Genomic DNA, 71532 nt, shown 5'->3' on the forward strand with positions numbered 1-71532 from the left:
ATATGTTTTAGAAGTAGAATTGCTTAGGCTATTTGTGTATCATACGCTAAAAACACAAATGTACATGGATATGTGGGATGGAACCATGACTTTTTTTGATGTGAATGTGTAGAAATATCCCTTTTGGAAGTTTTCAAATATTAAATTATTGAGAAATCAAATGTACTATCACTGTTCTATTAAAATTATTTTCTTCTTTTCATCGAAATAGTAAGTGTCCCTCTACTCTTGGGCCAACTGGTTCTAAGCCAGTTGGTTCTTGCCACCTGGTATGCTCCCCAGGTTGTCTTCCTCTCATAAATTTATTTTATGTTTATTTCTGACTTTGAAAATCAAAGGTTCTTAGAAAACTCTTCTCCCCTTTTCTGTGTGATAGGTAATCCAGTGATCATCTTTAAGTTCCTTGTGTACCAGACACAGATTCCTAAATGTTAGATAAGAAAAACTTCTACATGGATGCTTCTCAACTTTCTTAGTCCTTCAGGCTCTAATTTATTCCTGGAGATGCATTATAACTCTTCAGTTTCCATCAACACTGGGCATAAACTTCTTGAAAGAATGTAATGGCTACCAACAATGATCCCAAGGTAGTAATTCTTATTGTTCATCAACTTCTCATATTATATGTTGATACTATAGTATATTCATAGCCCAGTTAAAAAGTATTTGGAACAGACTGGTGGTTGCCACAGGTGGGGGGGTGGGCAGTGGGCAAAATGGGTGAAGGGAGTCAAAATGTACAAACTTTCAGTTATAAAGTAGGTAAGTCATGGGGAATGTAAAGTAGAGCATGGTGACTGTAGTTAATAATACCGTATTGCATATTTGAAAGTTGCTAAGAGGGATCCCTGGGTGGCACAGCAGTTTGAAAGTTGCTAAGAAAGTAGATTTTAACAGTTCTCATCACAAGAAAGATAAATTCTGTGACCATGTATGATGATTGATGTTAGCTAGACTTATTGTGATGATCATTTCTCAATATATACAAATAACAAGTCATTATGTGTACACCTGAAAGTAATATAATACATGTAAATTATACCTCAATTAAAAAATTAAATTTGGAGTGAAATCATGTCCAAAAAGCCCCACGAATATTTGGGAATATTTTTACCACTGTTTCTTTTAATGGAGATAATTAAGAGATGATTGAGTGGTTACATGTGTCTCTGGAATGAGTTTTGCACGTATATTTTAACGTGGGTGTGTTGTGCTAGAAATTTACAATAATTCTGATAAAAGAATGAAGCTTTACCATGAAGCTCAGATTCTCAAATTCCATTTTCCATGTCCTAGGTTTTGCTTATCTCCTTGCTCCCTATCTTATTTTGGGGACTGACCAGCATATTCACTTGGTTTAAAGAAACATCAGCTTGAGCAGAGATGATTTCCTCTATTCCCACCCAGATGACTTGCTATTGATTTTTCCTTTCCATGTTTGTTAGGAAGGTTAATTAAAATTTTTACTCTAAATAGAGGTAATAAAATATTTTCCCCTCGGTTTTTGCTAGGCTATCAGTGGACTCCTGAGGAAGCAGGTAAGCAGGAAGATAATATCATGAAGATATGCAGCCCACAATAATAGGAATAGTTAACATGTATTCATATTCCTTGAGTAGCCAAAAAATTTATATTATATTTGAGGACTTTTCATATTTTTTAAAAGATTTTATTTATTTATTCATGAGAGACACACAGAGAGAGAGAGAGAGGCAGAGACATAGGTAGAGGGAGGAGCAGGCTCCACGCAGGGACCCTGACGTGGGACTTGATCCTGGTATCCCGGGATCCTGGGGTCACGCCCTGGTCCGAAGGTGGTGCTAAACCACTGAGCCACCCGGGCTGCCCAAGGACTCTTCATATTTGACAGAGGATTATATTACTACATTTCTTTTTCTCCATATTGAATTTCCTCCAGTGAAATTAGCCAATCAACGAATGGCACACTTAATCTATTTAGAATGCAAATCCACTGGGCCATTTCTCTTGTTTTCACTGAGCAAACTAAATTCTTCCTCTTTACTCCTGCTCCGCAAAGTGTATATCCTATGAGTTCAGAAAGGAGAACAGTCCCCATTGTTTATTTTTTGGGTTCTCCACATCATTCATTTTGAAGATAAGAGTCAGCCAACCATCCGTGGAATCTATGTTGTGATAATATGGGGCTGCTTAGGTGAATGACCTCTTGTGACTTCAGGTTGTTTGCTTGGTTGTAGAGAATTCTCATGGATAGAAGAACCTGGAGTACTTGCCTAAAAAAGCTCTTCATCCTATCTTAAATTCTCTAAGCATTTTCTTTATTTACTTAATTTTCAGATATTGTTCCCTCTTAAGAGGACAAGACAAACACTTTTATAGTGTCAAAGAACTTCATGTCCTACAAGTTATTAAATAATGAAGCTGATTTTTGACAGTTTTAAAAATTATTAGCCATGCATTCATTCTAAAAACATTTATTGAAGATCTTTTATGTGTCCAGATTGTCCCAATTTGAAGATTTTAAGTATTTCAAGGATTTCTATTTTTATAGACTACTGATTATAGTCCTTAATGTAGTCTTGTCTATTTAGGATCCAAAGCAGGGAGGAGCAGGATTTTTCAGCAGCTCTCCAAGTCTTGTTTGTTAGGCTCACAAGTCAGTGGGGTGCAATGGGGTCTGAGGGAAAGTCCAGAGCCCTGTATAAAGTGTGTGTTCAGCAGGTGTCAATTCTTTATCCTGCCTTCCATAGCTACACTTCTCCTGTGGTATAAAGGGTTAGTATGCCCAACCCCGAGACTGTCAGAATGTATGTAAGCCTCCCTGGGTAGGGATCTTGTCTGGCTGTAAACTTAGGTATTTCTGCTTCTTGGAGAGTGCCTGCCACACAGGAGGCGCTGGGTACGCGGGTGTGGACAGGCAGCAAAGATGCACCCGTCCCAGCTCTGCTGAGAACCCGTGGAAGGCAGCGCCTCTCTCATACTCCCCCCGCATAAGCACCACTTCTCCTCTTCTCCTCTCCAACTTCTCTAGTCATCTTAAGGGTAATGGGGGTGGGAGGGAACTAGACTACATACAGAGATTGGTAAACCATAGTTCATGTTTTCCTCAGTTTACCTCTTCTTTTATTGCTTGCTTTCTAATTTGTTCAAGTTATTTCTTTAACATTGATAATATAACAGAATAGTTGGGGCCCAATTCCATAGTCGTAACGTCACACACACAAAAAAATCTTATTCTGAATAGGATAACAAAATTTAAATAAGTTTTGTTGGTCACAGGTAAAGGGTAAACCATAGGGATTTGTTCTGTGCTTATGCTTTATTGGTGCTTATTTCAGTTCATCTAAAGACCTGGAGAATTATTAAAGAAAAGCAGGCACCTCAAACTGAAGTTTGACTCATACATTTTTGGGAATTACAGGGGTTCTGAGGAATGCGTGAAGGTTCTTACTACAAGCTGGGGTAGGGTTTCATCACTTGCAGTCTGAGTATTGAGTATTTGCAAAAGAAATTCACCCTCAGGTGGCACTGGGTGGCTCCGTCAGTTAAATGTCTGTCTTTGCTCATGATCCCAGAGTCCTGGAGTCGAGGCCCACTTCTGGCTCCCTGTTCAGCAGGGTGTCTGCTTCTCCCTTTGCCCTCACCCTGATCATTCTTGCCGTATCTCTCTCTTTCTTACTCTCCCTCTCTCTCAGATAAATAAAAATCTTAAAAAAAAAAGAAAGAAATTCCCCCTTACAAAACTGGCATATCTGTTCACAATACTGCTTCTAAACCAGCAATGTAATAGTGTCGACACAAAATTGCACATACCCTGTGCACCCCCGGTACACAAGCTATTTCATACTGTCTCAGCAGAGTCGCTGACATGGTGCGGTACTACCTTGAGTGTAAACGATTGTTGAGGCTATTTTAAGCCAGGTGTGAGAAGGTAGGGTCCATTAGGGAATTACTGCTGGTCAAGGTTTTAGTTTCTTAACTCTCAGGTCCAGAAACTGAGTCAAATGCTTCCCCCAAGGTCTAACCCTTAATTTCTCTGTCTATAAAAATGGGCATCATAATTATCCCTCCTTTGCAGAGTTTACTGTAAGAATTAAATGAATTGGTAGATACAAAGTGCTTGAAGAATGTCAGGCACACAGCAAGTGCTCTGTAGGTGTTAGCTATTTTTTTATTGCTATAACTGCCTATATTTGCTAAACTCAAGGGATATGCTTTATACTGCTATTTCAATTAGCAGAGAGGCACATTCCTTTCTAGGGACAAGAACACTCGCCGGTACTCCCTCTGTCCAGCACCATGCGGTCTGTGAAGTTAAATGAATAAATACCAGATTACTTGGTGAAAATTAAATGGAAGAAAGTAAGTTAGATGGCTTTAAAGAATTTTTCCAGTAAGTGTGGCTTGAGCTCCCTGTCAGGTGGTTCTGTTTTCCTTGGATGGTGCTGACAGCGTTCTCTCAGCCTCTGTCCTTGTCTCCCTCTCCTTCCTCCCGTGGTTCCTCGCTCCTCAGTAGAGACCACTTCTTCCGTGGGCGGGTTGAGCCTTGCTGGAGGGCCTTCACATACCCTGAGGCAGCCCCAGGCCTTTCTTGGCTTGGAGTCTAGACTGCAGAAGAACACCACTTGGGGCCTCTAGCCACCGGCCAAATGACTGCACATTGTGCTATTTTATCCAGATCTTTAACCCAAGGGGCAGAGATAAAAGTGTGCAATTCGCCCTTCTTGGCTTTATGAAGATGGAGAGAAAAATTAATAAGATAATTACTGTTCAACCACTTTTATTTATTTATTTTTGATTACTGAAGTTGAATCATGCTTTTTCATGTCAGATATAGTCTTTTTTTTTTTTTAAAGATTTTATTTATTTATGCATGAGAGACACACACAGAGAGAGAGGCAGAGACACAGGCAGAGGGAGCAGCAGGCTCCGTGCAGGGAGCCCGACGTGGGACTCGATCCTGGGTCCCTGGGGTCACGCCCTGAGCCGAAGGCAGGCGCTAACCGCTGAGCCATCCAGGCTGCCCAGATACAGTCTTTAATGTCATTTTTGCACGTGAAAAGGTTTGGCTCTCCAGCTGTACTGGGGACATGTATTGTAGTCATTGAATGTTCTAACTTTTCCCTTACCTCCACTCTCTATCAATGTCACAACCTGCTGTTTGTGCCCCATGTGACATTGATATTAAGTAGACATAACTGGTAACCAAAATTTAATCAGTCTCCGAAGAATTTTTGTTCTAAAGTATTGCCTGTAAGGAGAGTGGTAGCAATGAAATGAGTGGTTTGCTTCAGCAGAGTCACAACCGCTTGGATTGTGTTTGATCCTGAAAAAAATAATAATAATTAAAAAAAAAAACAATGCTTGGGAGAAGTCAAATGCTATTTCTTTCTGATGAAAGAAACTTGATTGTAACCAATTATTAGTCTCCTAGGGCTGCTGTAATCGAGGCCCAAAGTAGGTGGCTTAGAACAATAGTAGTTTACTGTCCCCAGCTCTGGGGTCTGGACATCCGAAGTCGCATCTCCTGGTTCTTTGTGGAGGCCGTGAGGGAGTGTCTTGGGCCTCTGTCCTCTGGTGCTTTGTCGGCAGCCTTTGGTCTTCCTTACCTACAGGCCCTTTCATTATCTTCACATGGCATGCTTCTTGGGTGTGTGTCTGTGCCCAAATTCACCGTTCCCGGTCTCGGGGGAGTAAGGGCTTACCTCGCTCCAGGAGGAACCCGGTTAATCACACCTGCAAGGACCCTGGGGGAGAAAGATCACATTCGGTGGAACTGGGTTTAGGAGTCAACTTCTGAGTTTTGAGCGGACATAATTCAGTCCACTAATAATTACAGTCCTCAAATCCCATTTTTACATGCTCATGAGCAATGGGACCTGACCCTTGGGCATGTGTCTTACTTAAAATATACAGAAAAAAATACCAAATGAAAATAAACAAATGAACCCACTGGCCAACAAACCACTGCCAGCCAGGGATTTTATTACTCAGTTGACAAGTTGATTGAGAGAGGCTTCATTTTGAAAGCACTAATTCAGAAATGCTATTCTCTTACATCCTGACAAGTATCTAACCCCCAATAAATTATAATGTGGAAAATAAGTTCTAAAACAACAACAACAAAAAGAGTAAGCAGAAAAAAGAAAAGAGTCAAATTTGGAAATCTTGGGATTTTATATAATCTTAGTAGGAAACTGTAAGGGTGCCACCCATCCTGCAGTCTGTGGAATCGTTCCAATCTTACTAAGAAAATCTTATACCTTAAAAACTTTGCTTTCATATCTAAATAAATGCTTATTATTTATTAGGGTGATTTAAAAAAAGTTGTTTTTTGCCTGGCACATACTGTGAAAACCTATCCGTGAATAACTGAAGATATTCCTGGCAGTTGCCTTTCACAGGATACAACATTTAAAAGTAAGTGACTTCTAATTTTAACATATTGTCTACTTTTTTTTTAAGGTAGAGATAGGAGGAGTGTTTTGGTTCAATAGCCAGATTTACCCTGATATGTCTGTCTCCTATAAAATATAAATACAGATACATTTGGAGGCTCGAGTTATAATGAGAAATGAACAACTTATGTTTTCCTTCTTTAATCTGAATTATAATCTTTATTTTTTTGAATTATAATCTTTAACACTCATTTAAAAATTACTAGAAATGGATGCTTTTTTTTTTTTTTGAGGTGACATCTTACTCTGAGACATCTTACTATGATATGGACAATTTTTGCGCTTGTTGATGTTTGGCACCTAGCACCGAAAAGAGTATATCTGAAAACTGTGCAACACTATTCTCACTAACCATAATCTGGAGAATCTTGCAGAGCAGTAGCACCCCGTGAAGGCGAAGCTACTGCATCAGGTCCTGCTTCCTGAAACCCTGGACTTCCTCATTTAAACTGAAAGCAGCTTTTGAGACCAATCTCTGTTTTCATAAACAAGTAGTTTAAGTTAAATTTCAGAAGGTCAGTTTCCACTTTTTTGAAAGCTTCTATGATATACATACTAGATGTAGTATCTATGGCTTCTATGCCACTCAAAAGCACTTTGAATTTTTTCACTTTTTGATTCCTGATTTTTGTTCTTGTGGATGCTGAGTAGTAGAGCAAACACAAACTCAAAATATCTTTATACTCACAATAAAAGACATGTTTTCCAAAAAAGAACAGTGCAGGTCACAATCTGTTTCTATTTGTCTGAATAGATTTTATTCCCTCTATGAAGGCAAAAGGCCATTCAAATACAGTTCTTCAGAAATACAAAAATCACAGGTACTGACAAAAATTTAGAAGGATTATTGGTTCTTTTCCTTGGATTATACATGAGTTTCATTCAACATTTCCTCAGTTCTGTAACCAACATTAGCGGTGGGGCCTAAGAGTCCCCGGGTTGTGTGTGGCCACGGCTGAGGCTACCAAGGAGCCCCGCAAGCCGCCAGGTGGTTCTAATAACACAGTAGGGTCAGGGATCGCCAAGCCGCTCTCACCCTATTCCTTCTTCTTCACCAAGACACTCCTAATTTAGATGTTCATTGGAAATGTCACAATCTCAGGGAAAATGGTTCCAGTTTTTGGCCTAAGAATGAGCATGTGACCCAGTTCTGACCACTGAAGAATAAGGGAAAAGTGTAAGGGGTCTCCTGGCAAGCATGTTCCTCTCCGATTAGAGACTAGGAGGAGCTCTTGGACCTGCACCACTAGCTTTTGTCTTTGAATGTGGTCCCAGAAGGACGAGGTGCTCGAGATTCCTGCCATGAGCTCGCCATCCAGAAAAGTCCAGGAGACCAACCTCTTTTTTTAAGTTTAATTCCAACGTACACTGAGGGGGGCACTTGATGAGATGAGCACTGGGTGTTATACTATATGTTGGCAAATTGAGCACCAATAAAAAATAAGTCTATAAAAAATAATAATAATTCCAACGTAGTTAACGTACAGTATTACACGACGTTCAGGTCTGCAATATAGGGTTCAGTAGTTCCGTGCATTACTCAGCACTCTTGGGGTAAGTGCACTCCCCATCGTCCCCACTTATCTCCTCCACCACCACCCCCGCCTCCCGCCCCGTAACCACCAGTGTGTTGCCACAGTTAAGAATCTGGTTTTCGGTTTGTCTCTTTCTTTTTTTCCTTTGTTCCTTTGTTTTCAGGCATTGAGTTGTAAGGTTCTTTATGTATTTCGGATACTGACTCTATAGCAGATATCACAAATACCTTCTCCCATTCAGTAGGTCAGCTTTTAGTTTTGTTGGTTGTTTCCTCTGCTGTGCAGCAGCTTTTTATTTTGATGTAGTCCCAATAGTTTATTTTTTGTCTTGTTTACCTTGCCCCAGAAGACATAACTAGAAAAACGTTGCTATGGCCAATGTCAAAGAAATTACTGCCTGTGCTCTCTTCCAGGATTTTTATGGTTTCAGGTCTCATATCAGGTCCGTAATCCATCTTGAGTTTACTTTTGTGCATGGTCAAAGAAAGTGGCCCAGTTTTATTCTTTTGAATGTAGCTATCAGTTTTCCCAGCAATACTTGTTGAAGAGACTGGATTTTTTTTCCCCCATTGCAGATTCTTGCCTCCTTTCTGGAAGATTAATTAGACATATAATGTCTCACACTGTTTTGATTACTAAAGTTTTTGTAATATAACTTAAAGTCCAGAGTTGTGATACCTCCGGTGTTGTTGTTCTTTTTCAAGATTGCTTTGGCTATTTGGGGTCTTTTGTGGTTCAATACAAATTTTAGGATTGTTTGTTCTAGTTCTGTGAAAAATGCTGTTGGTAGTTTGCTAGGGATTGCATTAAATCTGTAGATTGCTTTGGGAAGTATAGGCATTTTAACAATATTTGTTCTTCCAGTCCATGAGCATGGAATGCCTTTCCATTTCTTTGTGTTGTCTTCAATGTCCTTCATCAGTGTTGTGTTATTTTCAGAGTATAAGTCTTTGACTTCCCTGGTTAATCCTACTCCTAGATATTTTATGATTTTTGGTGCTATTGTAAATGGTATGGTTTTCTTAATTTCTTTTTCTGCTACTTCATTATTAGTGTATAGAAAGGCAACAGATTTCTATACATTGATTTTGTATCCTGTGATTTTATGGAACTTATGCATGAATTCTAATAGTTTTTTGGTGGAGTTTTTAGGGTTTTCTGTATAGAGTATCATGTCACGTTCAAAGAGTGAAAGTTTTCCTTCTTCCTTACCAATTTGGATGCCTTTTATTCCTTTTGTTGTCTGATTTCCATGGCTAAGACTCCCAGTACTATATTGAATAAAAGCAGTAAGAGTGGACATCCTTTTTTATTCCTGTCCTTAGGGGAAAAGTTGTCAGTTTGTCACCACTGAGTATGATGTTGGCTGTAGGTTTTTCATATAAGGCCTTATGTTGATGTATGTTCCCTGTAAACATACTTTTTGAGGGTTTTTATCATGAATAGATGTTGTCCTTTTTCTGCGTCTATTGAAATGATCACATGGTTTTTATCCTTTCTCTTATTTATATAATGTATCACATTGATTGATTTGTGAATACTGAACCACTCTTGCATCCGGAGACTAAAACCCACTTTATCGTGGTGAATGATTTTTTTTTAAATGTGTTGTTGGTTTCAGTTTGTTAGTATTTTGTTGAGGATTTTTGCATTTATGATGATCAGAGATACTGGCCTGCGCTTCTCTTTCTTTTGTGGTATCTTTGTCTCGTTTTGGTATCAGGGTAATGTTGGCCTCATAGAATTATTTGGAAGTTTTCCTTCCTCTTCTAGTTTTTTTGAAAAATTTGAGAAAAATAGGTGTTAACTCTTCTTTAAGTGATAGAATCCACCTGTGAAGCCATCTGGTCCTCGAATTTTATTTGCTGGGATTTTTTGATTCTGGTTCAATTTCATTGCTGGTGAACAATGTTCAAATTTTATATTTCTTCTTGCTTTAGTTTTGGTGGTTTATGTGTTTATAGGAATTTATCCATTTTTTCTAGTTTGTTCAATTTGTTGGCATATGATTTTTCATAAAATTCTCTGACAATCCTATGTATTTCTATGGTGTTGCTTGTTATATCTCCTCTTTCATTTCTGATTTTATTTGAACCCTCTCTCTCTTTTGCTTCATAAGTCTGCCTAAAGAGTTATCAATTTTGTTGATTTTTTTGCAAAGAACCAGCTCCTGGTTTCATCGATCTGTTATTTTTTTAGTTTCTATACCATTTATTTCTGCTCCAATATATGTTTATTATATCATTCTGGCTGCTGGCTTTGGGTTTTGTTTGTTCTTATTTTTTTCTAGCTCAATTAGGTGTAAGTTTAGGTTTTTATTAGAGATTTTTCTTGCTTCTTGAGATATGCCTGTATTGCTACAAACTTCCCTTTTAGAAGTGCTTTTGCTGAATCCCAGAGATTTTGTACCAGTGTGTTTTCATTTTCATTTGTTAACATGCATTTTTAAATTTCTTCCTTGATTTCTTGGTTGATCCGTTCATTGTGTAGTAGCATGTTATTTAAGCTCATATATTTTTGCTCTTTCCAAATTTTTTCTTGTGGTTGATTTCTAGTTTCATGTTACGGTCAGAAAAGATGCATGATATGATTTCTATCTTTTTGAATTTGTTGAGACTTGTTTTGTGACCTAATATGTGATCTATTCTGGAGAATGTTACGTATGCACTTTAAAAGAATGTGTATTATGCTGTTTTAGGTTGGAATGTTCTGAATATATCTGGTAAATCCATCTGGTTTAGTATGTCATTCAAAGCCATTGTTTTCTTGTTGGTTTTCTGTTTGGACAGTCTTTCCATTGATGTAAGGAGGGTATTAGAGTCCCTTACTATTATTGTACTTCTATCTATTATTTTTCAATGTTTATTACTAACTCTTTTGTGTATATGGGTATCCCCATGTTAGGTGCATAAACATTTATAATCTTTATATCTTCATGCTGGATTGTCCCCTTTATGAGCATATAGTGTCCCTCTTTGTCTCTTGTTACAGTAAGAGACTAACAACTTCTTAATAGCAGAGCCAGCATAAAATTTAAGTTCAAAGATTCTAGGCTTAATATCAGAAGGATCTCCCTCTGATTTTTAATTATAAAAAGAAAAGGATTCCAATAGATACATTTCCTTTCCCTTGGAGGGGCAGTAGTTATATAGGAATACTTTGAATAATATTTACACAATATTTTATCCAGAGTTAATCTGGATATATATCAGTCGGATATTTTTTACCAGTAAGCCTTATAAACACCTCAGAAATGCTTATATACTCCTCTCTTGGTTGAGCCAACAGTTCATATATCCGGATGGACTTTTAGGTTTAGTTGTGTAAGCTTAACTATCTTTTTACAGACATGTTTGGCAGAGAATTGGAAGTAATTTGAACTGGAAATATTGAAACAACTAGAAGTTATTTTACTCTTTTTCTTTTTTTTTTAGACAATAAACATGTATTGGACAAAATTATTAGCAATCAGCAGAAAAAGTTTGCACTGTTTGGTATACTCAATGAAATTTCAGTTTTGTGTTTCTTTAGGTGCTTCAATTTTTGCATAAAAGGTTCACTCCAGACAGATGCAACGATACCCCATAGGCATAAGTGTTACCTTGTAGTGGGCAACAGGCAATTAAAATCTACCAAAATCACATTTCACTGTAAATGTCATTCTAAGAGGGAAAGGATGTAAAGTTTGCCGGATCTATGCCCTGTTTCTAAGGGAGGGGAATATCTTCAAAATATTTAGGCAATTCACATGTATCAAATGTCACCAATTTCAAAAAGAGCCCATTTCTAACATCTGTTACTTAAAGGAGTATCTGTTATGTAATAGAAATAGCTTCTGACAGCTTTTAGTAGCTGCTTTGGGAGTGTGAACTTTCTGATTAAACACTAATTGATCACTCCTAGAATGTAAATTCTTACTAACATTTAGAGAAAGAATGTAAGCTCCGTAAAGACAAGGATTTTTGTCTTTTTTGCTCAGTACTGTACCTGGCCTAGAGTAAGTGCTCGAATATTTGTTGAAATGACTCTGCTGAAGTATTTAAGGTATAACCATTATATAAAAAAAACACATTTTGGCCACAGGCATTCTTAATGCAACCACAATAAATAGGTTTCAGACATAGTCTTATTTTAGGGGAGTTCAAGAACTGAAAAGAAAACAAAGGTAAGAGGACATGCACACTAGATTTCCCATGTTGGATATTATATTTATATACTTTCTCTGAGATTGTTAACAATCTGGCAGCCATCACAGAGGCCCACTTAATCTAAAAAACTGGTACTTATGGCTAGGACATTGTGGGCCTCTATTTTCTGTATAACTCTTAACTCCTTTTTCTCAAAATCCTTCCCTTGCTTTTGAGTAATTTATTTTTAAATATTTCACTTTAAAATTTTACATTTTTGTATTATACTAATCTGGCTAATCCTTAAAACGTTAAAGGCAAGACATTACTATATTTCTTAATGAACACACTAAACCTTTACATAGAATTCAGCCCCTCTAAAGCCATCAGATTTTGAAAAGTTTTTAAACATGAATCAAAGAGTCTAGTTTTAAGAACTTAGCTATGAATGGGTGAAATCATTACCCATTTAATATAGTCCCCAAAAGGAATAATAAGAGTATGTAAAATGAAAGAAAAGTCCCTCAGTTTGAGATTCTGTTGCACAATCCTGTCTCCTTTGTTCAAGAGGTTTGTAGTCATTCTCAGAATCCACTCCAGGAACCAACTTCTTAATCTAGACATCAGGCAAACCATTTACGGTAAAAGATACACGAAGATGAACAACACCACGTCGAAGAGGATGAAGAGCCACAGATCCAGCCAGTAGGAATGTCTCAGAAACCGGTGGGCTGTGGGTTGAGGCCGCACTTTGTGGTTCTGCTGCCTCCCAGCCTCCTCCAAGCTTAGCTGCTCCCGGGCCACCCGACCATCTTCTGCAGCTGCCCCCGCCTCCACCACCCACCAGTCATCGCCTGCCGCAGCCAGAAATCCCTCAGGTCCCCTATTTTGCTCTTTTTCTATATGAAGATAATATCTAGTTTATTTGACTAAAAGGCACAGTTAGGGCATTTCTGGGATATTTGTACCATGGAGACTTCATATACTGTTATGGTTTAAAAAGCAGTTTGGAACAAATGGCATTGATTACCTGAGCGATATCTGAAATATGTGAAATATGTGAACAGGGGAAATCGGTAGAGTTGCCATATACTTTTACTTAAACAAAAATATCAATAGTTTGAAAGAGAAAATATGCCAGATTTTCCCTGGGGCCAGATAGCACCTTCAAATAAAGATACATATCAATTTAATGTAATTCCGGAAATTTTGGTGAGGGATTTTTTTCCTAAATATCCAAATCACCAGCTCAAGATAAGCTCACAACAGGTAGATGAGTACACTTTACTTTCTATGATCACAATGCTGTTTGAGCTGGTCAACTGCTTAAAAATGAGACTCTTTTAGTATACAGAAGAGACTCTTGTGACACAAATATGCTTTTCTAAACCATTTTATCATCAGTGTTCAACATTAGCTTAGAAGGCCCACCCTATGAAGAGCTGACACACAGTCATTATTTTGCATCAGTCTAACTTTACCTTAAAGGGCAATCAATTGCATATAGAAAGAAAAACAAATTAGACATGTCTGAAGTAATTGGTACTAAAGAGAAACAACTAAACTCATTTAATGATACCCTACATCCTCATAAACTGGTAATTGTAGTCTATGTGTTGTTCATTTGCAGTTTTAAATAGTCAAAACATTCATGTTTTCTAATGTGACTTCCGAGGAATGCATTATTATTTTTTTTCAAAGGACGGAACCATCTTAATGCTGACGGGAACATAAAGCAGATTACACGGAACGTACACACCTTGTGACCACAAGAAATGCGATGCTGAGCTTGCTGCGGCCCAGTAACTGGTTAGGGCTGTCTATCAGGAGGAAGGGGCAGCGATGGATGAGGACACGCTCGCGGCCAGTACAGAGGGAGGGGGAGGTAGACCTAAGAAAACAATCTGACGCCAGCCTGAGCTGGACTTCCAAAATCAGATGAAACCTCAAATTTCAAGTATATTCTTTGAGATGGGCCGCCTTGAAAACAGTTTTGCCAATCAATTCGAGTATCATATTTTATATATTTTCGGCAACTGTATATGCATTGAAAATCAATCTCACACATAAATGGAGTGTTCTTCAGGAAGCAGAGTTTCAAATATTGTCACATTTTAGGTAACAGATGGACTCAGCCATTCAATTCAAACAATAATTTAAGCACAGAAGCACCAAAAAAGTTACTAAACCAAGGTTCCTTAGTTGGTGATACTATTTTTCAGGTTATGAATATTTGGATCCAGTAGATAGGCAGAAAATAAACAAGAATTATCCGTTGCCTTAATGAATAACTCAAAATTCCCCAGAGGCATAATAATGGAATCCAGTCAAATGCAAAATCAAGTATAGAACACTATTATCCGCCATTCCTCTCAAAGGAAACAAAACCCATATGTATGAGAAATATCTATTAAGATTTCTTTCCAAGCTATTATTGAAACTCAGATTTTTAAAAAGTTGTTTACTTAGCATTTTCAGGATCCACGTTTTTGAAGAGAATTTGCAGTTAGCAAGTAGTGAGTCTCAGTCTTTTTATACGTACAATAGGAATAATAACAATAGTACTTCATAGAGGTGTTGCGAGGATGAAATGAGATAACATCTGCTAAACACTTTGGCATCTGGCACTTGGATTGTGCTCCAAATATACGGTGCCTTTGTTCTATACGTGGCTCGATGCAGACAACAGCTTAGCAAAACCTTTCTGACAGACGGCCTCGGGAGGGGCCTTCACTGGATTTTGAACTATCCCTAAATGTTGAAATAATCACTCCAATCACTATTTTCTAATTGCATCGGCGAGGAAGGCTTTGTCCAAGACACACGGTCTTCACTGGATCAGGATCTGCCTCATTCCACTCTCGGTCTGCGTGAGCACAAATTCAGAGACCACAGAGGAGGACTATCATCTGATCAGGATTTTACGTCTGTGAGACACAATTACAACCTACTATGCTGCGCTCAGAGCTGATATGTTAATTAGGCATTTAATGAGATAAGAGGGACAAAGCAGCAGTATGCATGGGGCATTTCTAGAAACAAACAGAAGAGCAGACACAATGACCACATCACAAGAGGCTGGGGTCCGGAGGGAGCTGGACGGCGGGGTCACTGGGCGGGTCAACTGGCCCCGGGGGGGGGGGGGGACACAAGGAGCTGGACAGCTTGGCCCGGAGCCCAGCAGGTGCCTCCCGCACCAGCGCGTGGCCGGCTTAAGGGGTGAGCTCCGAGCACGCAGCCCTGAGGTCTATAACCCAGACGCCCTCCGCTGACCCCCGGGCGGGCCTCGCGGGCAGGCCACGGCTGCTAGCAGAAGTGACCACGAGTGAGGGAGGCCCCCGTTATACAGCCCACAGGGAGCAAGACCTAGAAAGGGCCCAGGAACCAGGGCAGCGGCGCTGGGGCCGTGTCCTCTGACTTTAGGGACCCAAGGCTTGGGTTGGGTTGCTGGAGAGGCTCCCTGGGGCCAAAGTTGGGTGGCTGCAACATTTATTAAATGACATTTGTATGTGTTTTCTGGCCTTGCGTGGAGAAAACCAACGAGTGAACTCAGTTCCACGTGCCAGCTTCCAGGGAGCATAACGGGCAAGAGGTCTCTGTTCTCTTTCCAAATCCAAGATCTCCGCAGACGACATTTGGCCCACATTGGTACCAATGAACGCTATTCCTGAAAAACGGCAAAGTTCCCATATAGCAATAGTTTTGTTTTGAGATAAACTTCACCTAACATACATTTCACCATTTTAAAGTACACATTTCAGTGACTTTTAGAACATTCACAGTGTTGTGCAACCAGCACCGTTCTCTTGTCCCAGAACACTTTCGTCACCCCGAAAGGAAACCCCATACACACTAAGAAGTCGCTATCCACTCGTCCCTCCTCCCAGCCCCAGCCCCTGACAACTAACATGCTCTCTATCCCTATGGATTTGCCTTAGGAATGTATTTCTTTTGGGAATCTTCTGAATTTGCATTTAATTTTCCAACTGGACATTGTACATAACAGTGTATGCGTGTGTGTGTGAGGGGGATGAAAGTCAATATTCACGAGAAACTTTGCAAGATCAAATCTGTTTAAAATATGCGAACCAAATGAAAACCTGAGAGGTATTTATTTTTCAGTTAGATGTCTGTAATTTAAAGCAGGTGTCTGAACTTAAAGTTCTCAAGGGTTCAGTCGGTTACAGGTCGTGGAAACATCAAACAGCTCTTGAAATACATCTGTCACATTGAAAAAAGGTGTCTGAGCACACGGGGGCTTTGTGTGTAGCCCCTAAATTAAGCTGCAAGGCCCCAGGGCCCCCAGCTCATCCTGGGCCCGAGCTAGTCCCGGGCCGGAGCTCATCCTGGGGCCGAGCTCTTCCTGTAGCAGCTGCTGACAACCCCGTTTCCTCCGAGCCCCGCGCTGCTGACCGTTCTTTATTCTGTGTGTCCTGGGGAGCACCTCAGACACAGCGGAGCACACAGGACGCCGGCGGTAAGTGAAAAAGCAGCTTAGAAATAATAAGACCCCCCCTTTTTCCCCAACCGTAAATACTTCTCAATTTTAGATGGATTGTACATTGTATTCTGGCTGGAATTTATAAAAAGCTAACCTATTCACAAACTTAAGAACTTTGAACACGAACTAGAAAAACTAGAAAATGGTTCTTACAGCATCCTGTTTCTTTTTTTAATTTTTTTTGGTAAAGTGCTTTAAAATTTGCATGGCTTTCTTAGTTATGATTATATTAATAGAGAAGTTGCATTTTTGGAGTTCTAGAAATAATGCATATTTTTGAAAGAATTTTTAATTTTCAGCCAAATAAGTCCTCAGAAGGAAGACCAGCCAGTTGGGTCTTGTGATTTACGCCGTACTCTCTAACCCCGAATGCCACGGCCAGGAGATTCCTGGCATCTTGCATCTTGCACACGTATTTTGAGGACTTTTATTGCATTTTCATTTTCAATTCCTTTTCATTTCATGAGCCTCAACTAAGGGATCTTGTCGCTTTCCGTTGATAAGGACTCGGGACTCGCCGGCCAAGGCCCCGACGCCCAGTGGCTTCGGGTTCTGCATCCGCTCGGTTGCTCTCCAGACTCTCCCCTGCGCGCTTTGCTGTGGCCTCTCCTTTGTCTTTGTCTTTTTCTTCTCCCCGTTTGGGCTCCTGGGGACCCCCTGGGGCGGCAGAACGCAGCCTCCCCGTGACCTCGAGGCACAGACTTAGCTGCCGCCGCCACAGTGCTTCTCAGGCCGGGTCAACTGGAAGCAGTTGTTTCTGCAGCACCTGGATGTGCTTTAAGGCCCCTGGAGGCCGCGCGAAGGCCAGCTCAGCGTAGGGCCGCGGTCCCGTAGCCGCACACGTGCCCCCCAACCCCCCCAGGACTGGGCCCCCGCGACCCGGGTCACCTGCCCCGGACTTCCCTGGGAGCGAAGACCACGGACTTGAAAGCCCTGCGGGAGGGAAGAGGGCACAGGAGGCTGGAAAGGCCAGGCCGTCGGGGCAGCAGGTGGGCGGCGGGTCCCTATCTCCGCCCTGCAGGCCGCCCGCCCCGCCCGCGGCCCCGGGAGGCTCCCGATGCGGCGCCCAGATACACCCCCCACCCCCCACCCCCGACCCTGGCGACGGAGGCGGCTCGGGGGCGGGCGCTGCTGGCCCTCGCCTCCCACCCCCCCCGGACCCACCGCGGAGGCCCTGTCCCTGCGCCAGGAGGGTCCCAGCCGGCGGGGCACAAGCGGGAAGGGCCGCGGGGGCGGGGCTGCAGCGGGGCTGGAGGGAGGGCGAGCGCGGCGGCCTCCAGGTGCCCGGCGGGCGGGATGCCCGACCCTAACCCCGGGCTGGGGGAGGGGGGGCGACGACCCTGGGGGCCCGCGGGGGGGCCGCGGGGGGAGGCCGCAGGGGGAGGCCGGGAGAGCGCACTCGGACGCCGGGGGCGCTATGGAGGCCGTGCTCCGCTCCCCCAGCCCGGCGAGGACTCTGCAAGGCGGTGCAAGGCGGCCCCGGCAGCCCCGGCAGCCCCCACCCCCCACCCCGCCCCTGCGGCTCCGCGCGGTCCCCGTGGCCCAACGCCCCCCGCCCCACCCCGCAGCGACCCCCCGCGGCCCCACGCCCCCCGCGGCCCAACGCCCCCTGCAGCCCAGCGGACCCCGCGGCCCCCCGCGCTCCCCCCACCGAACTGCTCCCGCGGCCCCACCCCCCGCGGCCCCGGCAGCCTCCCGTACGCCCCCCCTCTCCCCCCCCGCCGCAGCGACCCCCTGCGGCCCAAAGCCCTCTCGGCCCCACGCCCCCGCCCTCCCCCGCTCCCCCCGCGGCCCCGCTTCCCCCCCTCCCGCGGCCCCATGCCCCCCGCCCTACTCCGCCCCACCCCCGTGGCCCAACGTCCTCGGCTCCCGCGCCCCCGCGCCCCCCACGGCCCCCTCAGCCCAGCGGACCCCGCGGCCCCGGCGGCACCCCCTCTCCCCCCCCCCCCCCCGCAGCGACCCCCTGCGGCCCAAAGCCCTCTGGGCTCCACGCCCCCGCCCTTCCCCGCTCCCCTGCGGCCCCGCTTTCGCCCCTCTCGCGGCCCCATGCCCCCCGCCCTACTCCGCCCCACTCCCGCGGCCCAACGTCCTCGGCTCCCGCGCCCCCGCGCCCCCCACGGCCCCCGTGGCCCAAAGCCCCCCGCAGCCCAGCGGACCCCGCGGCCCTGGCGGCACTCTCTACGCCACCCCCTCCCCGCAGCGACCTCTGCGGCCCAAAGCCCTCTCGGCTCCACGCCCCCGCCCTTCCCCGCTCCCGTGCGGCCCCGCTTCCGCCCCTCTCGCGGCCCGATGACCCCCCCCCCCCCCGCCCTACTCTGCCCCCGCCCTGCGCGCTCCGCCCCACCCCTGCGGCCCAACGTACCCCCCCCCCCCGCAGCCCAAAGCCCCCCGCGGCTCAACATGGCCCCAGGCCCCCCGCCCTCTCACGCCTCCCCCGCCCCCCCCCGCTCCCCCCCCGCGGCCCCCTCCGCCTCCCTCCTCCTCCGTGGCCCCCGCCCCCCCCCGCCCTGTCACGCCCCCCCCCGCGCCCCACACCCTCCGCGGCCCCCGTTTCCCCTCGCGGTGCCCGTCCCCGCCTCCCTCCCCCCCCGCTCCCTCCCCTCCGCGGCACAACCCCCCCCCCCCCCGCCTCCCTCCCTCCCTCCCTCCCCCGCGGCCCCCGCTCCACACCCTCGCGGCCCTGGGCCTGGCCGGCTCCTCACTGGCGGCTGTGGGCGGGGGGCGGGGCCGGGGCGGGGCGGGGCCGGGGCGGGGCGGGGCGGGGCGGCTCGGGCGGGCGTCCGCGGGGAGCCCCGCCCCGGCCCGTATAAGCGCGCGGGGCGCAGCGGGCGGCCGGCGGCGGCGCGGGGTCGGGTGCGGGCGGCGGCAGCGCGGCCTCCGCGCCTCCATAAGGCTTTGCCTTTCCGACTTCAGCTACAGTGTTAGCTAAGTTAGGAAAGGAGACCCCGAGGGCCCCGGTTCTCCCGCTCCCTGCCCCGCGGTCCTCGGTGCTCGGCGGGGCCCGCGCCTTGCACGCCTTGCCTTGCACGCCTTGCACGCCCTGCTCGCCCGGAGCCAGCGGCCGCGGCGCTGCGGGGTCGCCCGGGGTCATGCCCAAGGCCGGGGAGCAGGCCCGCCAGGGAGGATGCTGCGGTGAGTGGGGCGGGGGCTGCGGGGGCGGGGGCGGGGGGACAGAGTGAAGAGTTAGGGTGCAAGGGGCGCCCTCGTGCCCTCTGGGGGTCCCCACCTAGTGACCGGCGGTGCTAAGGGAAGAGCCCGCGCCTGCGACAAATGCACGTGTGTGTCCCACAAACGAAGTCGTAATAACCGTGTTTGATAAGAAAAATGAGCGTGGCAGCCCGCGCACCCAACTCACCGCCCCTCTCGCTGTCTCGCAGGGTCCCTAGCAAACTACCTGACCTCCGCCAAATTCCTCCTCTACCTTGGCCACTCCCTGTCCACTTGGGTAAGTGACTGTGCACGGTGACTCTTACAACAGACTTTTGCATAACTTCTTGTTTCCTTTCGTTCGGACCAGTTTCATGAAGCCATCCTCCAGGTTGGCCAGGCAGCGAAAGGAAGAAACCATCCAGGTACACCTGTTCTAATGAAGAAATTATTTTCACCAAAGATATTTTCCCGTAGGGGTTAGTAAGTGCTACTGAATTATCATACTTTGTATATAGATGAACAACCCTCCAAAGATAAAATGAACAAACAGGGATATTTGCAATGCCTGTAAATTTGTAGTTTGCATTTCAAGGCTTAGTAAATGGTAAAATTTGCTACTAAGAATGGACGAATGTCTCCTGTATCTTCTACTTCTACATAAGCTATTTCTCACTTTCTTCTTTTGTTAAAATGATAAGCTCCAGCATATTACACTACGAAAATAGAGTAGAATAGTAGAGTGACTGACTTGCGCTAAAAATAGCATACTCAGATTAACTTAAATATAATTGACCTAAGAGCAAATATCTGAGTGATAAAAATCCTCTGCTTTAAAAATGTCACCCATTGGTAGATCTGTGTGGGGCATCTCAGGCTATCTTAAAAACTATCACCCACTGAAAATTAGCCATGATATTCATAATCTCCCTCCGACTTCCTCTGTTGTCCTAGAAGGCCAGTGTTTCATGGGCCTAGGTTCCTCCATCAACACCCCAAAAAAGAATAATCCCAAAAGGATGCTGGGTGTGTGCTTAATTAAAGATTAGAATCTTTAAACAATTGTTCTTATTGCTGAAAAGCAGTATCTGGGTAAATTCTTTTTGTGCCTCATATATGATATTTAATTTAAAAAAAAATCACATGTAAGGAGGAAGAATTTTTAGGGTGAATTTTGTGAATGTTATTTTCTTTCTAAATTGGGAACTTCTATGGGATCATCCTTAAGGCGTGAATGCAGACTATTGTATGAGGAAATCTGTACCCATGCCCTGGGGAAATTATTAAGCTAGGTTATCAGCTCTTTAAGAAATAGCAGTTCAAAGATGGCTTTGGCTTTTTAGAAGGGCCAGCTCCTATCTCCCCTGAGGCTGAGACGAGGATGACTCTGCAAATACACGTAAACAAATTGAGTGTGTTTGGTTTCCAATAGCTGATGATTCTAAGGAGAAGTCTAGTGAAACTACTCCTAATTATATCTAAACCAATAGTTTTCTTTTTCCCTCCATTTAATTTAGTAAGTATTAAGTATTTTAAAAGCCAGTAGCCAGTGGTGGAGACAGTATCTGAAGCTGTCATCTTGTGACCTGGGCCTCTCTCCTAGGAGAATGAGGTGCCTCACTCCCAAACACTCATTATGTTGTTTAATGTTTATATGCCCTTTCGGTATTTGGTTGGGAGGTCAGATTTGCCAAAAGGGTGGAACTCTGGTTGTTCCAGGAGGATTTTTTTGTCAGAGTAATTAGAAGTCCCACAAGAAAAGTGACAGACATTTACCCCTACCTTACCGTAAGTTGAGCATAGGGACTTCTTGTGGAACATTGGATCAAAACAAAACAAAACAAAACCCAACAACTACAACTGTATAAGGTTGAGTGGAGTTTAACTTCTTGTTGCAAAAGAGGAATGCTCACTAACTAGATCATTCTGCCTTTTAAGTTTTGTCTCCTGTTCGACACTGATTTTGTTCGAACAAAATCTATGTGCTTATGTGTGTGTATACACAGATACACCTCCTGCCTATTTATCCATTCCCCCCGCAAACTCTACCAAATCATGGTTTCCTATACCCTAAAAATAGAGGTGTTAGCCTAGAAGGTTCTATGTGTGTGGGGCTGAATGCCCTTTGTGTCTGTCTGCCAGTAGATCAGTGCATCTCTCCCCGTACTGTCAGGATACAAAGTACTGCAAGAACTGGGTCTTGTTGTCAAGGGCCTTATAACATAGCTTGGGCTTTAAAAAAATGTATCTAAAAAAAAAAAATGTATCTGGTCGCAAAAACCTAACCAACAGCAGAAGGCAACGGAGAGGGGTGGCCAGTAGTTTATTTCTTGCATCATTATCCTACGGGCTGTGTGTTCATAATCTGGATGTCTGCACGGCCCCAGCCCTTATTCCTTTCAGGCCTCTGCTCAGAGAGGTCTCTACGTCACGCTCAATGCCACCTTCCGTGCACGCTACGTCATATTTCCTCGTAGCAGTTATGCCACCTGCACTGCTCTAGGCTTGCCCTTGGTCTCGGCCCCCTGGGTACAAGCTACATGAAAGTATGGACCTTGATTTTATGTCCCGCTGGGTTTGTCACGCCTGCAGTAGTGCTGGGTACATAGGGCCTCTCGCTAAGCAGTGCGGGCCTAAGCACTGGGATCCTTCATTCACAGATACTCAGTTGGCCCCCAGCCCTCAGTCCACTGGGGTACACGGGCATGTAAACAAATCATCAAAGTACAGGGAGCGCACATAGGAGGGCAGGAAATGGATGTAAGGAAGGAATGGGTGGGCTCGAAACTGCACTTGGTCAACATTTACTTGGACTTTGCCTGATTCTTGGGCTTCTTGAGCATGGACTCTGTTGCCACTTAGAGCCCAGACCCTTTAGGAATTGAGGTAACTAGAGCAATTTGATGCCTCTCCATCAAGGAGGTGTTGTGTCATATAAAGATAAACCAGAAAGAACATTTTCATTTAGTAGCACTTGTTTTGATGGCCTGCTGTGGAAGAATCTAAAAATCTTGTGGGTATAAGATAGTTAAAAAACAAAGAAAGAAGCAGTAGAAAGTAATATTTTTTATTCTTTACGTTAAGAGAGGAAATTCGCTCGTGGAGGCAACTTGTAGTTTAGGGCATGTGTGTGTTTTTTGTCTTTTCCTTGGGAGCTCTTCAGAGGAATGGAGATTAAAGTAGGGGAGGTACTTTACTTACTCTTTATTCCTAAGGGAGCCACTTGCTCTCCTTATGCCATTGTATTCTAATTCAGCCTGGATTTGCTTCTCTTGTTAAAGATCAAGAAAACAGTTTGTTATTCTTATTGACATCTTCCCCTTAATATAAAGTTGTCTTTTTATTGGTTGCAAACCAATTGTGTGTCATACACTTTTAATCATTTAGTACAGTAGTATTTGAAACTTAAACAACTCCTGCTTGATTTAAGCTTTCTCTTATCAAAACAAACACAAGCTGTGTCAGAAATACTTGGGTACGGTGCTGGTTAATCCTCAAAGTTTTGAACGTTCGTGGAACTAATCTAACGTACCAGAACGACATGACTGATAAATCAGTCTAGGGTTTTGCCACTTATTTTATATTTTCTCATTTACAGTTGGGATTCACTACGTATCTACTCCTTTTTGGTTTCATGGTATCTAATCTGGGTCATGCACTTGGCTGAGGTTTGAGAGTGCAGAATGTTCTAGAGCCACATTCCAGACCGTCAAGTTAGAATCAGTCTTTCACACATGGTGCTTCCACTGGCTTCCAGTGTTTGATTTAACATTTATTTGATCATATGCACCCAATCCACCGAGGCCCTGATGTTACGTTAATTTTGAATTGCATTTCTAAATTGTGTTCCTAATCTCCTATGTCAAGGTTTCTCTATCTTGGTACTGTTGCCATCTTGGGCTGAATAATTATTTGTTGTGGGGACTGCCCTATGCAGTTGTAGATGCCAGTAGTACCCCCACTCCCTGCTCCCAGAGTTGTGACAACCCAAAACAGTTTCAGACATTGCCAAGTGATCTCTGGAGGGTAAAAGCACTCCCACAGAGAAATACTGGTCTACAGGAAGATTATTGTAGATGATTGCTATTGTATATGTGCATCAATTTTAAATTTTAAATGCATAGGATTATTGCCTTGGTTTTATTGATTTTTTTACATTATTTGATAGACCAGGATAATACTTTGCTCCTGATCCATTAAATTTATCAAACAGTTGTTAAGAGACTTTGGAAAGAACCAAGACTCAGTACTTCCACATTGAGTCAAATTCATAAGTAACTTAGCCTGGAAATTTTGTTTCCTGTAGTGATTTCCAGGGGTAGGTTATAATAGAACATTGTTGTCCTATTTTATGTTAACTCAGAAGTCAAAGTTGGAGCCAAAAATCTCAGAATAAGACCCATTAAATATTTCTTACACGTTAATTTACCTGATTCATTAAAAGTTTTTTTTTGCATTTTGCAGTAATGAATTCCAAAATTTCCTATATAGTCTGAAGAAATAATTAGATTTTTTTCCCCTTTCAAAACGCATCTGTATTAAAATGTTCAAATGAAAACCTGCTTATGGGTTTATTTCTGACATTTATATAAATGAATTTGCCCATATTAATTTCATCTTTCTGAGCCCTGCTCTTTTTTGACTTTGAAATAGTGCATGGATTTTATATGTATGTATTTATTTATTTATTTAAATAAATTTATTTTTTATTGGTGTTCAATTTGCCAACATATAGAATAACACCCAGTGCTCATCCCGTCAAGTGTAGGGCATGGATTTTAGAATGTTAGAGGCCAAAGAAACCCTACAGATCATATAGTTCATTCTTCTCAGTTTACAAATTGGAAAGCTGGCTTTTTCTTGACATTCAAGGCATATGAGTGTTTATAGGCAATACTGTAGTTTCATTCTGGTTCAGTAGCAAAACTACTTTATGCCTCTCAAGTCAGGATGGGTCAGTTCCAGGCCCGGGTAGAAACCTGACATGAACGGGAACACATTTTGTCTCCAAAAGCCTTCTTTGGTGTGGAGGAAACTACATTTTTTTTTTCTAGAGTGATAAGCAGTACGTGTGTTTCATTAATATCATGTTTTTTGGGTTTACTTAGTAAATGGGCCAGAGCATTTTCCGTTGGGCCATGATGGATGGTTTTAACACCTGACCCATGCTCAATTCATAGCGAAGTTGTTGACTTTGAAAATCTCATGGCGTAGCTGGAAAGTACCTTTTTGATAAGGAAGCAACTTCCTGAGTAGAACTGACTAGAAAGTAAAAAATGATTTCATCAAAACATTTTCTCTTTTCTTCTTCAAGGGAGATCGGATGTGGCACTTTGCCGTGTCCGTGTTCCTGGTAGAGCTGTATGGAAATAGCCTCCTCCTGACTGCAGTCTATGGGCTGGTGGTGGCAGGATCTGTTCTTGTCCTTGGAGCCATCATCGGTGATTGGGTGGATAAGAACGCCAGACTTAAAGGTGAGTAGCGGTAAACTAAGGCTCTATATTCGTGGGACCCATGCCTGAGCTAAAGAGAAACCAGTGTGACTGACCCATTGCATCTGCCTGCCACTCCTGAGTGACGGGATGCTCAATGGCAGCACTTCTGCCTGGAGGGTCCTGGGGCCTCTGCACAAAATTGGAATGCCAAGATATTAAGCTTATAGATTTTTTTTTTTTTTTGGCTCTTTGGCAGTTCTTGAATTCCAGATGTTAATAATTAACACCATAGTTCTTTTCTGGGAGGAATGTTAAACATTAAAAGTTTGCCTAACTCTGGTGTTTTTTCTAACCATGATTTGCACTGAAATCTGTTGGTATGATGTTGCTGGGGCAGCTTTAACATCTGTCCTCTGAGTTACAGTGTTTCATATAGACGCATGTGTGAGGAAATAAAAAACTGTATATTTAAGGGAGAGTGTCTGAGTCTGGGTCGTGGAGAGCTGAATTACAAATTTTTTAGGGAAAAGGAAGAAATGACATTTATTCTAGCACATTAGTGCGGTTTTGTATAGGAAAGAGAGAGAGTGATTGAACAATTCAGTTATGCAGAGTGTAAGGGCAATGTAAATAGTAAAATCAGGGCAGAATTTTCCTGAATTTTATAGTTGGTAATGCCAAGACCTGGCCACGTCTGTCTTAGATGTTGGAGAAAGATTGAGGTATCAGTTTCCTACAGTGCAGAAAACTGCCCCTGGATGGAGAGCAATTTGGATCATCAAATTCCAGGACCCGATGCTATTAGTGAAATGGTCAAGATGGCCTTTGTCTGTCGTGACAATAGATAGACCAAAACACGTATAGGATGAAGTCTACGAGAAAAACATTCCTAGTGTTTACATCATTATTTATAGGAACGGAGGAATATTATACACAGAGACCTCGTGACTCATGGTGGTTGCACACTGGAAATCTAGGTTGGGAAAGAATGTTGAGTTGGATGAGAAAGTGTGTGGTAGGATAGTGGTCTCCGGTTCATCCCATAGAATCCACTCAGATGTCACCTTCCATGAAAACCTCTCCCGTTTCTAGGCCGAGTTCATCATTTCTTCCTCTGTGCCCCCAGGAGGCTTTGTCAGTACCTCTGCCACCGCACTGACCCTCTTACAATGACCTGTTCGCATATCTTTCCTTCCTCTGGTCCATGGACTCCTGAAAGCCAAAAACCTCGTGCAGTTGATATTTAAATCTTGTGCAATGAAAGAATGAGTTCTATGTTGGGATTTTATTCTACACTAATTTCAGAAAGCAGGTTGTTTCAGGCTCTTCTATGATCTTCCAACCCAGCACGAGCTTTGCTGCCCTTGAAGACAAGAGCCCTAATTATACGTTACATACACGACTCTCTGTATTCTCCGAAGTACTTTCATGAGTATTTTATTTGAGCACCATAATGACCTTATAAAGTAAAGAAGGCAGGAATGGCTTGTCATCCTCAGTTTATAGACACAGGCATAAGGGACATTATGTGTCTTGTCCAGATTACCTCCCCTGGTGATGGCACAGAAGAGATTCCAAGTAAGACGGGGGTGTGTTATGTGGTCTACTGACCAGCCTTACTCCAGTACTTCGTCTACATGGAATTTCCTAGCATTTCCTACATGGCCTTTCGCATTAGAATGCCCAGAGGGATGCACTGCTGCTCTTTATTCTTGGCGAATCTTTGTGTGTCATCCCTACTTCTGTACACCATCTGATCTTGTCTGATTCAGCCCACCCTAGAGGAGGTTATGGAGCCCACGACCTCTTCCTTAACCCAATCGATAACTTCCTACATATTCTTATTTTAACTTAAGCAATAAAGAGCTAAGAGACGGATCTTGTCTATGTAATGTAGTTGTTTATGACAGCAAACTTGGAAGAGAATCAACTAAATCAAAATGTGATCATTATGAATGGCTTCAACTACTTCATCCTTCTTGCAAATTTTATTGGTCTGGTTCGATATGGTGGGTCCTACTAGAAATAGTTCATTCAGGATTCACTTCAGGAATGTTTTTTTTTTTCCCTTGTAATAATTTGCATAGACATTAATGTAGTAGTAGAACAGGAATGTGTGGACAAAGATGGGCCCATTGAGGTATTTTGATTTAGTGACTACTTTTATTTCTCCCTCTGTACAGTGGCTCAGACTTCGCTGGTGGTACAGAATGTTTCGGTCATCCTGTGTGGAATCATCCTGATGATGGTTTTCTTACATAAAAATGAGCTTCTGACCATGTACCATGGATGGGTCCTTGTAAGTTCTCAGTGGAATTCCTAATGGCAGAAAGTAGGACACCCAGTAGTGGTAAAAAAAAAAAAAAATGGAAACCCTTTGAGACTAGGGAATAATTTTTTGTAAAGACACTATTGATCTCTGTATCCACTTTAATATCCCCTACAGTTATTATGTTTTCTTTCAGTTCTTTTACCCATGGTAGGCACTCGTTAAGTATTGTTTGAACTTTACCTTTGTCCTTTTGGGTTCTTCTTATTTGTTTTTAATGGCACTTCTAAGAGTTTATTAAACAATTCAGTTGTTTTCAGCTTATTATTATTAACCTATAATTTGTTCACGTTATATAAGAAATGTTATCCATGAAAAAAAAAGGTTATCCATGTATTTATTAATGTGTCATGATTGTGTTCCTCCAATAATAATTGGTATTTCTGTTTGGGGTCATGGACTAAGTAACTTCTTACACCGTGGTCTCATGATAGCTTGATAAAAAAAAAAGAGAAAGATTTTTGAGGACAGAGTGGAAAATAATGGATTTAATGTTGCTGTTGAATCTCCTTATATATTTAGACTGATACTGAGACCTTCAAGGGCAGATCGGACATTAAAATCTTCTAGCGTATTCCCTTTATTTTGTTGATGAAAAAACTAAGACAAAGTGATGTTAGTTTATTACCTATTGCCATGTTGCTAGGAAATATCAGAACTCTGACTTAAATACCTTCTCACTTCCCCTTCAGCATTTTTTCCATTTTGAGAAGAAATTACAAACTACCCCCATCCCATGTTAACACTTACTATGATAACTGTGTCACATGAAAGTGCGTATGGCTTTTATAATTTTTGTATGATGTGTATTACAGATGATACAGATTAGGAAAATATTACGTCCTTTAACTTGACCTTTGGTACTTAACGTCTCATGTCTACAAAGTAAAATTATTTCTTGTGGCTTTATGAAGTTAAAAATTTTATTATTATGCCATCAAAGACCATTTTAAAGTACATTGTACGTGCAGTGAAGTAGGTACGTGTGGTGAAACTGACACTTCAACTCCACTTTTTTCCTGTAATCCCTCAGACTTTCTGTTATATCCTGATCATCACTATTGCCGATGTTGCAAATTTGGCCAGTACTGCCACTGCCATCACGATCCAGAGAGACTGGATTGTTGTTGTTGCTGGAGGAGACAGGAGCAAATTAGCAGGTAATCGGGTGTTGCCTTTTAACTAAATGGGTTATTAGGATTCACTTTAAGTCAGAGGTAGTAAATGAGGCTTGAGCTTTTTCTTCTGGGTGTTTTTTAAAAAATAAATAATTAATTAATTAGATGGAGGAGGGAAAGAGCAGAAGGAGCGGGACAGGGAATCTCAAGCTAACCCCACTCCAAGTGTGGAGCCTGACGTGGGGCTCTGTCCCAGGACCCTGAGATCATGACCTGAACCAAAATCAAGAGTCAGCCCCGTAACCAGCTGAGCCAGTCCTGCACCTGTTCTGGGACTGTTGAAGAACAATAGGTTGAAAACATCGTCTTTGTCTTATCATCACATTGTCTCAGTGCGATGATTTATCTCACTGTTATAAAGTTATTTATAGGACAGTAAACTTCTCTTTTATTCTATACAAACCTGGCAAGTGGAAAAACATTTCTTTTGAGCTCTTTCTTTTAAATTCTGCTAACATTCTCTAAATGTTTACTTAAGACTTAGAACAGTGAAAATCTGGCATGGGATTATATGAGTCATACCATGAATTTTATTTTTCTCCCAAGCGAGTGGAAGCGCATTAGTCCTAAAAGAGACTCTAGTAGTTAATTCCTGCAACTTTAAAGTTACAATCTAGAACTTTTATTACATTACATACAATGTAACATAATTGCTGTTACAAATATGAAAGAAATTAAGGCCAGAATATGATTTTTAAGAAGCTTACAATCTGGGCAGCCCGGGTGGCTGAGCAGTTTAGCTTCTGCCTTTGGCTCAGGGCATGACCCCAGGTCCCGGGAACGAGTCCTGCGTCGGGCTCCCTGCGTGGAGCCTGCTTCTCCCTCTGCCTGGGTCTCTGCTTCTCTCTCTGTGTGCGTCTCTCATGAATAAATAAAAAAGAAGTTTACAGTCTTAGTTGCCCCTGAGGGGCACTTGACGGGATGAGCACTGGGTGTTATACTATATGTTGGCAAATAACTCCAATAAAAATAAAATAATAAAATAATAAAATAAAAAAACTCCAATAAAAATAATACAAAAAAAAGAAAAAAAATCTAGTTGCCCAGCGGAAACATATACAAGCGGCCAGAGAAAGACAGAAGAAAGCTTACACGGCAACATGTCCTACTGCATCGATACCACTGGGCTCAGAAGAACTCCTGCCCTCCACCCTCCCTCTGCCCCCTGACACAGACGCACAGGGACTGGTAAGGACACAGGCTGAAGGACGAGGGCACACTGTCCCCTGATCAGCTCGGCCGAAGCGGCCCGTTGAGCTAAGGGCTATCACAGGCCTGTTGCCCAGCCGTCCTGCCCGACGAGGAAGCCGTTGCCGACGATTTAAACGGCTCATCCCAGGACAGAGGGTGGGAGTAGGCGCTGGGAGAGCAAGCGACTTGGGGCCACGTGGCTGAAAAAGGAAAGAAAGTGGTGACAGAAAGGAAATGAAATCTTTGGAAGGTGCAGAGGGAGAAAGAGAAATTTGCTTAAGTCACCACCTTGTTGCGGCAGAGTCACGATCTGGGCGAAACCACAGTGACTCGGAGGAAGGCGTTTGAGTAGGAGGAGTTAGCACGGGTGAGGGCTGCTCCAGGACATGCTTTTTGCAGGTGAAGCAGTGATTCTCACTGATTTTTTTCCCCTTCCTGTAATCACTTACTGATAGGAAATAATTTCATGTCCGTTTGTCACAGTAAACTGTAAGATAAGGCTTTGTCCTATTTTGTTTGTTTTTTCCCTGTTATTTCCTTTCTCTCTTTAACATACTATTTTAAGTATGTAATACATGTCCATGGTTTAAAATTCAAAGGGTATTAAAAGATATGTTTTGGAAGTAGATCACGTACATATCTGCTAGAATATATTTGGGGGGTGGGAGTTGGCTTTTAAAGTGGTTTTCTTTTCTCTTAATCTGAATTTCTTTTTTTAATTTTTTTTAATTTTTAATTTTTATTTTTTTATTAATCTGAATTTCTTAACTCATTTTGACTCTGAAGTCTGGAGGGGAGGGAAGTCCTGAGGAAAGTGAAAGTTACCCAGAATCCTTAATTTATTCTAAATATCTACATAAAAACAAAAAACAAAAAACACCAAAGATTCCATGTAACTTCGTGGGCCTTTTGATGTCCCAGAACAAAAACAAAAATGGGGCCTTTCTCTGCTGCCCCTTATTACCAGGAATAATTGCAGAGTGGGAGAGACTAGGCCAACCAGTCCATTTGCTAACCACCTTGAGTTTCTCAAGTTTGAGAAAGGAAGTGAGCTGCCCGTCAGACTTTGGCCCGTTATGAGCTGTTAGTCCTTGGTGCCTTTTTGCTTCCAGCCAGCAGTGCAAGCGAACAGCCTAGTGAAGGAAAACCTCCGCGTCATCTTTCCTCAAGGTTAAACATCCACATCTGTTAAAAAAAATTAATTAAGGGCTGTGCTTCGAAGTAGGATAGAAACTTTTCTACGTCAGAAGGTCAGCAAGGATCTAACCATGGATTTTTGGTGCTGCTTCTGCTGTAAGGCAAAGAAAGTTGAAGGATGGATGGGAGGCGGAGAGAGGAAAGATAGAGAAAGAAAGGACGGGTGCAGGGATTCCACCTGCCACCCCAAGTACCTGTGGGCATGAGTCTCTGGACACAGAGGCACCTGCTGCAGCCAGGATCGTGGATGTCGTGGGCGTTTTGCAGGCTGAGTTTTGAGTCACCAGTGAAAACTCTTAGGAACCCATGCAGGGGACGAGGCAGGGCTGCTGCGTGTGTGTGGCCTCGTGTGCTCGCGTCCGCAGTGGGCAAGGGCGGTGTGCACAAGCAGGAGAGGTTGTGGGCTGGATACGCGGCGCTCCCATTCTCTTGCCCCAGTGTTTCTTGATTTCAGAGTAGGTCTTAAAATTGGAAGTTGTATCACCGAGGGTTTAAAAAAAGAAAAAAAAAAGAGCAGGAGACCGTTTCCCTGGAATGTGAAAAAATTTTAGAATTTCGGTGGCATCAGGCCAGACTATCAGCTGTTAACATCTAGTTTGGATGGTTCCAGAAAAGGAATTGTTTTCCTACATAAATACTGTTAATTAATCTGTTAACTGATTTGCCTGGGTCCTTGCTTTAGTGTTCTATCGAGACGTTGTCTTGGGCCATGACCCGTAGCCTGTCAAACCCGTTTGAAGCTCCTTCCTTTTCCCAGACTTGTGACTCTGTTTTATTTCCCTCCCTGTTTCTTGGTCAGCCGTGGTTGGTCCTGGCTTCTGAGGTTCTGGGCCCTCCGTCCTAACATCTGCCAGTTGGCGCGGTCGCGTATGCGAGCTGCGTTTGTCATTGGAACTCTCTGCACTAAAAATCACCCCGTATTTAAGGCAGACGGATGCGCTCGGCACCCCTTGCCCAGCGGGTCAGCAGCTGATGAGGTCGAGGGACCCTCCGCAGTCGCAGGTGGCGGGGCCCGGCGGGCTCAGGGTGCAGCAGCCTTGGGTCCTGGGAGGGAGCCAGGCCAGGGCCCTGCTGCGCGGGGCCGCTTCCCCCCTGCCTGCCCCTGCTCCCGCTCGCTCTCTGCCAGATAAGATTTTTTTAAAGATAAAATAGTAGCAAGTAGCTGTTTAATGTGAGTCCTGCGCCGCGACTGTACTGAGAACAGTTGCACCAGAGCCGTGAGCACACGCGTGTGTTTGCATTGCAACAATGAGAAGCTTGTCATGAGGATGTGTTCGCGTGTGCAGAGGACATGCTTGCCTCCCTCTTCGGGGTAGGATGGCTCGGCCTTTGTCACAAGCCGTCGCACGACCATCGAGCTGCCCAGGCTGCCCCCCTGTACCCGGGCGTCGCCGCCTCCCAGCCCGGAGCTTCGGGTCGCCCAGCACCCGGGCAGTGACAGAACAGCAAGTCCTTTCGACGGTGCTGACCTAGCAGCTGCCACAACGTGTGTGTGTGTCCGGGGGGTTGGAGGCCGGGGGGGCAGGAGGTCGGGGGGCTGGAGGCCAGGGACTGGAGGCTGGGGGGCTGAGGCCGGGGTACTGGAAGCCGGGGACTGGAGGCTGGGGGCTGGGGCCGGGGGCTGGGGCCGGGGGGCTGGAGGCCAGGGACTGGAGGCTGGGGGCAGGAGGCCAGGGGGGCAGGAAGCCGGGGGGCAGTAGGCCCTGGTGGCTTGCGGTGGGTGGGTGCCACCTGGCAGGGGTGCAGCGTGTCACTGTCCCACTGGTGCCACCCACTGTAACTGGCTGGAGGCTGCTGGGGCCGCGAGCACCAAGAGGAGGAGCTGGCAGTGGCCTGTGGGGGGACCATATGTCCCGTACCACCTCCCCCAGGTGCCGGCGGGACTGGGACTGCTCAGTCCTCCCCTCTACTCCGAGGGGCAACAAGAAGGCACCTTGGTCTTGTCCTCCACCCTGACCCCGTTGTGTGCTCCCGTGGGCACCCGTCTCTCCAGGCCACCCGCTGCCTTCCCAGCTCACTCCTCCTGCCCCCATCAGCCCCGCCACCTGCCACCTGGCCGGCACCCACAGATCGTTGCTGGTGCTCCCTTGTCCCTGCCTGTCACCCCTCTGCTCTCCCTTCCCCACCCAGCTGCAGTGCCAGGCTGGGCCTTCCGGCCGCACGGGACCACCACCAGCATCTGGCCTCATGCACTTGGTCTCTGTTCCTCCTGCCACTTTTCTTTCGTGAGAGCCCGCTGAAATCATTTTTGCTCACTCCCCTCACTTAGCGTTGGTGATGTGGGGCTCAGGTTGGCCCTTCATACTGCCAGGTGATCGTCCTACTGTCTGCAGGAGGACGAGGTCTCACCTCCTTTCTCCTTGCACAGTTCATCCACATCTCCTCTCCCAGCCTCGCTTCCAGTGATGACCTTGCTTTTTGTTTTACTGAGAAAATAGGAGGAATGAGGAGTCCCGTGTGCCCCCACCGTCACACCTGCCCGAAGCCGAAGCTGTTTGGGTGGTCTGCGCCCTGCTCGCATCCCTGGCTCCTCTCCAGGAACTCGTCTGCTTGTGCACCAGGCTCAGGCTCCATCCCTTCTTGTCATTCTCCGCTGCATGTAGAAGTGCAGTAGTTTTGCTCTTCAACATTTTCACCTCTCTCTACACCTCCGCCCCCCGCTTCTCTGTTCTCCTTTTCAGCAAAACTTAAGAAAAAAAATGTCTAGGCTCACTCTTCTCAACTCCCCTCCACGGTCAGGGCTTTACTTTCTATGACGCCAGGAGGCAACGTGCACGTTGTGAATCCAGGGGATGCCACTCACTTAAAATAGCATATAAGTGGCATCTCTATCTCCTGGAGCTGACACCAGCCTCTTAAACCAACCTCAGTCAGGCATTTGCCCTACTGCCCTAGCAGAACTACTCTTTTTTGAGGTTCCCCAACCTTCCACGTGACCAATCTGGAGCTTCTTGTCAGGGCTCATCTTCCTTGACCTATCAACTTGACCAAGCGGCACTTGCCAGTTGAATACCCCCTCCTCTTGGAATCAGTTGCCCCAGGGCTTCTAGAATACCACAGTCTCCTGGTTTTTCTCCTCTTTTACTAGCTCCTCCTCATTTTCCCTGACCTCTAGGCATTGACATGCCTAAAACTGGATCCTCAGATCTTGTCCCTTCTGGCTCTACACTCAGTCCCTTGGTTGACCTCATCCAGTTTCACTGCTTTAAAACTCAACCAGCTGGGGTGCCTGGGTGGCTCAGTCAGTGAAGCATCTGACTCCTGGTTTCTGTTCAGGTCATGATCTCAGGGTCATGAGATCAAGCCCTGAGTCCGGCTCCGTGTTCAGCGTGGAGTCTGCTTGTCCCTCTCCCTCTGCTCCTCCCCTCACTCACACATGCTCTCTCTCTCAAATAAATAAACACATAAAATCTTAAAAAAAAAAACACCCAAAAACTAAACTCGACCAGCTGATGACTACCAAACCTGGCACCTACTTCTTTTCCTCAAGTCCAGACGTATTTAACTGCCCAGTTGATGTGGCCTCTTGACGGTCAGTAGGCCTATGAAAATCAGCATCTCTAAACTAAGTACTTACTCTTTTGCCCCAGACCAGATCCTTTTGAAGTCTTTCCTTTCCCAGGAAGTGGCGACTCTATCCTTCTGTTGCTCAGGAAAAAAGCAACAAACTTTACAGTCCTCCCTAATTTTTCCCTTTCTCTCACACCCAATATCTAATCACTTTGCACGACTTCCTGATTTTACCTTTGAAGTGTATCCAGCATCTATTTCTCCATCTCCATTATTACTGTCCTGGTTCATGCCACATCGTTTTCTACCTGTCGTCTTGCCTCTGCTCGTCTGCACATCCCTCACCCTCATGCTACACCTCAGAAGCCAAAATGAACCATTAACAGTGTGTCAGACCGCGCCACCTCGCTGTTCATTAGCTTCCAAAGGCTCGCTGACTCATCATTGTCCAAGTTGACATCCATAGAATGTTCACGAGACCCTGCGTGACTGGGCCAGTCCGCCTTCCCTCTCTGATCTCATCTCTTCCTCACTCTGCTTCAGCCCTGCCAGCCTCCGTGTTGTTCTCTTACACTCTAGGGAGCTCCTCCTGCCCCAGGACTTTTGCACCCCCCTTGGTCTGGAATCCTCATTTCACCAATATCCACATGACAGGTTCTTTTTCCTCCTACTGCTTCATGTCTCTGCTGTGATGCTCTTTTCTTCAGTGAGCCCTTTCCTGACCCTGCCATATTTAAAATTGACATTTCTCTTTTCCCCTGAGCACTGTCTATGCCCTTTTGTGCTTTATTGTTCACCCTAATGTTGAATTAACATCCAACATGCTGTGTGTGTATATATCTGTATATATGTTTGTTGATTAACTCTTCTTTCCCCATGTGAAGGTAAATTCCATGAGGACAGGGCAGGATATTAATTTTCTTTATAGTGACAGATTCGGTGCCTAACTCATAATAGGCATTTAATAAATGTTGAAAAATGAATGTAGAGTCACTTCATTTAAAAAGCTGATGTTTTCTAAAAAAAAAAAAAAAGCTGATGTTAGACTGATTTATGCAACCTCAAGGGAATCATGATTTTTGAAGCAAATTTAATGTGACTTGTTCCAAACAATAAATTATTTCCAAACAAAATGGTATGGAATGTTTATGGAAATTTGCATTTTAGGAATCTAAGCTCTTGGATTATGAGTTTGTATTATGTAAGTTGGCAGTCTCTCTTTGATAGTTTTGCACACTTTTCTACCTCTTTTACCTCCCTCTGTAGATATGAATGCTACAATACGAAGAATTGACCAGTTAACCAACATCTTGGCCCCCATGGCTGTTGGCCAGATTATGACATTTGGCTCTGCAGTCATTGGCTGTGGTTTCATTTCGGGGTGGAATTTGGTGTCCATGTGTGTGGAGTACTTTCTGCTCTGGAAGGTTTACCAGAAAACACCTGCTCTAGCTGTGAAAGCTGCTCTTAAAGTAGAGGAAGCTGAATTGAAACAGCTGAATTTACATAAAGGTAATCTCAACACAATGATCAATTCCTTTTATTCTGATGTTTAGACCTTAGACGTTGGTGAAGACCAAAACTATGTCGAATTTATGTCAGGTTTATTACTGCTGAAGGCATGCATGAGGTTAGATATATCGCTTTGGTAGATGAGTCACAACCCTGGGGTTGGATGGCCTGAGGACAATTCTGGTTTGAATCTCAGGGGGTTGAAGTGGAACCGCTGGTCCTTTTCCTTAATGTGAGTAGTAGACATGGAGGGGAAATTAATTGAGGGATGGCTGGGAAAAATTGAGCCATAGGAATGGAAAGAACAATGGGGAAAAAGAGAGAATAAGAAAATTCCTAAGAGTCTGTGAAGAGAGGAGTTACATGGCTATTTGTAGAACAGTAGAAGGGAGTGCGGGCATGCAGGTGGGCATTTCCCAAGAAGAGAGGAAGTTGGGCTTCTGGGTAAATGGAATCTTAACAGGGCCCCAGAAAAGAAGATGCTGTGTTTTTCCAATTATTATATTTTTATTTGGCGGGTTTTCCTGTTACTGACTTTGGTGGGTGTACAATTCTTTTTTTTTTTTTTTAAAGGCGGGAGTATAATTTCTAACGGGGGTGGTGGGGAAAGGGAGACAGACCACATGAGAGAGACGGGTATCGGTAGTATGTTGTTTATTTAATATAAATGCTACTCGGAGATTGTTCCATGGCTAAAATTCTTAGATTAGTCAAAGCAAATACATACTATATTGATACATATAATGATGTCTTTTATTAACAGAAACTGAGCCAAAACCCTTGGAGGGAACTCATCTAATGGGTGAGAAAGACCCTAATGTCCATGAGCTTGAACATGAGCAAGAGCCAAGCTGCGCCTCCCAGATGGCCGAGCCCTTCCGCACCTTCCGAGATGGCTGGGTCTCCTATTACAACCAGTCAGTGTTTCTGGCCGGCATGGGTCTTGCTTTCCTCTATATGACTGTCCTGGGCTTTGACTGTATCACCACAGGGTACGCCTACACTCAGGGGCTGAGTGGGTCCATCCTCAGTATTTTGATGGGAGCATCAGCCATAACTGGAATAATGGGAACCGTGGCTTTTACTTGGCTCCGGAGAAAATGCGGCCTGGTTCGGACTGGTCTGATCTCAGGATTTGCACAGCTTTCCTGTTTGATCTTGTGCGTGATCTCCGTGTTCATGCCTGGAAGCCCCTTGGACTTGTCTGTTTCTCCTTTTGAAGATATCCGTTCTAGGTTCATTCAAGCAGAGCCACTGTCCACAATGACACCTACAAAAGTACCTGAAATCATCTTTACAACTGAAATGCACATGTCCAACGGGTCTGACCCTGCTGGTATTTTCCCAGAGACGACTCCCAAATCTGTGCCCATAATCTCTGTCAGTCTGCTGTTCGCAGGCGTCATTGCTGCTAGAATCGGTAAGTCTTTTTTCTCTGTGTTGATGAACTAGAGTGTCTCTTTGCAATGTAGGTTCAGAAAACTCAACGATAAATAAATGACCTGAAATATTCTCTGAGTGTGAATTTAAGCAAAATCCATTATTTATCCTTATGTATGTTCCCGTCTTTAATTATGAAAATTTTATTTTATAGTTTAAAATGCAGTGTGTATATATGTACATATACTGTCTTAAAACATGATTAGGGCTTGAAATTTTTTTATAGATGAACATCTTAAGTATTACTCCCGATATAACTTAATTTTCCAAAAGATACGAGCTTTAATAATCATAATGCCATTTAGTAATTTAGAATCTTTATATTGCTATATCTCTACCAAAAGGACTATAATTTAAAGGATATTTGTAGAGGACAAAGTAAAAAAGATAATGTTTTTGGTCTCAAAAAAAAAAAAAAGACATGGTAGCTGGAAAAAAAATCCTTCAAAAGTTTGTCTAGCTTTTGTGTATTTATAGTATGCTTTGCCAAACAAATGGATTTCCTTCCAAACAAATGGAAGGAAACACTGTGTAAAGACTTCTTACAAGGCAAAATTTAAGTAATTATTAATAGAGTACTGGTGAATTATCTCTGCCTGAATTCGTTCTTGAAATGAAACCGTATTTATCTTGCGATAGAATGCAATTCATTAATTTATCAAAGACAATTAATATTCAAGGAAGACAGCTTTATTGTAGGGGCTTTAGAACCCAGGAAGTAAATGTAATAATGGTTTAAAGTCTCCTTAAACTTTAACCATAAGGATATGTTAGTATGTTCACTTTGAGCCTTAAAAATACTCTTACTTATAGTAAGATTTATTGTCTCTGATTTCAGAGTTTTGCTTTTGTAGTATAAATAGTCACAGAAAAATTGAATTAAGAAGTTTGTAGGGGATCCCTGGGGGGCTCAGTGGTTTAGTGCCGCCTTCGGCCCAGGGGTGATCCTGGGGTCCCGGGATTGAGTCCCACGTCGGGCTCCCTGCATGGGGCCTGCTTCTACCCTCTGCCTGTGTCTCTGCCTCTCTCTGTGTCTCTCATAAATAAATAGAATTTTTTTAAAAGTTTGTAGGTTAGACTTATTACTGTACGGTGGCTATAAAAATCATTTCTTGAGGCCACTAGTAACCTAGTATTTTCTATTTTATTTTTCAAGTTTTTATTTAAATTCCAGTTAACATACAGTGTAATATTCCTTCCAGGTATAGAATTTAGTGATTCAACACTTCCTTAAAACACTAGTATTTTTTAATGAAAAATAATTCTCAAAGGCAAGGGTATGATGAATATATATACTTGGTGACTTTAAGGTAAAGGGGCCAATGTGTATTTTGCACGTGTCACCATTTTTAAACTGTAAATCATTTGAAATGTAAAAGCTATAAATTAAAATTCAGTCTTTGTAACAAATACCTTTTATTATAGGTCTTTGGTCCTTTGATTTAACTGTGACACAGTTGCTGCAAGAAAATGTAATTGAATCTGAACGAGGCATTATTAATGGTGTTCAGAACTCCATGAACTATCTCCTTGATCTTCTGCATTTCATCATGGTCATCCTGGCTCCGAATCCCGAAGCTTTTGGCTTGCTTGTGTTGATTTCAGTCTCCTTTGTGGCAATGGGCCACATCATGTATTTTCGATTTGCCCAGAAAACTCTGGGCAGCAAGCTTTTTGCCTGTGGTGCCGACGATGAGGAAGTCACGAACGAAAATCAAGCGAATACGTCTGTCGTGTGAGACGAGTTAACTGCTGCTGCCCTTGCTACTAGGTTCTGTAGAGCACACGTGCTTAGCTTGGACTTCAGCATCCCCCCCAATGGCTAGGTGTTTCTCTCTGGTTTGACCCCGGTCGTACTGTGAGGGCTAAAAGCTAGTTCAGAGGCTTAGGTCAGAGACAATGAGCTGGTTAATTTTCCTTACATTTAAGGATGGAAAAAAATAGGAAAAGAAAAACTCAGTTTAAGCGTAGAGAATAAAATGGTAACACTGATTTTTCCTATTTCTCGTGAGCAGACCAAACTTTACAGGAAGAGCGGTTAGTCATGTGATTGAAGTCGTTCTTTGGCAGATATTTGTTATCTGTGCAAGAGTTCAGAGGTCCCCCCCCCCGACTCATTTGTATCCACGTCTAGCTAATGCACTTTCTTTTAGCATCTTAGTCACATTATAGAAAACACGTTCTGCTTCAAGTGTGAAGATGGGAGTTTGATGAGCAGTATTATTCTCCGTGATCCTGCTGATTGTGGCGGTTCGCGTGCATGTGGGAGTGCGGCCCACGGCCTCACTGCGCCCCTGGGCCCTTGTTACCCTGCGGGGCCGCTGTGCCGTGCGCCCTAGCCCGTGGGGCCCTAACCCGGGCTCAGGGCCTGGCCAGGTCACGCGCAAGGGCACGCTCCCGGGGCTGGCACCGTGTCGCTCAGGACAGCCGTCCCGCCACCTGACGGATGGAGCTTTCCACCAGCAGATGAAATGTAGAAAGCAGGCTCACGCTTGGGAAGCTTTTGTTTTAAAATCATTTGATTTACTTTAACACATGCTTGGGCAGAGCGTCTTTACTTTCACTGTTTTGTACCAAGGAGTCATTTTTACCCAGTTGTAGCCGAGACTGTTCATAAATGTGTCCCTTTCGAATGCCTATGAGGAGAATGGAGGGAGAGAAACACGTTTCATGGAGTTCTAGAAGACTGCTTACAGAACTGCTTTAGGGTCCTCGAGCCCTCGTGACCTGCGGGCCCTGGGCCACCCGCGTGCACTTTCCAGGAGGCCCCCTCCGGCCGCCAGGGCTAACCTTTTCCCTGTCGGATGATGTACTGATTCCTGTTGTAAAATCTTTGTAAACTATTTCTATATAAAAACATTTTTAAAATCTTGATTCTTCTTTCCTGAGTTGCGTTCCTCAATTATTTGACATTGTTTTTGCTACAGCACATCTGCCTGGGACACAGGGCATTGTCCCCCTGCCGGGTCCGCGGCCTCATACCCTAATATTTAGGGTCGCTCCACTCTGCGTGTGTACGGGTTACGGCGGCCCCCATAAGCACGGTCACGATGAGGCCCAAGCGCTCTCCCCTGACCTGGCGGAAGTCATGAGCCCTCGGAGTTCAGGTTTTCCTTCTGCAAAGTGGGGAGGCCGCCCTGGCGCCTGCCCCGCCCACCCCCCAGCTCCCCTGCTCCGGTCAACCAAGCACGGTCCCTCAAGGTCCTGCGGACCCCCGATGGGGCGGCGCTGGTACTAGGGGCCGGGCCCAGCAGAGCCACTTGCAGAGGCCACCCGGCCTCCCTGCCTCCCGGCCTTCCGGGGCCACATCCTGAATTCAGCGGATGTTTACTGAACACTTGATCTGGGCTGAGGCGTCCGGGATGCAGCTTTGACTCACTCAGCGTTGATCAGAGGCCCCTTTTCTTCCCCCTCCAATTGGGAAGTTGGGCACTTGGGTCATCACTCCGAGGCTCTGGATCTGCTCGAGGCCTTTGCACAGACAGTTGAGGAGTCTGTGAGCTTTGGCTGCTCTTCTGGAAGAGGTCCTCTGTTCCCTCCCCTGGGGTCGAGCTGGGGTTGGGCTTTCTGGCCTGAGTGTTTGCAGCTGTAACTCAAGGCCTGTGACCTTGTAAAATGGATAGAATCCTGTTAGCAAAGGAAGGTCGAAGTTCTTAATGTGGAAATTTTGCCAAATTATGGGTCTGGGGAGGGAGAGAGAGGCTGTGTAGGAGGAAGGAGCTTGGAGTTGGAGACCTGAGCGGAATTTTTACAGCTGCCTCTCTTATCTTTGCAGAGTATTCAGAGCGGGGGTGGGGGTGGGGTGGGGGGGGGTGGAGTATCGCTGCTGGCCTGGGGCCCTGCTGTTTACCCCGTCAGGCACCCGAGTAGGCGGTGGGGTGGGGAGGTGACCTGGGCCTGTGTCCGGGCCTGTTTCTAAACCAGGGTACAACCTCAAACACCTGCAGGGTCACGTAGGTAACGATGAACCAAGTGGATCTGATACAGGAAAGTGGCCTTTGATTTAACTTGTAATTACATTTCACAGAAGAATCACTTATTTTGTTCCCAAACACAAATTATTACGTGCTTGTCGTGCTTCATTCCATGTGGGCTTCTTGTGCTGTTTGTCCCAAAGTCCGTTCTCTCAACATAGGCATTCTCTGCCTACTGAACGCAGAAAGCCATCTTCCTTCCCATAAGGAAATAGGCCTTCTTCCACTTTTTCTTGAATCATCTGGTTTGCTTGATATTCCTTCCATTGCTCCCTGCCTCGTCCCTCACCAAAAAGAAAGAAAAGGTAGAAGTTTCTTTCCTATTCCCCATAGGACAAAAAAATAACAATGCAAGAGGTGCACTGAATGGGACCCAGCCCAGGAAGTGGGGGGCAATGGTGTGGTAGGGCTCTGGCAAGCTCCAGGGGCAGGTGTGCGGGCCCTGTGTTGCATCTTTCGATCTTTCAAGAGAGGCTGGGAATCCGGAATTTTGTGCAAAATCTCCAAATTATTAACGTACTGGCAAGTAATTTGAAAATGCTAAAACATCTTCCCAGCCAAACAATCTATCTATGGGCTACCTCTGAGCCATTTTTGAGTTTTTCTCTACGAGGATAGCCTGTGAACAAGAGGATGATATTCTAGTAAAGCGAAAGAGAGGAGGTATATACACCAAAATTGTGGAGTATGGAGAACAAGAAAGAACCGGGCAAACGTATTCATGGTGAAAAATGTTAAGCTTTTAGACTTCCTTTAATAGAGATCATTTAAGGTCAAATGATCTATTCATTTATTACCTGCCATATTGACATCAGTGAGCATTCTTTATTCCATGTGGTAAGTTTACACTGTTGGGTTAAAGGATAATGATGATTTTAAAAACCTTTCTCTTTTTAAAATTTTATTTATTTATTCATGAGAGAGAGAGAGACGGAGACAAGAGGGAGAAGCAGGCTCCATGCAGGGAGCCCTATGCGGGACTCGATCCCGGGACCCCGGGTCACGCCCTGAGCCGAGGGCAGATGCTCAACCACTGAGCCACCTGGGTGTCTCTAAAAAAACTTTTAAAGTTTTCCTGAATTAGGTAGTATGCTCCTGTTTTGAAAAAGAAAAAGTGAGAACAGAATTTTATATTGACAAAGTCTCCCTTCCCATCCCACTCCCAGAATCCGCAGGAGAGCCACTGTGAACACTTTGAGGTGTATCCTTACAGATAATTTCTTTGTAATAAGTTTTAAAAATAACTCTTTATGCCATTATTTGGTTGCTTCACCAAGATTATATTGATCTCTGTCTTTATACCTGCTCATTGATTTATAAGTGTGTATTTTCCCCCAAATTCTGAGTTCAAGTCATGTTTGCATTAAGACTGTTGATAGAGCCATTTGATGGGATGAGTGCTGGGTGTTATATGTCGGCAAATTGAACTTCAATTAAAAAAAAAAGGCTATTGATAGAGCAATTAAAAAATTTTAAAACAGAGTAAAAACTTTCAAAACAAAGAAGCAGTATACAAATCTCTAGTCTAACACATTTATTATGATTGAGAAATAAATTTAGTATGAGATTCCATTCAGCCAAGACAAAAGGCCACTGGATTTTTACCTTTTCCCCCCAAATGACACTTACTCGAAACTCTTTATTCCCTCAGTTAAACATTACCACTGCTGTAACGACTCCCTTTTTCCCCTGGGTCCACCTTTCAGAATAATCTTTGCTATCAGGACATTTTTGTTTTACAACATAGTAATTCAAGAGTAGAGTTGAAATGTTGGGAGAACCTTGTGACAACACATACACATGTAGCACAAACAAGTCTGAACTGGCTACGTTTAAGTCACACGTTAAAGGTTAAATGACTTTTTTCCTTATATGGATACTTGTTTACATTTTCCAAGTCCAAAAGGGAGCAAATATTTTATCTAAAGGATGGACAAATGAGAGATCAAAGTACAAGTAAGTGTTTTTTTTTCCACGTTCTTCACCCTGGCCTTTGTGCAAATTAGTATATATTTTTCTATTTTCACATTTCCCTTATTGTATTTAACTGGGAGAAAGGTGCGCCACAAAGTTCCTGAAATGGTTATATTCTCAACTGTCTTAGAAAGTGGTTGTCTGGGGATCCCTGGGGGGCTCAGGGGTTTGGCGCCTGCCTTTGGCCCAGGGCGTGATCCTGGAGTCCCGGGATCGGGTCCTGCGTTGGGCTCCCTGCATGGCGCCTGCTCCTCTCTCTGTCTCTCTCTCTGTCTCTCTCTCTCTGTCTCTCTCTCTGTGTCTCTCATGAATAAATAAATAAATCTTAAAAAAAAAAAGAAAGAAAGAAAGAAAGCGGTTGTCCTTAACTCATGTAGGCAGTTGTAGTGGCGCTAATACAAATGTTAATCTAATTAAATTGATTGAAGATGTAAGGGGATAAATCTGTTTTATGGCAATTAAAACACTTCAGGAGAAAAATACGTTTGAAGAGCTGATTTTCAAAGACTTCGCGATAGATGATCCGTGGTAGGCAGGACGTGGTCGCACAGTGACTCATACCTCAAGGAATACTGGGACCTGCCCTGCGACCTGGCCTAGTCCTGAAACACGGCCATCCACTGCTAGGCTCCTGTTCGCTCCTGTGTATTTGACCAAGTAGAGATGCGTATCTTCTTATCTGCTAATTATAAGGTGCCTAAATAAAGGAACTTCTATTTAACCATGTGATTTGTCAGCACTTTATGTAATCCTCACCGCAACTCAGTGAAGAAGGTATTATCACCTGTGCTTTATAGACAAGGAAGCGGAGTCTGGGGGTGAGGGTCACGGGCTTGCACAGCTGCGGGTGGCGAAGAATCTAAAGTCACTTCTGTCCCCAAAGGCTCTCCTCTTTTCACACCCCCACCACGGGCTTTGTGTCATGGGACATGTCCTAAAATCCGGAAGGTCCCTAAGGGGACCGTGTGTTTACTGACCGACTCGCTGAGCCAGAGGGTTTCTGCATTTCCAGGCGCTGAGGCCTTTCCATGCACAGCCGCCACACCCACTCGAAATGTCTTAGTTGGTCCTTCGCAGCATTCATGACGCTGGGGGTGCATGAGGAAGGTGTATGGGGTGTGCTTCCCGCACCCCTGCGAGGTGGACGGGAGATGCCCAGCAGCAGCTCAGAGCCCTGGGTTCAAGTTCTGGCCTTGTCACCCAGCTTCTGTGCTCCTGGGCCAGTTGTGTAGCTTCCCTGAACCTTTGCTTGCACAGTGGGAGAATTAATCGCCATCTCATAGGGCATTAGCATTTTTAGCCCAATACGTGACATGGAGCCACCAGGAAAGTGTTTCTCAAATTCACATGAGAAAGATTTAAGGCTCTTCTCTGTTCCAATATAATTCATTTTTACCTGAATTATTCTTATGTAACTGTGTCCTGTTGCATGAACTATTCAGTCAAATACAGCAATTAACTTTACCTGTTCATTTTTTTTTCTTCAAATGTAACATATTCCTTTTGACAGTGAAGACCTATAGACGGATCTGTCTAGAAGAAAAGTACACTGAATATACATTTAGTTTTAGGTCTTTGGAAAGCAAATGACTGAGATTTCTTTTGTGGACATTGTAAAGAACCTCTATTTTTAGAAACAGGAAAATCCTCGTCACTGTTTTTAATTCTAATATTTCCTAAGCTTCTAGGCACTTCTCTGTAAACGAGAAGGAGAGAGCAGCAGAGGATAGAGGGGATGAAGAGAAGACGGGTGAAAGAAGGCAGGTAAGACACTGGGGCATGGGAGGGGAGTTCACTTGCCCACCCTTGTTTGGGCAAGGATCCCACGGAGCACCTGTGTTCATCCAGTCCCCTCCGCAGGTGTCCCTGGGATGACAGGAGACGAGTACCCATAACCCTCAGCTGCTTTTTCTGGCTTGTTCTCAAGCAGGGATAGACTCCTCAGCAGATTAAGGGTACGTCCCTGGTACAGAACCAAGCAGCTGAGAAAGTACCGCCACGTCGCCCTGGTGCAGGAGCCACAGCACAGGCCGAGCCGCCTTTCCGGGGGGCCTGGCCCGACAGGTGTGGACAGCTGGCCAGGGAGGTGGGCAGCAGGACCTGGCAGGTCCTTCCACTTGTGGAGGGCGTGTGGCAGCCCAACGACACGGGGACACGTGCAGAGTGGACACCAGCCTGGGGTGGTGCTTCTATGGGGTGCAGACCCCAGGGAGAGGCCCTCCGGCCCGACCCTGCAAGTGACCCCTGCATCCTTGTGCCCCTGCTGCGTCTTACAGAAGCCTGCCCTCGCCGTGAGCTGCCCACCTACTCATAGACCTTCTTAGGGTGCTATGTGTGGAGAAAAGACAACTCCTCGCGGTGGAGGAAACCCACGGGAGCTCAAGCTTGATGTGGTGCATCAAGCTCGCCTGCCTTCCACGTGTATGCACAGATGGCCCAGAGTGACTGCCCGACACCTGGGAGGAACCAACTGCTCCAAACAATGGGACTAAGATGAATAAGCAATGTGATGTGCGGGTGAGCACTGGGCATTATGTGTTGGCAAATGGAATTTAAATTAAATAATGTAAAACAAAACAATATGATGAACCAAGAAAACTCAGAGATAATTTAGGAAAGAAAACAGATTTTTTTTTTAATTCTAGTTGATAGCCTCAGATTCAAAAAGGAATGAGATTTATAGAATAAGTACAAAGCTTTATGCAAAAAGAGAAAAGGAGGAAATCATTAGAAATTAAAAATAGGACTCTCCTCAAAATTAAATAAAAAGATTTATTTAAAAGTAGAGCAAAGAGGGATGCCTGGGGGGCTCAGTGGTTTAGCACCTCCCTTCAGCCCAGGTCAGGATCTCTGGGTCCTGGGATCGAGTCCTGCATGGGGCTCCCTGCAGAGAGCCTGCTTCTTCCTCTGCCTGGGTGGGTCTCTGCCTCTCTCTGTCTCTCATGAATAAATAAATAAAATCTTTAAAAAAAAAAGTAGAGCAAAGAGACAAAAATAAAGTATAAGAGGAAAAATAAGTGACCTTAATGATGGATGTCAAGGATGTCAAGTATCTTTCTATTGACAAATCAAGCAAAAAAAAAAAAAAAAAAAAGAAGAAGATGAATAGAGGGGGAGGAGGGAGAAGGATATGGATTACTTAACGATACAATGAAAGATTACTGTATTTCTTGTCCAATAGAAAAAGAAAGGTAGGGCAGCCCGGGTGGCTCAGTGGTTTAGTGCCTCCTTCAGCCCAGGGCATGATCCTGGGATCCCGGGATCAAGTCCCACGTTGGGCTCCTCGCATGGAGCCTGCTTCTCCCTCTGCCTGTGTCTCTCCTGCTTTCTCTTTCTCTCTCTGTGTCTCTCATGAATAAATAAATACAATCTTTTTTTAAAAAAAAAAAAGAAAAGAAAAAGAAAGGTAACCAGAAACTTAAAAAAAAGAAACAAAAACTTGCATAAGAAAATAATTTCCATATATGACACAGTCAACTGTGGCATGATTCTGAGGAATTGTTGGAGTAAAAGAAAATTAATTTTAGGGGCGCCTGGGTGGCTTAGTCAGTTAAGTAAGCATCTGCCTTGGGCTCAGGCCATGATCCCGGGGTCCTGGGATTGAGCCCCGCATCGGGTTCCCTGACCAGTGGGGAGCCTGCCTCTCCCTCTGCCTCTCCTCTCCCTGCCTCCTGTGCTCTCTTTCAAATAGATGAGTAAAATCTTTAAAAAAAAAAGACAATTTTACTTTCTTAGGTCATTTTCTTTGAGTGGTGGCATAATGATATATCATTTGTTTTTAGTTTTTAAAATTAACTACTAAGCAAAGTTCAGAAACTTTTTAATAAAGCCATACAACAAGGACAGTGCAGCTGTAAATGTAAATGTTAGAAATATTTATAATTAAAAGTCTTGGTGTGGTTGAAAAAGCCGGGAGTTGGTAGAAAAGAGGTGAAAGTGGAGGGTTCTTATGTCCTCACTTATAGAGAAGGAGATAAAAACATTGTCTAAAAGTTATGACAATAAAGGGAATTTAATCATATTATATGAAATTATATAAATTATATCATTTGAAAACAAGCCATAGTGTCACGGAATTCCTTATCTGTTATAATGCATCATTGAGAGAAATTGTCTCAGATTGCTAAATCAAGAAATAAGCATCAGTAGTAGTGAGAATTTGGTGTAGCCGGCTTACATGAGCCATTCTGGTAGATCCTAATAGTTAGGTGACTAACAGTTACTAAAGGCTTTTATCTATTTAGTGACCGCTCATTCTTCTCGAATACAATTCTTAAGGAGCCCAATCATTGAATTATCAAAAGAAAAACTTATCCTGCTCATGTGGAAATTCACGTTTAGGAAGGCCTGGGCAGACTTTTTCAAAAAAGGAATCTCAATGGCCATTGATTTCATTAAACATACACCAGATCGCCTTACTTTGAAAGTGAAAACTACATTTGTGTAAAGTGGGGGGAAAATGCTGTGTGCTCTTAGAACTGTATCCAAGTTAATTACAGTATTTATCAAATAATTATCAAATGTCATAATGTTTTATTTATGTTTTACTATTTACATCACATGCAGTTGACTATGGTTTAAAACTATGGTCATTTGCGTCTGGTACTTCTTTTTTTCACTCCTCTAATTTCTAATCATCCTTTAATTCTCTGTCACCCTTCTTTTTCCTAGCAGTATTTCATTCATATTCTCCAATGTTTTACATTTTTAATACTTTTGGTCCATTGATCTTTAGGTAAATAAACGCTTAGCCGTGCATACGTGCCTTAGAAACAGCCTCACGTAATAGGTTCAGAATGATGACATGTGCCTAAAATAACACGTTGTAGAAATTCTAAGCTTAATTGACAAGAGCTAAAGTAAATAAACACTCAGGAAGACACCGACTGACCTGGCAGTGTCAATATTTATAGAATAAGAGTTACAGATTTCACGTGATCATTAGCAGCTGGTGCTGTCATTGGCTGGAGGGGCCTGAGGATCACACCCGCCCAACCTAGAGGCAACCACCTGAGCACCAGGAGTAAGGAGAGGAGGCCACCAGCTGAGCCTCAGGGGTAAGGAGAGGAGGCCACCAGCTGAGCCTCAGGGACAAGGAGATGAGGCCACCAGCGCCTCAGGGATAAGGAGAGGAGGCCAGCACCTGAGCACCAGGGGTTAGGAGAGGAGGCCACCAGCTGAGCCTCAGGGCCACAGGAGCAGAGGGCATCCCCTCTGGTCGGGGGACAGTGGGTAGAGCTGGGACTTTGCATTCACTGCCCGTCGCCCTGAGTGCATCCAGCAGTAGCGGCACCAGGGAGCTGATGGTCCTCTCGGGAAGCACGGGGACAGTCAGGACGGGAGGCAGGCCCTGGGGTCCTACCCGCTAAGCCGGGGCTCTGGGTCCCCGCTCTCGTGCAGCTGCCCCGACCCTGGGCAACATGTGGCCTCGCTGAACGGGAACCTCACCTGATGAACCAACAAACAGGGAGGAGGACTTCACCATGGGACACCTCGGGGGGTCCTCCAGGGTTGACAGCAGAGCCCCGGGCCCTGGGGTTTCTCCTTGGGTGCTCACAGGCCTGGGCGGCCTCGCACCCCACTTGGCAGGTGCGGAAAGGGAGAGCCCAGGAGGTGGACGGATCCCAGTGACTGATCAGCACCAGCCACTGCCGAGGCTCGACCAGGATACACAAAAGATACTGAAGAACATGGATCTACTGAGATCCTGTATCTTGCCTGAAGGGACACAGATCCATAAAAAGAAGAAAGGAAGGAAGGAAGGAAGGAAGGAAGGAAGGAAGGAAGGAAGGAAGGAAGGAAGGAGAAAAGAAAGAAAGAAGAAAGAAAGAAAGAAAGAAAGAAAGAAAGAAAGAAAGAAAGAAAGAAAGAAAGAAAGAAAGAAAGAAAGAAAAGAAAGAAAGAAAAGAAAGAAAGAAAGAAAGAAAGAAAGAAAGAAAGAAAGAAGAAAGAAAGACATTACTTGGCATTTCCCCACAATTTATTTATCTCATTAAAACTGTTGAAAAAAATTACATCTTAGGCAGCCCGGGTGGCTCAGTGGTTTAGCGCCGCCTTCGGCTCAGGGCGTGACCCTGGAGACCCGCAATGGAGTCCGGCGTTGGGCTCCCTGCATGGAGCCTGCTTCTCCCTCTGCCTGTGTCTCTGCCTCTCTCTGTGTGGCTCTCATGAATAAATAAATAAAATCTTTTTAAAAAATTACATCTTAATCTCATAAAACTGACACTACTATCTCTTACGATATATCACTTTATAGGATTTTTTTTTGTTTCTGGATAGTTTGAGTCATGCGGTGCCTGCTGTGTGCCCGTCTCTGATCTTTGTACAATAGGATCAAAACAAATAGGCTATCAGGGATATTCAAGGTATTTCACGAGATACCTTTACGTCATCATATGGTTTTGCTATGGTTGAGATGTGCGTAGGGCGCTGTGCGACATCAGAGAGCAGCGCTGGAGTTAGGCCTGCCAGAGTGGAGGGAAGGCAATGCTTCAGTTCTCTCTCTTCTGTTTCTTTGTCTAGTGGTATTTATTTGCTTATTTAAAAATCCCAAATAATACATGAAAATATAAACAAGAGAGTAAAATTCACCCAGAGATGATCACAGTTGATGTTTTGGTGAACACCCTTCAGGCAAATGTGTATATGTGCATATATAGACACAATTTTATATAAATGTGGCTACACTCCACATGTTATTCCGTTCCTTGATTATTTTTCACTCAACAATATATCCTGGATTATTCTTTATCGATGAATTAGAAATTATATCACTTTTCACGGTTATAGAGTATTCCCCCTACATTTTCTACCTTTAGCTAGCTAGTCTCTTTTCAAAATACAGTTAGGTTGTTTCCCATTTTCTTGCAGTTTTAAATAATCCTGTGTTTAATATGATTGTATATATACCTTTGGATTCTCGGGCAATGACTACTACCGAGAAGTCTCTACGAGATTTGCTAGACCATAAGTGACACACAACTGAAATTTTGATTCCCAAGTGCCAGACGGCTCTCCAGAAAAGTCGCGCCCATTCATGCTCCCGTATTTTCCTGTGCCTCTGCCAACACTGAATTTTATCTGTCATGTCTTTGCCAGTCTGACACATGAAAATTTTTTCATTCCAGTGTGTGTTCCTTAAACATATTTTCACATGTTTTTGTCTATTTAAGACTTTTATGAATTATTTATATTTTCATTGCCATGTTTATCACCATCTGGTTGATTTATAAAAGATCTTTTGATACTAGGAATATTTGCTTGTCGATTATTATTTCACTTCTTTGACTTTATGTTTTTAAGATCTTGGAGTCAGGTCTAGCAGTCTTTTCTATTTTGATTTTGACTTTTGTGTGGGTTGTAAAAAGTCCTCTCCACATTAAATTTTTTAAATTATTTTATTTTTTATTTAAATTCCCTTAGCCAACATAAAGTTCATACTTAGTTTCAGATGTAGTGTGTAATGATTTATCAGTTGCATATAACACCCAGCGGTCAAGATTTCTAAAAGCTCATATTTTCTTTAGTTACTTTTATTTTTATATTTAAATATTTAAGCCATCTAGAATGAGCTGTGATATAAAGTAGGGTTTGAATTAGCTTCCTATCTTGAATGATATTTTTTCCGTGTGATTTTAAATACTATGTAGAGTAGTGATTAAGGGAATGGGTCTTGGAGGTAGGCTATTGGGGTCCAACTTCTGGTCCCAGGGCTTACAAACTAGGTCTGATTTCTTATATATAAAATGGGGTCAAATATCTATCTCTTGGAGTTGTCAGAACTACATACATTAATATATAGAGAAGGATTAGGGGAACGCATGGCACATTATCAGAGCCCACAAAGTAGTAACTATCATTGGGTGCCCAATTCATATTTCATGTGGGATTATTTCTAGACCCTATTCTGCTACGCTCAAGTCTAGAAGTTCATGGGTCAGTATCTATTCTAACTATAACATGTGTGGACAAGTTCTCTCATTCTTTTTCAGAATTTTCCTAATTCTTCTAGCAATTTTATTATTCTAGATAAGCTTTAGAGTTATTTTTTTAAGCTTTAGAGTTATTTTGTCAATTCCTAACAAGCTCATTGAGATTTTGATAGTCATAATAGAGAATATATATTATTAGGAAAAACTGATTTCTTAATAATTTTGAATTTTTCTTTCTGTTACATAAGTATGTCTACATGTCTTTCCATTTATTTGAGTTTTCTTTCTGTTATTTAATAAATCTTTATAGTTTTATTCTTTAGGTCCTTCTCATTTCTTGATACTGAATATTCTGAGCTAAGTCTTGAAGGATGAATAGGAGTAAGCCAGACAGAGAAAGAAAAAAATTAGTTGTGTCTCTTTAGCTAGTTCTAGAAATAATATTCTTTAGTCAATCCACCTAAGATATAAGTAGTAAATTGAACTGCCAAGAAAAAAAATCTTTCTGCAAAGGTCTTTCCTACAAAGAAGTGGAGTAAGGCAGGCAGCCAATGCAAGAAATATTTATGCAGCTGTTGCCTGACCTAATCCAGGAAGCTTCTGGGCACTGGAAGCGATATACATGTTCAGCTTTTTCTGAGCCTACTGACTTGTTTAAAAAAAAAAAATCAGAAGCCCATTATGTTTTCGATCTGCATGTATGAACCAAGGGATTTGAATACAGATTGGTGGTGGGGGGGGGGGTGTTTTGAACTGAGCTGACCCAGACCTAGGCAAGTTTGTGAGGCAGTTCCAATTTTTTTTCGTTTGCCATTTGACCTCATTTCGGCTCATGCTGCCTCAACTTCAGAACCATGACTTTGGAACACCATCGCTAGGGTTTAATTTCCTGCCCAGGTACTCATATTCTGTGCCCTAGTCCAGCTAACACAAAACAGAGCCCTGTCCCTCAGAGGTCTGGCCGTGAATAGCTGGTCCTAGTCCACCGGGGCTTAGCCGAGGGGTGAAGTAAACACTCCCTGCTCCCCCTCAGAACGTAGCACCAGATCCCGACTTGTCCTTCAGATCTCAGAATTTTAAAGAGATTTATGGTACCCCCCCATGTGACATCTTATTACTATTCTTTATGCCACTTAGAAACATAGGGTTGCATTTCCCTTCCCTAAGTCCTTTAAAAACACCATGTATACTTGGGTGAGGGAGTTCGTGTCATCCTCAAGGCAGGAGTCCAACCTATAATTCAAGTGTTGAAAAAAACAATTAGGCCAATGCTTTGCTCTGCTCTACTGGCCTAATCTTAGGATCTTAGATCTTTTTTGAGTCAACCAGGAAGACACAATTCATCCAGTACTGTCCGCGCGTTAATCAAAACATGTGTACCTCCCGACTTAAAAAAATACTGGCTGTTTCATTAGTAAAGCAGTTTCTTCTATTAGTCAACATAACCTTTACAGGGACTGTAGGAAGAATTCCAAAAATTAGAATTAGAAAACTAGAATACAATAAGTGAAAAAAAAAGAGTTGGTAATTTATTATGCAAAAACCATAGATCAAAAAGGGCCTACAATTAGGTTGTGGTGATGGTTGCACAGTTTTGTGACTACACTAAAAACCATTTTATCGTACACTTTATTTTTTTTATTTTTTTAAAGATTGTATTTATTTATTCATGAGAGACACACAAAGAGAGGCAGAGACCCAGGCAGAGGGAGAAGCAGGCTCCACGCAGGAAGCCCGATGCGGGACTCGATCCTGGGACCCGGGGTCATGCCCTGGGCTGAAGGCAGGCGCTCAGTCACGGAGCCCCCGAGGCGTCCCCTATCATACACTTTAAATGGGTGAAATGTATGGTATGTGGATTACGTCTCAATAAAACCATTTTTAAAAAGCCACTGATATCCAAAGAGCCAAGGAAGAAAGGAAGGAGAGAGAAAGAAGAAAGAAAGAAAGAAAGAAAGAAAGAAAGAAAGAAAGAAAGAAAGAAAGAAAGAAAGAAAGAAAGAAAGAAAGAAAAGAAAGAGAAAGAAAGAAAGAAGAAAGAAAGAAAAAGAAGAAAGAAAGAAAGAAAGAAAGAAAGAAAGAAAGAAAGAAAGAAAGAAGAAGAGAAGAGAAAGAAGGGAAGAGAAGAGAAGAGAAGAGAAGAGAAGAGAAGAGAAGAGAAGAGAAGAGAAAGAAGAGAAGAAGGAAGAAAGGAAGGAAGGAAGGAAGGAAGGAAGGAAGGAAGGAAGGAAGGAAGGAAGGAAGGGAGGGAGGGAGGGAGGGTAATACTCAGTGTAATTCGATACAGTAACTGAAGGCTCCAGATAATGGCAGTGGTGAGAGTAGCAGGAGTGGCTTCTTTGCAGTGGGTAGTTTGTGTGAACTCTCATTCAACGTAATGAAGGAAACACGATTATCATCTATTCCACAAGGAGAACGTGCTGCTTACAGAGGTCACGTCCACGGGCCACGGCCAGGCAGGCGGGTGCAGTCTACAGGAGGGGACGAGGCATCTGTCCCCAGAGCTCAGGCTCTGAGACACTGAACCAACTCAAGCTCCCAGGACTCGCTTGCGTTTCGCTTTCACTGCAAACAGCCATGAACCCTAACTGGCAGTGTCCTCTCCAGAATACTTAGACAAGCCCTTTCCTCTAAGTGGTCCCAGTGACTTGATGTCATGCCACAGACTATGTAAAACCATTACTTACATATAGTACATTCTCTGTAATCTTTAATTTAGTAGACAATTTCTGAAAAACAAAAACTATTATATTTTGCAATTTAAACTATGTTTTAAACCACAGGGCTAGAGCAGCCTTCTGTGGAGAGATCTGTGTTCCTCCTATATAAATAAACAAAAATGGCAAATATTTTCCATCTCTGTAAACCCATATTTTTAGACTGCTTTTGTTTCATTGTGGTGTCAAATTTCTCTGCATTTTCAGAAATTCCAGCATCATTATCACTCCGTATGTATCCACTAGCTCAGGAGAAGCCAAGGTTATCCTGTCGGAGGAGAAGGGAGTCTCCCATTCTACGTAGGAGAACTCAGCGTCTAAGATGAATCTAAAATACATGTGGAGGGTTTACTGTGAGCTTGTGAGAAAGTACAAGAAGGAGTGACTTTTATTACTATTGAATGTTTAATTTAAGTAATTAGGAGGCAAAACCAAACCTTTGTCTTTTGCGGGAAATCTTGTGGTAAAGATGAATGGGGGGGGCACTTGGATGGCTCAGTTGGTTAAGCGTCTGCCTCGGGCTCAGGTCATGATCCGGGGGTCCTGGGAATGAGCCCCGTGTCGGGCTCCCTGCCTCTGCCTGCTGCTCTCCCTGCTTGTGCTTTCTCGCTCTGCTCTCTCTCTCTCTCTCAAATAAATAAATAAGATTAAAATAAAAGAATAGGAACAGCTACATATGAAAATTTTGTTATGGGGACATTCTTGAGATTGAGATTTGGGATCATTTCTTCCCCATCACTCTCAGTAGGGCTCATGGGTACATGAAGTTTCCTTGGGCTGTTTTTTATCGCTTTTCTCCAAGTATCCAACCATTAGCAGCACATGGTTCATAAGAGGGTTGCTATTGTGTTTCAAAAATAAAGGCACATAATTTAGTAATTGAGGTATATTTAACAAAATATTTAGATTAAATAATAATTCTGACCTTATCATCTACTGGCTATGAAGTTCATAACAATTTTTTGATGTTCATGTTGATTTTCCAGTATCATTTTTAGTAAATCAATAGTCTTTAATTAGTGGTCTACTGAAGGCCCTCCAAAGAAAATCACTGGAAGAGCATATAGGGGTATAAAGAGATGAATAAGATAGAACCCTTACTCTTGAGGAGTTTGCTCTAAGAGGGTAAGCCACGCCTGCTAGTAACTCTAAAGCAGGCCATTCTGGGAAAGGCAGTCAGTTTGATGAGCACATACCATGAGCCTATCCCAGGGTCTTGTGTTAAGTGGAATGATGCAAAAACAACGATAAGCATCAAGGATACTGCTTGCTTTTCAGAAATGACTTCATGGAGAACATGGAGTAAATAAGTCTTCAGCCTTAAAGAATACACTGTTTGAAAGATTCCATTTCTGTCAGATAAACGGGGGTAAAGCGAGTCGTCTAGTCTAGCCAAAGAGGCAGTGGTCTACGTGTATGGAACTGGCAGGAGATAGGGAAACTGAAGACTACCTCTATATCGCAGAGGTCACAAATGCTGGTTTAATTAATTTTTTGGTGATGTATTTATTTATTTGAGAGAGAGTGAGTGGGGGTGGGGAGCAGAAGAAGAGGGATAAGCAGACTCCGCTCTGAGCATAGAGCCCAACATGGGGCTCAACCCCAGGACCCTGAGATCATGACCTGAGCCGAAATCAAGTCGGATGCTGAACCAACTGCGCCACCCAGGTGCCCCACAAATGCCACTTCAAAACTGACATCTCAGTTTAAAATTTGCAGAAAATGGGGAATCAGTCATTGTTTCCAGGTGAACTCTTGGAAGAGGAAGAAGCAGTGTCTAGTTTAGAATGGAGCGGAGAGAGGTTGAGGTAACAGGAAGCAATTTAAACTCTGGTGAGAAATAATAAGGGCTTTGGACCAAGACAACTTAGGGAAAGATCAACACATCGCAGAGATAGAGCCAGCAGGATTTCTAGAATGCCTGTGTCAATGCGAACATGGAGAACATGTGTGATGACTGCAAGGGTCTGAGCCTGGTTGGGCGGAAGAATAATAAATGAACAGAAACAGTACAGTAGAGAGGAGAAAATACCTCAGGGAATTGGAGGATACAATGCTCTCAGTTTTAGTTTTATTAAGTTGTAGGTGCAACAACTGGAAATGGGAGTCTGTAGTCAGAGAAGCCAAGGCAAGAAATAACAACTTAGGAATCAGGGCCCGAAAGGGATCGCTGGATCCAAGGAGCAAGCACAGCCACAGAGAGCAGGGAGAGAGGGCAGGCTTGGAGTGTGATCTGGGGGGAATTCTACGTTTCGCAGCGGGAGAGAGAAGTGTGATACCCTGAAGATGGCAAAGAGTGAGAATAAGGCGGGAAAAGAATAAAGCATGGAGAGCTAGGCCTGGGAGCCGAGGAGGCTTAAGGACGGAGGCCGGCGATGGCAGCGCTTGCACAGGGATGGGGGGACGGTCTCCCGGGTTGTCGTAAAAAAACCTACCCTTGAGCCAAGTTACCTCCATTTTAAGAAATAAATTTAGGTGTCGTGCTTGAAATGTTCTCATTCTTTTCTTTAAAATAAAGCCTAACAATATTACTTACCCATTTCCTGTTTTGGAAGTTAGTCTCTGGTAAAATTTAGTTTGCTGATCAAAACTTTCCCTTTACTGTGACAAAGGCCTCTCATGCATAGATCCGCATTCTTCCTCCAAATGCCAAGAACAGGTGCACAAGGGAAGAGTGAGAGGAAAGGCCAGCTTACCACTGCTCTCTTTTTATTTTAGCATAATTTTTTAAGAGTTTGGTCTAATTGATCCAGAACATGGATTCGGGGGTGGCTGGGTGGTGCAGTCGGTTAAACATCTGACTTTTGGTTTGGGCTCAGGTCATGACCTCGGGGTCCTGGGACCGAGCCCTACATTGGGTTTGGCATTCAGCATGGAATCTGCTTGAGGATTCGTTCTCCCTCTGTCCCTCCTGTTTGTGTTCTCAATCTCTCTCTCTCTCAAATGAATAAATAAATCTTCTTTTAAAAAAGCAAGAAAAAAAAATAAAAAATAAAAAAGCAAGGAACAGGATTTGGTCCTGTTAAGAACTGAATTGTGTCCCCTCAAAATTCATATGTTGAAGTCTTAGCACCAGTAGCTCCGAATGTGGACTTATTTGGAAATAGGGTGGTTGCAGTTGTAATTAGTTAAGATGTGGCCTCACTGGAGTAGAGTGGGGTCCTAATCCTTGTGAAAAGGGGAGGTTGGGACACAGATACACACGGGAAGGAAACCATGTGAAGTTGAAGGCGGAGATCAGGGTGATGTAGCCAAACCCACTGAACGACAACGCTTGCCAGCAAACTAAGCTAAGAGAGAGGCATGGAATGGATCCTTTCTCATGGCCTCCAGATGGAACCAACCATGCCAACAACTTGCTCTGGAACTTCTTGCTTCTAGATCTGTGAGCCAATACGTTTCTGCTGCTTGAGCCACCCAGTTTTTGGTACTTTGTCGCCCGAGGCCTAGTAATCGGCAGGCCCGTACACGCGTGACTCACGATGTGGCGCACACTGCAGCCTCTTGTGCCACGGAAAGAACAAGCCCCTGTGAGAGTTGTTTTCACTCTGAAAAAAAACGTATTCGCATAAGCAGTTTGAAGCTGCCTTCCTTTCCAAATCCACTTCATTTCCCGGAGACAGCGGTTCTTTGACTAGAGTTTACATTGGGAGGGAACAGCCAGTTTTGGAGAATAAATCTCTTCCACTCTTTGAGGCAGAGGCTCTTCTAAACCAGTCTAATAATAGAACTGGCCTGTTGACAACGGCCATGGCACAGCTGAGCCATCGGAGGTGCTACAAAAATAAAGCCAGATGGAGTTGCCGTTACCAGTGAAGGCTCGGAATCGGTGTTTTTAATGGAGGAAGTGATTATGATTTCTGGAAATGTACTGTTGGTGCTGCCTTTTGATATCCAGTATTATTGGAAAAATAGACCCACTGCTATTTTATAAAGTCACCTTTTGTATAACTTTAGACATTTACGGTTGGTCATGGTTGCACCTGGCTTGGCACGAGGTTCTCTCTATACAGTGGAAATAGTTTTTGACAGTCCAGCTGCTGAGCGGGAGGCTTCCACGGCGGCGCTGCTGTGCGTGGGCCCCTTTAGGAGCACAGAGCGCTATCCATTTCTATTTACAAGAACTTCAGAAGTTGTTCTGTGGCCAAAGGTTTTCTTCCTAGACAAAACAACCCAGATTCTGGCTAACACTTATTGGATTTAAAACATGATTTTTTTAAAAAAGACTTTCTTTATTTATTCATGAGAGACACACGGAGAGAGAGGCAGAGACCCAGGCAGAGGGAGAAGCAGGCTCCAAGCGGGGAGCCCGATGCGGGACTCGATCCCAGGAACCCGGGGTCACGCCCTGGGCTGAAGGCGGGTGCTACACTGCTGAGCCCCCCAGGGATCCTCTTAAAACATGATTTTATAAAATATGATATAAATCCATCACTGGCCAAATATTTGCTATAATCTCTCAACCCAAAGAAAGCCAGAGCTTCCAAGTGATCATAATCTGAGGAATTTATGTATGTACGTAATTATTACAAATCACCAGGAAATAAAATGATCAAAACAAGAGGATGTGACCGCAAGAGGATGTGGTGCACCATTGGTGACACCACGGTGACCCGGTCCTGCTGTTCAGCTTGCCTGTGGACACATTATCTCCTTTCCTTGGGTCACTCCAATTCTCTGTCCAGTGCTTTTCCAAGAGGAGTAGCTTTCCACTGGAAGTTTTAAAACTCTGAATGGCTGTTGAGTAGGCCGATGTCCCAGTCGGTGAAAGGGTAGGGGCACAATGGTCTGACCACTGCGCTGTGGGAGCATTGATCGAAGACTCCAGCATGAATCGTAATAGCCAACCTGATAACAGTAATCCACACGCTTCACCTCAGCACTTGGGAGCACGGGGCAGGGAGAGACGATAAAAACCCTACATTTTCCTCTGAAGGAGGCAGCCATTACACAGCTGATTTCTGCCATGGCAAGCGGGCCAAGAGCGGACAGATTTCCTGATTTTCCAAGAGAGGCCATAAAGATATATTTTCTTTTTAATGTCAAATCTTATGGTTTTTAAATGTTAGAAACTGTATCAGCTTCCCACTGCTGCTATAACAAATTACTACGAACTTAGTGGCTTAAACAGTATGAATTTATGATCTTATAGTTCTGAATGTCCAAAGTTTAAGATGGGTTTCATTGGGTCAAAATCAGGGTGTTAGCAAGGCTCTGCTCCCTCCAGAAGCTCTAGAGGAGAATCCGTTCCCTTACCTTTTCTAGTTTCTAGAGGCTTCCTGCATTTCTTGACTTGTGGCCTCTTCCTCCATATTCCAAGCCAGCTTCACGGCATCTCCTGATTTCTCTGATCTGACCCTCTACTTCCTTCATCACATCTCCTTTCCTGACTCTGACTCTCGGGGTGTCCTCTTTATTTTGTAAAGACCATCGTGAATCTGCTGGGCCCACCCGAGTAATCCAAGGTACCCTTTCCATCTCAAGATCCAGATCCTTAATCGCATCTGCAGAGCCATTTTTACCTGGATGGCAACGTATTGATAGCTCCTGGAGATTAGCACATGGACATCTTTGGAGGGAGGCATTTTTCTGTCCATCTCAGAAATAGATTCATTTCTTCTTTTACAGTGAAGGCCCAAAGAAAACATGCTGTGGCTACTCTTCTGTGATCCTGGTTAAACTGTGGCTATACTATCTCTTAGAGTAAATGTTTGTCCTGTAGAGATCTGTGTATCCAAGTCAACAGTTATACCCTGGATAGGTGAAGAAAGGAATATTTGCAGCTCACACTGACAGGAAGTTCTCCGAGGGGACCTGGACGTGATCATCCACAGCCACCCTGGATTGCTTGCTGTTGGGAAAGAATTTCACAAACCACTATTGAGCAGATCCAGCTGGAACACCTCAGGGATTTATTCTAGATGGAATCACTCAGGGGTGATAAACAACAAGGGAAGAGCAACCACTGCTGTTAAGAATGGGGTTTCTCAAAGGTCAAGATTTGGGTGGCAGAGGTCCCATGAAATGCGGACATTACACAAGAAAGGTATACACAGGGCGAAGGGGTGAGGTTTGGTGAAGGCCTAGGTAGGAACTGCCACAGGAGCTTAAATTTGCTGGCTGTTTTGCCCCTGGACTATTTCTACTGAACTAAATTATTCCTTTCTTGGCTCTGTTCTTTGGCTGCGTTACCTCGGCAATTTGGTAAAGACTCTTACATCATACAGGGTTGTGGAGTGATCCTGTGGGAAACAAATGGGTTGAGCAGAAGAGAAGAATGGCCTCTCTTGTCTGCTGGTCCCATGTGAATTAGTGGCACCCTCCCCAAAAGGGGATTAGGATTGCAAGTCCTAGAAGATTCCTAGCTGCAAAACGGGCCATGCCACATGCCAGATGGCAAAGGACTAGGGAGGAGCAACTCCTGGGCGGATAGTGCAGGAAAGATAGAAAGGACAAGGCCCGTACTGAATATACCAGAGGAAACGCTCTTGGTGCAGAGAGAAGAGGGGGGTGCAGGAGGTGGAGGGGTGAAGCCCACACAGTTATGGCCATTTGTAACACTTGCTGCCCCTGAAGGGATAACTCTCCAATAATCAGACCACTAATTTTTGCCTTTGGCTGATGGTTTGACAGTTTTATATATTGATTTTCTGACAATATTTCAGTGTGCTTTAGGGGACGTCGGAGTGAATACTAATTCATGCCACTGTATTTCATTTCAGATATGACCAGAATAATTTGCTATTCACTTCTAGCTGCGCTCATATGCAAGCTTTCCCATGTCATGGTTTCTTCTTAGTCATTACAACTTTGAGAGCTGTGCCTGCTTTTTCTAGGGAGTAACTTGGGCACAGATGCAACCTGGTACGAGGAATATGACATTAACTGTCCTCATAACAATGATCTGATAAATCAGGTTGCTTTTTTTTAAGATTTTATTTATTTATTCATGAGAGATACAGAGAGAGAGGCAGAGACACAGGCAGAGGGAGAAGCAGGCTCCACGCAGGGATCCTGATGTGGGTCTTGATCCTGGGACCCCGGGGTCACGCCCTGGGCTGAAGGCAGGTGCCAAACCACTGAGCCACCTGGGCGTCCCTCAGGTTGCTTTTCAGCTTTGTGGGCTTGTATGGATCTAAGAAAAGATGGAATTGGTACGGTGACCAAGCAATCTTTTCACATGATTTATGATCTATCCAAGTCAAAGCTGAAACAGGGCAGGTAGGCTCAGTTGGAATTGTGCCTGGCTTGGGTGCGCTTGTCTGCTGGTGAAAAGATGTCTTCTAGCTCACTCCAGGAAGCATTAGACATTTTGCTGAGAATAGCTGCACACTCTGCAGCCACATTGTAAAGAAGGACACTGTCTTCCTCTCCTGGTATGGATACCAGGGTTGCCCGCAATGAAGGAGTAGTATATAGAGTTGGCTTTGATCACATAGCATCTGTGTCACCTCAGGCAAGTTACTCAACTTGTTAAATAAAAGAATAACATCTATGTCACAAGAACCTTATAAGGCCTAAATGGAGTAATGAACGTGAAGATACTCTGTAGTTCTAAAGTGTCACAAAAAGTATTGAGTTATTGTTGTGCAATTTGAATTAGATTTTACCTTTTCTGAATACTGTGTTTTTTGGGAGAAAACATCAAGAATCTCACTGATGATCTGGCCTAGGTACCTTCTAGATGTTTATAATACTTATCTAAGGGCATCTTAGCTAACTAACCTGCCTGAGGCCCAGATGATATTAGTTCAAAAAAATTGTTTTTGAACTTTTCTTCATGGGGAAAAAAAAGAGCCAGAATTAACCCAGAACACCCATATCAAATACCGTATGCCACAGAAAGTAGGGAAAACTCATAAATAGCCTCTGGAGTCTCAATCAGAGGGTGGGGATTTGGGATCCTTCTATACATTGATAATTGTATGGAAGGATGGGTTTTATTAATCTCTGATTTGGCAAACGTCCTCTTACTAAAACAGAGTTAATTGGTTTGAAGGAAACATGTTGACGGCATATTTTGGAAGGAGAAGCAGATTTGGTCACTGACAAAATATTTCCCATACACAAAGGCACTGGTTTACTGGTTGCTGAAAACACCCGGAAGACTTCGTGTTTCACCTTATTATGAACTAGAACAATAGGGTTGTAAAAAAAATTCCAGCTGATTATGAAGCTGGTAAACCATGGGCTACATGCTGTAGCTCTCTCTGAGTTTGGCAAAACCGAGACCACTGTTTCTTGACTCGATGCTGGTTTCTTTGTCAATCTTTCACAATTAATTCGTATTCTCTTCAGGTCATACATCTCTACCTGTTATTAAGCTGATCATTTGACTGATTCAGTTGAATGGTTTGTGTTCGCTCATCTTATTCCGTGGGTTGTTAGGAGGGAGTTAGTTTTGTATCTTCCCATAGACAAAGAGATAAGCCTTCTTGTTGATAGGATGCCCTTCACGGGATCCTTAAACTGTCTAAAGCACAGTCTGAGGCTGGGAGAGTGCACCCTTCCTCACGGGGCCTCCTATTTGGTGGAGATGAAAGTAATTCCTGCACTTCTGTCCTCAGCACTAGAAAGAAGCTCAGTGGGTAAGCCAAGAAGAACACGAATTTTGGAGTCTAGAAAGATGGTTTTGAATCCCAGTTTGCCTTTTTTCCCCCTGGGTAAGCATTACTACACTATTTTATGTCTTGATTATAATAGACCCTCAAGGGAATCACTCAAGGGATACTCTTGAGACACGGAATCCTTAAATACAAGAATACTAGTGGAGCCACTAAAGACGGGAGAGGAAGGTCAGAAAATCTTGTTGAAATGGAGATGCTTGCCCGTAGATCCCACCTCATCCATGGGTTAGCCTCTTACTCCTCTACTTCAGCCTCCAAGTGGGCATCAGTTTCAAGTGAATACATCAGAAAACAGTTAAGTCCTTTACTTTTGGGGTTACTGACCAATAGCCAAGCCCTCCAATGTTAAATCTTTAAGTCACAAGAGTCTAATATAGTACCTACTTCTTTGATTTCTTGTGACCATGAAAAAAAAAAAAAAGAGAACATGACATATAATCAATAAATGTTAGAAACTTTCCTTCCAAACTTTGGAAAAAGGAAACTTTCCTTCCAAATGTTTGCTTGATCAGTGAATGAATTTGGTAAGAGAATTGTTTCTCTGTAGGTAAAGGTGTAATAAATCTAGGGGATCTTTGGACATTTTTTCCTAGAGTTCTTCCAGGTTCATTGAATTTGGGAAAATACTGGCTGGTTTAATACATTGGCTCTGTGGCCGTACAACAGGGAAGTCGGATCCCAGTTGCTCATTCATCGCTCCTCGGCCTTTCCTCAACTCCATTGTCTGGGAGGTAGAACTTGGCTCATGCACAGTATGTGTGTGGGAGGCATGCAGGTTGTTTCTCAAATATATTTTATTATTTTTAGCTGAATTTTGTTTAAAAAGAGATTTTTTTAAAAACAGATTTTATCTATTCATGAGAGACACACAGAGAGAGACAGAGACACAGGCAGAGGGAGAAGCAGGCTCCATGCAGGGAGCCTGATGTGGGACTCGATCCCGGGACCCCGGGGTTCACAACCCAAGCCAAAGGCAGATGCTCAACTGCTGAGCCACCCAGGCATTCCTAAAAAAGAGATTTTAATGTGGCTTAAAAGATGCATCAGAGAATTAACATGAATCTCAGAAATAAATGAAAAAAAATAATAAAAAGCTAAGAGAATTAACGATCACATATTGACTATGTTATGATTCATGTAGGAAGTCAAACTCAGTAGGAAAAGCAAAAAGAAGTTGTCTATAACAAATCATATGTGTCTCTTAATTCCTTTACATACACACAAATTACGTAAAATATTAAAAATATTACTTTTAACGCTTGTGGTTTAAGGTGGCAAATGTAGCTACAGAGAGCAGGGAAAGGGGGCCTACGTTTTATAGATGATAGGAGCTACAGGGAGACCAGAGCTGACTTGCTTGATAGAATGAATCCAGAAAGATTCTGGCCTCAGAGTCAACAGCAAGTAAGTGGGAACTGGGGTTGAAATCAGGGTATTTCTGGGCATTGATTTTGTCTCCTGTCACACTGCCGAATTGCTGTGACCTGGTGCAGTCACTCTGGAAAACTGTGTGGAGGGTCCTCAAAGGGTTAAAAATAGCTCTGCCCTACGACCCAGCAATTGCACTGCTGGGGATTTACCCCAAAGATACAGATGCAGGGAAACGCTGGGACACCTGCACCCCGATGTTTATAACAGCAATGTCCACAGTAGCCAAACTGTGGAAGGAGCCTCGGTGTCCATCGACAGATGATGGATAGAGAAGCTGTGGTCTATGGATATAGTGGGATATTCCTCAGCCATTAGAAACAACAAATACCCACCATTTGCTTCGATGTGGATGGAACTGGAGGGTATTATGTTGAGTAAAATAAGTCAATCAGAGAAGGACAGACATTATATGGTCTCATTTATTTGGGGAATATAAAAAATAGTGAAAGGGAATAAAGGGGAAAGGAGAGAAACTGAGTGGGAAATATCAGGGAGGGAGACAGAACATGAGAGACTCCTCACTCTGGGAAATGAACAAGGGGTAGTGGAAGGGGAGGTGGGCGGGGGTGGGGGTGACTGGGTGACAGGCACTGAGGGGGGCACTTGGCAGGATGAGCACTGGGTGTTATGCTATATGTTGGCAAATTGAACTCCAATAAAAAAAATACAAAAAAAATTAGGGGATTTGCTTGAGGTCTGGAATAAAGCCACTGCCCCCAGTGGGCGCATCAAGCCCTCTCCCCCAAACCGACATGGAGGCAGATGGATGTAGGGCTCATCTCTAAATAAACTGAACAACCCTTGAGGAAAGCAAAGACAACTAACTGCAAGTCCCCTATGGACAAAACATAGGCAGCTTTGCTGTGCTTAGAGGACAATAGGGAAATATTAATAACTTTATAATGTGAAAAAGCAAAAATGTAGCTGATTGGAGAAGGAAAAGCACACATAGAAGGAAAGATAAGAATGCTAATACACTGATAACATCACTGTGGTCATTCATTCATTCACTTGACAAATACTAATAATCCACGGGGTGCAGGTGTTGTTTTAGGCACTTGGGATACAGGGAAAGTAAAACCTCAAACGAAACTCCTTTAGTCTTGGAACTTACATTACGTTATGACATTAATGAGGCTGCTAGAAATACTGCAAAAGCAGTTGGAATAAGAAATAGTCATTTAAATCTATTATTTAAAGGGGACCTGGGTGGCTTAGTTGGTTAAGACTCTGCCTTCTGCTCAGGTCATGATTACGGGGTCCTGGGATCCAGCCCCGCCTCAGGCTCCCTTCCAAGGGGAGAGCCTGCTTCTCTAGCTCCCTCTGCCACTCCCCTTGCTTGTACTCTCTTGCTCTCTCTCTGTCTCTCTGTCAAGTAAACAAATAAAATCTTTAAAAAATAAATATATTATTTAAAGACATAAAGGTAATAGAAAAACTATAAATAATACCATGCATTGAGAAAAGTAGAGTGACTAAGTGACTGGAATTTCAAGTACTTGTAAATGGGATTCATTAGATACTATCTAAAGTGGACAAATCAAAACAGAGATAAAATCATGATATCTAAAAAAAAAAATCATGATATCTAGAATTAAGGAGGGACTTACCAAAACTGACACCAAAAACAACTGAATGGTTTGCCTGTGGGGTGTGGTGTTGAGGATGAGAATAGAAGGATGGGAAGGGTTTTTTTTGTGTCCGTCATGTCCTATTTGCTTAGTTACCATGTGTGTGTATTATATTGATTAGTATATAATTTTAAATTAAGTGACTTCTAAGAACAATTTTAGGCAAAGAATGAGACTCATTTTTCATCCACCAAGTGTTATGAGATTAAGCACAAAGTCATTAGAAATGGATTTTCCTTTTCTTTTAATAAGTGTTTAAAAATAAATACCATTTCATTGTTTTCTCTTGACTGTAATAAATGGTGGGGTTCAAAGAATAAGTTTGCGAAGGTTAGTGCTAGGAATGAAAGATAGCTTGGGCACAGTTCATTTGAGCAAAATAATGCTATCATTTCCCCATTGTTTACCTGTACTTAGCCAGCAGTATTTAGGAAAGTGGAGCTAACATTTACTGAGTGCTTATTTTGTATAAAGCTCTTTGCATATGATAAATCAGTTAACACACTCAACAACCTCATGGTATTGACATTAATGTTCACATCTCATGGTTGAAGGAATTGAAGGGTAGACAAACAGTGAAGCTTGCTGACGGCAATCCAAGAGGTAGGTGGAGAGCTAGATTTCCCACCTAGGGCAAAGCTGCACTCTTTCTTCCCCAACCCTTGGTTTTTCAAGTGCTTACTTTCTTAGAAAAAGGCGAGATTTTGGTAAAATTCCATTGTAAGTTGTACTTCCCATTATACATCAATATTTTCTATGATGTAAATTCCTGTAAGTGACCAGTTTTTCTAGGTACCTATTGATAATATAAGTACCTATCAGCTGCCTAACATCTGAACGTGGAGAAACCTTGTCGAGTTTTATTTTCACCCTCAACCAATAATATCCTTCCTAATATCTTGCTGTATTTTAAAATATTCTTCAATGGTAGTTTGTCCTTGGACAAGTCTTTTGCTCCTTTTTTTTTTATGATAGTCACAGAGAGAGAGAGAGAGAGAGAGAGGCAGAGACATAGGCAGAGGGAGAAGCAGGCTCCATGCACCGGGAGCCCGACGTGGGATTCGATCCCGGGTCTCCAGGATCGTTCCCTGGGCCAAAGGCAGGCGCCAAACCGCTGCGCCACCCAGGGATCCCTCTTTTGCTCCATTTGATGACCAACTTTGCACACATGATTTCTTGTGTTGCTATTATTTGCTGAAATTAAGCCATTGTCCTTCCTTGAGCCTACTAAGTTATCAAAAAGAGCAAGTAGCAAGTTAGAGGCACACAAATATGGGGGACGTAGTAGTAATACTAGTAATCATTCAAAAATAAGCTATCTCCTGTTTGTATACATATTAGATGCCAGATGCTTTGCACGGATCACCTCACTTAATCCTCTCTAGGGGTCTGTGGGGCAGATATTGTGATCCATACTCTACAAATGAAAACTATAACCCATAGAGTTTAAGCAACATGTTCACACTTGTCATAAACAGAGGACCTGGTAGAACTAGGACTTGAATAGTAGATTTAGAAGTATGCTTGTCACGTTTCTGAAGTTGCCTGACATAAATAATTTTACAGGTTCTGACATGTTATCCTTGGGAGGCAAGATAGCTGTTGAACAGTAAAGTTGGAATCTGTGACTTATCTGAAGCAATTTGCCTCTGCCAATGCCACTGAAGGGAAGTCCTAAGTGGGATACATTCTCTAATTTGTTTGGTTCCATGATGTTATTAATGGGTTAGAGATGTTCCTGCCATGCTGTTGCTGCTGCTAATTATTATTATTATTATTATTATTGAATATGCAAAACTGGAAAGAGGAGAAGGAAAGTAAGTGAGAATGAGAGTCTTAAAAAATCTAACAGTTTACAGCAAGGATCTGATTCTCAAATAAGAGGAATTTAAATAAGTGCAAAATTATAATCATCACACTTTTGTCTGAAAAGTTATCTATTCAAGTACAGGAAAGATGCAGCTTTGTAAGACCTCGTACAAAACTCTGGCCTTCTTATCCGTTTTGAGGCTGCATTACCATGTTCACAATGATAGCTCCCAAATATCTGTCTCCAGCCCAGGCCTCCACCTGGCTCCCTCCAGGCCGTATGTGCAGGAGCCCCTTGAATTCCTGTTCTGGGTGTCACATGTCCAGAAGTCTCCTTATACTCAGTATGTCCAAGATTGAACCCTTAAGCCATCCCCCCCAAGCCAGGTCTTCTTCCACTAAACTGAAATCAGTGAATATTACCACCATCTGTTCTGTTAATAAATAAATAATAAATTTGTTGATCCCTCTTTCTCCCTTATCCTCTCATCTCCATCTTTAATTGCTCTCCAGATCCTGTCCATTTTAACTCCTAAGGATCTCAGAATTTGTCATTTTTTTGTCTCCACCACTACTTATTTTCCACGGGACCATATCACAAATGGGATTGGGTCATACATACATTTGCCCTGAGATTAAGTTCCTCCAATGCCTTTTATTTCTCTCCGAAATGATGTCTGTTAGACAGACATCACGCCCATGTATACCTTCTCAACCTCATTTCAGCAATCTCCTCCCTGTTCTCTGTACTCCAGTCATACGGGTTTTCTTTCAGTTCCTTGATCACACTATAGATCTTCCTGCCATAAAGCCTTTGCCGAAGTTCTTCCTTCTGTCTGAAATATTCTTTCCCCTCCTCATTTGGTTAAAGCCTACTCATGCGTCAGGTCTCCCTATTCAGATGGCATTTCCATAGGAAATTCTCCCCAACTCTTTAGGTTGAGATTCTTTAGTCACATATCCTGTTCCAGCCGTTTGGAGCTCTTATCTCAATTTATAATTCATTCATTGGTTTACATAGCACATATTTATTGAATACTTACTATGTACCAGGCTCTGTTCTAAGTGCCGGGGATACAGTGATCAATAAAACAGCTCTCTCCTAAGGATCTTCATGTGGTGGTAGAAGAGGTATACAATAGTCAAGTCAACAATAAAACATAAAGTGTGTCCTTTGGTGAAAGTGCTACAGAGAAAACTACCCCAGACGAAGAGGACAGGAAGTGCCTATGTGTGCGCATAAGTGCATGCTATTTTAAATAGTCAGGGAAACGACAAGCTAACATTGGAACTAGACAAGAGGATGAACCTTGCATATACCTGAAAGAAGACTGCTCCAGGTAGAGGGAGGAGTAAGGGAAAAACCTCTGAGATAGAAGTATGTTCTCCAGGTCTAAAGAGCAACAGGAGAGCCAGACTGTTTGGAGCAGTAGGCATGAAAATAGCAGGAGATGATGATGGAGAGGTGAGGTAGGAGCTTGGAGGTCGGTGTAAGAACTTTGGCTTTCAGTCAAGTATGTGGGAAATAATTATGCAACGTAAGCAAAGGTTGTGATCTGACATATGTTCTTAAAGGATTGCACTGGCTGCTGTGTGGAGAATTAACTCTGTGTGGATAAGGCTGACGAAGGGTGGAAGCAGTGATACCAGTTAGGAACTTGTGGGCACTGATTCACGCAAGATATGATGGTGGGTTGGTCAGGGTGGTGACAGTAGACATAGGGAAATGGTGAGATTCTGGATGTTTTTGAAGGAAAGCCAACAGAAAATGTTGAGAGATTGGATATGTGTTACAGAAGAAAGAAAAAAAAAATCATGAGTTACATTAAGATTTATGGCCAAAGTAACTAGAAGGATAGAGTCATGATTTACTGAGATGGACACGTCCATGGGAGCAGCAGAATTGAGGAAAAAGATCAGGAGTCCATCTGGACATATTAAGCTTAAGATGCCAAGTGGAGTTAGAGAGTAAATAGGTAGTCAGATTTATGAATCTAGAGGTTGGAAGAGAAATCTGGGAAGTGTGACCACTTTATCGTGGTTTGCCTGGGACTGAGGAGGTTCACGGAATACAGAACTTCTGGTTCTAAAGCCTGGGCAAACTGGGGTGGGTTTTTATCCTAGGTCTGGGGTAGAGATATGAATGTGTGGGACTTTGGCATTTGGATGATTCCGCTTGCATGAAGTATCTAAAATAGTCAAATTTACAGAATCACCGATTGACATGGTGGTTGCCAGTGGGCTGGAAGAGAGGAAATGGGCAGCTGCTAATCAATAGGCATAAAATTGCAGTTAAACAAGATGAATAAGCTCTAGAGATCTACTCCACAACATTGTACCTATAACTAACATACTATCCATATTTTACACTTAATTTTGTTTAGAGATAGATCTCACTTTTACTGATCTTACCACAATATAAATAGATAGATAAATAAATAAATGAATAAATAAAAACCTAAAAGAAGCTTAAACTAATATTCTCCTTAACATCTTTCCAAGTTTCTACTTCAGCTAATTTTGCCACTACCTACCCAGGAACTAAGGCCCCCGATCTGGTTTTCGCCTTCCCTTACTTCTACCCTGCCCTCACTCCACACGTTTAATTAGGTGACTGATCTTAACTATTTCTCAGGTGTATGTCCTCTACTCCCTCCCTAGTGCCATTCTTCAGTTCGTGTTCCTGCCGTCGCTCACCTGAACCAGTATAGTCACTTTCTCGCTAGAAATCCTGCCTTGACTCTCTACACCCCCCCCCAAGCTGTCTCCACACTGCTGACAACCACCTTTCTAAAGTTTAAATCTAGTTATTTGCTTCCTGGACTAATACGTTTCAGAAGCTATCTTGTTACCTTCAGAATAAAGTTAAAACCTCTTCTGGCGCAGAAAGTCCTTCGTCACTTAGCCCTCCCCCTTCTCTGGCCTCAGCTCCCGGCCCCACTCCCTTCCGTGACCCTCATCCAGCAGTGACCAGCCATTAACGATGCCCGGCTTTGCAGTCGCCTCCATTCCACCCTGTGTCTGTCAGGGTGTCACAGCTGCCGCTACGTTACTCTCTGTGGTGAAGCTCTGTTCCTCCATCTTGACAACTGAAAATCCTTCTCCTTCATGAATGTTTTCTTGAGGTACCCGTCAGTAGGATGAGCCCTTTCAAGCCACGCTTGCTGCTTCCAGCACTTGCTGCACCGTCTACTCTCGACCAGACCGAGAGTATCTGGGGGCAGCACCTGTGTCTTCTCAGCGTTGTGTCTCAGGTACCTTCTGAGCACCTGGCCCATTACAGGTGTTCAGGGAACCGTTGCAAAGTGAATGAAATTCGTCTGTATTTCCTAATTTCTTCTCATCAGAATTTCTTAAACAGAAAATAGGGGACAGAATCATAGAGAATTTTTGTCCTCACCTGACCAGCGATATGAGGGCTTAGAAGAGAGTAGAATGGGAAAGGGGGAGAGAGACGCCGTGTGGTACGCTTTTGGCAAACAAAAATATTTGTGAGGCTCAAGTGGAAGAGCACGCGGGGAGCGTGGCCTGCCTTTAGTTTTTGCCTCGCTGCTTCCACAGGAGGGGAGTTGCCAAATGCCCAAGAGAGCAAGTTACAGAGAAGGAAAGAAGAGGCAATGAAACAGGGTTCAAGATCCTCGTGTGCACCCGGTTCTGTTCTGTCAGGATCCCCGCTTCCTTCATCAGGTAGTTGGAGCGCTGAGTCATGTGAGGATTGCACAACTAGCTGCGAGGCCGCTTCATGCAAACCTTAGGCTTTCTTCCTTAAAGTGTGTGCAGCTAAAGAAAAGTGCTGACACTCTCTGTCTTACTATTCACGTTGGAATGAACTCAACATAATTTTCAGGCAACAGCTGTTAATAATTACAGAGAAAGCATTTTATGGCTATGCAGCTGGA

The 71532-nt window shown here is 43.6% G+C and overlaps 1 protein-coding gene and 2 long non-coding RNA genes across 4 annotated transcripts; 2 read left to right on the plus strand and 1 right to left on the minus strand.

The window, feature by feature from the left end:
* The first annotated feature begins 380 nt into the window (after positions 1-380).
* On the plus strand, positions 381-7147 carry LOC140625684 (uncharacterized). The gene is made up of 3 exons (XR_012025014.1): positions 381-587; positions 6291-6399; positions 6671-7147. It is a non-coding gene; the product is annotated as an uncharacterized lncRNA (long non-coding RNA).
* Positions 7148-16194: 9047 nt separating this feature from the next.
* LOC140625767 (uncharacterized) lies at positions 16195-19339 on the minus strand. Its single transcript, XR_012025085.1, has 2 exons — positions 19271-19339; positions 16195-17386 (listed from the first exon to the last, which is right to left on the minus strand). It is a non-coding gene; the product is annotated as an uncharacterized lncRNA (long non-coding RNA).
* An 88-nt stretch (positions 19340-19427) lies between these two features.
* SLC40A1 (solute carrier family 40 member 1) lies at positions 19428-40413 on the plus strand. 2 transcript variants are annotated; one of them, XM_072813326.1, is made up of 8 exons: positions 19428-19732; positions 19978-20172; positions 25062-25221; positions 27366-27481; positions 28545-28671; positions 35854-36099; positions 36863-37519; positions 38965-40413. In XM_072813326.1, exons 2-8 carry the CDS (start codon positions 20122-20124, stop codon positions 39276-39278), a joined length of 1671 nt encoding a protein of 556 aa, XP_072669427.1. In that variant the 5' UTR covers positions 19428-19732; positions 19978-20121; the 3' UTR covers positions 39279-40413. The 2 variants fall into 2 exon arrangements, with proteins under 2 accessions (XP_072669427.1, XP_072669426.1); XM_072813325.1 differs by having other exon boundaries at positions 19978-20045.
* The last annotated feature ends 31119 nt before the right edge of the window (positions 40414-71532 follow it).

The sequence above is a fragment of the Canis lupus genome, chromosome 36 (assembly GCF_048164855.1).
Source record: "Canis lupus baileyi chromosome 36, mCanLup2.hap1, whole genome shotgun sequence".
Lineage (NCBI taxonomy): Eukaryota > Metazoa > Chordata > Mammalia > Carnivora > Canidae > Canis > Canis lupus.

Bases quoted from the DNA above. Each gene is read 5' to 3' on its own strand.
- SLC40A1 (XM_072813325.1), top strand. From the start codon at position 19,690: ATGCCCAAGGCCGGGGAGCAGGCCCGCCAGGGAGGATGCTGCG. The intron at 28,672-35,853 runs GTAATCGGGTGT...CTCCCTCTGTAG, and splicing joins AGACAGGAGCAAATTAGCAG to ATATGAATGCTACAATACGA. The intron at 36,100-36,862 runs GTAATCTCAACA...TTTTATTAACAG, and splicing joins ACAGCTGAATTTACATAAAG to AAACTGAGCCAAAACCCTTG.